Here is a 69,048-nt window from a genome sequence, read left to right as displayed (position 1 = left end):
CGGGATGAAGTCCTTTGAAACGGGTTGAGACCGACGCCACTGGGCAGGGGTTGGTCGTCTTCCAGGGGTCTTTGCAGAAATCCGGGCAAGGCAAGCGAGGCAGCCAGCCCAGGATAGGGCTAGCTACCATCACCAGTCTGCCGGGCACGTCGTCGATAAAAGTCCGGAGGGCCTGCGATGTTCGCATGAGCAGGCCAGAGTGATGGGTCAAGCACGATCCTTGGCTCAGCAGAACACGGCATCAGGGCGACGGACTAAAAAGCGAACTGCAAAAGCAAGCAGCGACTAGGCATAGTGCTCACGCCGATCCTGCCTAGCCCACTGAAGGAGATGCCGGGATGAAGTCCTTTGAAACGGGTCGAGAGCGACGCCACTTGCCAGGGGTTGTCGTCTTCCAGGGGTCTTTGCAGAAATCCAGGCAAGGCAAGCGAGGCAGCCAGCCCAAGATAGGGCTAGCTAGCATCACCAGTCTGCCGGGCACGCCGTCGATTAAATAGTCCGGAGGGCCCGCGATGTTCGCATGAGCAGGCCAGGGTGATGGGTCAAGCACGATCCTCGGCTCAGCAGAACACGGCAGGAGGGCGACGGACCAAAAAGCGAACTGCAAAAGCAAGCAGCGACTATGCATAGTGCTCACGCCAATCCTGCCTAGCCCACTGAAGGATATGCCGGGATGAAGTCCTTTGAAACGGGTCGAGAGCGACGCCACTTGCCAGGGGTTGGTCGTCTTCCAGGGGTCTTTGCAGAAATCCGGGCAAGGCAAGCGAGGCAGCCAGCCCAAGATGGGGCTAGCTAGCATCACCAGTCTGCCGGGCACGTCGTCGATAAAATAGTCCGGAGGGCCCGCGATGTTCGCATGAGCAGGCCAGGGTGATGGGTCAAGCACGATCCTCGGCTCAGCAGAACACGGCAGCAGGGCGACGGACTAAAAAGCGAACTGCAAAAGCAAGCAGCGATTAGGCATAGTGCTCACGCCGGTCCTGCCTAGCCCACTGAAGGAGATGCCGGGATGAAGTCCTTTGAAACGGGTCGAGAGCGACGCCACTGGCCAGGGGTTGGTCGTCTTCCAGGGGTCTTTGCAGAAATCTGGGGAAGGCAAGCGAGGCAGCCAGCCCAAGATAGGGCTAGCTAGCATCACCAGTCTGCCGGGCACGTCGCCGATAAAATAGTCCAGAGGGCCCGCGATGTTCGCATGAGCAGGTCAGGGTGATGGGTCAAGCACGATCCTCGGCTCAGCAGAACACGGCAGCAGGGCGACGGACTAAAAAGCGAACTGCAATATCAAGCAGCGATTAGGCATAGTGTTCACGCCGATCCTGCCCAGCCCACTGAAGGAGATGCCGGGATGAAGTCCTTTGAAACGGGTCGAGAGCGACGCCACTGGCCAGGGGTTGGTCGTCTTCCAGGGGTCTTTGCAGAAATCCGGGCAAGGCAAGCGAGGCAGCCAGCCCAAGATAGGGCTAGCTAGCATCACCAGTCTGCCGGGCATGTCGTCGATAAAATAGTCCGGAGGGCCCGCGATGTTCGCATGAGCAGGCCAGGGTGATGGGTCAAGCACGATTCTTGGCTCAGTAGAACACGGCATCAGGGCGACGGACTAAAAAGCGAACTGCAAAAGCAAGCAGCGACTAGGCATAGTGCTCACGCCGATCCTGCCTAGCCCACTGAAGGAGATGCCGGGATGAAGTCCTTTGAAACGGGTCGAGAGCGACGCCACTTGCCAGGGGTTGTCGTCTTCCAGGGGTCTTTGCAGAAATCCGGGCAAGGCAAGCGAGGCAGCCAGCCCAAGATAGGGCTAGCTAGCATCACCATTCTGCCGGGCACGTCGTCGATAAAATAGTCCGGAGGGCCCGCGATGTTCGCATGAGCAGTCCAGGGTGATGGGTCAAGCACGATCCTCGGCTCAGCAGAACACGGCAGCAGGGCGACGGACTAAAAAGCGAACTGCAAAAGCAAGCAGCGATTAGGCATAGTGCTCACGCCGATCCTGCCTAGCCCACTGAAGGAGATGCCGGGATGAAGTCCTTTGAAACGGGTCGAGAGCGACGCCACTGGCCAGGGGTTGGTCGTTTCAAGGGGTCTTTGCAGAAATCCGGGCAAGGCAAGCGAGGCAGCCAGCCCAAGATAGGGCTAGCTAGCATCACCAGTCTGCCGGGCACGTCGCCGATAAAATAGTCCAGAGGGCCCGCGATGTTCGCATGAGCAGGCCAGGGTGATGGGTCAAGCACGATCCTCGGCTCAGCAGAACACGGCAGCAGGGCGACGGACCAAAAAGCGAACTGCAAAAGCAAGCAGCGATTAGGCGTCGTGCTCACGCCGCTCCTGCCTAGCCCACTGAAGGAGATGCCGGGATGAAGTCCTTTGAAACGGGTCGAGAGCGACGCCACTGGCCAGGGGTTGGTCGTCTTCCAGGGGTCTTTGCAGAAATCCGGGCAAGGCAAGCGAGGCAGCCAGCCCAAGATAGGGCTAGCTAGCATCACCAGTCTGCCGGGCATGTCGTCGATAAAATAGTCCGGAGGGCCCGCGATGTTCGCATGAGCAGTCCAGGGTGATGGGTCAAGCACGATCCTCGGCTCAGCAGAACACGGCAGCAGGGCGACGGACTAAAAAGCGAACTGCAAAAGCAAGCAGCGATTAGGCATAGTGCTCACGCCGATCCTGCCTAGCCCACTGAAGGAGATGCCGGGATGAAGTCCTTTGAAACGGGTCGAGAGCGACGCCACTGGCCAGGGGTTGGTCGTTTCAAGGGGTCTTTGCAGAAATCCGGGCAAGGCAAGCGAGGCAGCCAGCCCAAGATAGGGCTAGCTAGCATCACCAGTCTGCCGGGCACGTCGCCGATAAAATAGTCCAGAGGGCCCGCGATGTTCGCATGAGCAGGCCAGGGTGATGGGTCAAGCACGATCCTCGGCTCAGCAGAACACGGCAGCAGGGCGACGGACCAAAAAGCGAACTGCAAAAGCAAGCAGCGATTAGGCGTCGTGCTCACGCCGCTCCTGCCTAGCCCACTGAAGGAGATGCCGGGATGAAGTCCTTTGAAACGGGTCGAGAGCGACGCCACTGGCCAGGGGTTGGTCGTCTTCCAGGGGTCTTTGCAGAAATCCGGGCAAGGCAAGCGAGGCAGCCAGCCCAAGATAGGGCTAGCTAGCATCACCAGTCTGCCGGGCATGTCGTCGATAAAATAGTCCGGAGGGCCCGCGATGTTCGCATGAGCAGGCCAGGGTGATGGGTCAAGCACGATTTTTGGCTCAGTAGAACACGGCATCAGGGCGACGGACTAAAAAGCGAACTGCAAAAGCAAGCAGCGACTAGGCATAGTGCTCACGCCGATCCTGCCTAGCCCACTGAAGGAGATGCCGGGATGAAGTCCATTGAAACGGGTCGAGAGCGACGCCACTTGCCAGGGGTTGTCGTCTTCCAGGGGTCTTTGCAGAAATCCGGGCAAGGCAAGCGAGGCAGCCAGCCCAAAATAGGGCTAGCTAGCATCACCATTCTGCCGTGCACGTCGTCGATAAAAGTCCGGAGGGCCTGCGATGTTCGCATGAGCAGGCCAGAGTGATGGGTCAAGCACGATCCTTGGCTCAGCAGAACACGGCAGCAGGGCGACGGACTAAAAAGGGCACTGCAAAATCAAGCAGCGACTAGGCATAGTGCTCACGCCGATCCTGCCTAGCCCACTGAAGGAGATGCCGGGATGAATTCCTTTAAAACGGGTCGAGAGCGACGCCACTGGCCAGGGGTTGGACGTCTTCCAGGGGTCTTTGCAGAAATCCGGGCAAGGCAAGCGAGGCAGCCAGCCCAAGATAGGGCTAGCTAGCATCACCAGTCTGCCGGGCACGTCGTCGATAAAATAGTCCGGAGGGCCCGCGATGTTCGCATGAGCAGGCCAGGGTGATGGGTCAAGCATGATCCTTAGCTCAGTAGAACACGGCATCAGGGCGACGGACTAAAAAGCGAACTGCAAAAGCAAGCAGCGACTATGCATAGTGCTCACGCCAATCCTGCCTAGCCCACTGAAGGATATGCTGGGATGAAGTCCTTTGAAACGGGTCGAGAGCGACGCCACTTGCCAGGGGTTGGTCGTCTTCCAGGGGTCTTTGCAGAAATCCGGGCAAGGCAAGCGAGGCAGCCAGCCCAAGATGGGGCTAGCTAGCATCACCAGTCTGCCGGGCACGTCGTCGATAAAATAGTCCGGAGGGCCCGCGATGTTCGCATGAGCAGGCCAGGGTGATGGGTCAAGCACGATCCTCGGCTCAGCAGAACACAGCAGCAGGGCGACGGACTAAAAAGCGAACTGCAAAAGCAAGCAGCGATTAGGCATAGTGCTCACGCCGATCTTGCCTAGCCCACTGAAGGAGATGCCGGGATGAAGTCCTTTGAAACGGGTCGAGAGCGACGCCACTGGCCAGGGGTTGGTCGTTTCAAGGGGTCTTTGCAGAAATCCGGGCAAGGCAAGCGAGGCAGCCAGCCCAAGATAGGGCTAGCTAGCATCACCAGTCTGCCGGGCACGTCGCCGATAAAATAGTCCAGAGGGCCCGCGATGTTCGCATGAGCAGGCCAGGGTGATGGGTCAAGCACGATCCTCGGCTCAGCAGAACACGGCAGCAGGGCGACGGACTAAAAAGCGAACTGCAAAAGCAAGCAGCGATTAGGCATAGTGCTCACGCCGATCCTGCCTAGCCCACTGAAGGAGATGCCGGGATGAAGTCCTTTGAAACGGGTCGAGAGCGACGCCACTGGCCAGGGGTTGGTCGTCTTCCAGGGGTCTTTGCAGAAATCTGGGGAAGGCAAGCGAGGCAGCCAGCCCAAGATAGGGCTAGCTAGCATCACCAGTCTGCCGGGCACGTCGCCGATAAAATAGTCCAGAGGGCCCGCGATGTTCGCATGAGCAGGTCAGGGTGATGGGTCAAGCACGATCCTCGGCTCAGCAGAACACGGCAGCAGGGCGACGGACTAAAAAGCGAACTGCAATATCAAGCAGCGATTAGGCATAGTGTTCACGCCGATCCTGCCCAGCCCACTGAAGGAGATGCCGGGATGAAGTCCTTTGAAACGGGTCGAGAGCGACGCCACTGGCCAGGGGTTGGTCGTCTTCCAGGGGTCTTTGCAGAAATCCGGGCAAGGCAAGCGAGGCAGCCAGCCCAAGATAGGGCTAGCTAGCATCACCAGTCTGCCGGGCATGTCGTCGATAAAATAGTCCGGAGGGCCCGCGATGTTCGCATGAGCAGGCCAGGGTGATGGGTCAAGCACGATTCTTGGCTCAGTAGAACACGGCATCAGGGCGACGGACTAAAAAGCGAACTGCAAAAGCAAGCAGCGACTAGGCATAGTGCTCACGCCGATCCTGCCTAGCCCACTGAAGGAGATGCCGGGATGAAGTCCTTTGAAACGGGTCGAGAGCGACGCCACTTGCCAGGGGTTGTCGTCTTCCAGGGGTCTTTGCAGAAATCCGGGCAAGGCAAGCGAGGCAGCCAGCCCAAGATAGGGCTAGCTAGCATCACCATTCTGCCGGGCACGTCGTCGATAAAATAGTCCGGAGGGCCCGCGATGTTCGCATGAGCAGTCCAGGGTGATGGGTCAAGCACGATCCTCGGCTCAGCAGAACACGGCAGCAGGGCGACGGACTAAAAAGCGAACTGCAAAAGCAAGCAGCGATTAGGCATAGTGCTCACGCCGATCCTGCCTAGCCCACTGAAGGAGATGCCGGGATGAAGTCCTTTGAAACGGGTCGAGAGCGACGCCACTGGCCAGGGGTTGGTCGTTTCAAGGGGTCTTTGCAGAAATCCGGGCAAGGCAAGCGAGGCAGCCAGCCCAAGATAGGGCTAGCTAGCATCACCAGTCTGCCGGGCACGTCGCCGATAAAATAGTCCAGAGGGCCCGCGATGTTCGCATGAGCAGGCCAGGGTGATGGGTCAAGCACGATCCTCGGCTCAGCAGAACACGGCAGCAGGGCGACGGACCAAAAAGCGAACTGCAAAAGCAAGCAGCGATTAGGCGTCGTGCTCACGCCGCTCCTGCCTAGCCCACTGAAGGAGATGCCGGGATGAAGTCCTTTGAAACGGGTCGAGAGCGACGCCACTGGCCAGGGGTTGGTCGTCTTCCAGGGGTCTTTGCAGAAATCCGGGCAAGGCAAGCGAGGCAGCCAGCCCAAGATAGGGCTAGCTAGCATCACCAGTCTGCCGGGCATGTCGTCGATAAAATAGTCCGGAGGGCCCGCGATGTTCGCATGAGCAGTCCAGGGTGATGGGTCAAGCACGATCCTCGGCTCAGCAGAACACGGCAGCAGGGCGACGGACTAAAAAGCGAACTGCAAAAGCAAGCAGCGATTAGGCATAGTGCTCACGCCGATCCTGCCTAGCCCACTGAAGGAGATGCCGGGATGAAGTCCTTTGAAACGGGTCGAGAGCGACGCCACTGGCCAGGGGTTGGTCGTTTCAAGGGGTCTTTGCAGAAATCCGGGCAAGGCAAGCGAGGCAGCCAGCCCAAGATAGGGCTAGCTAGCATCACCAGTCTGCCGGGCACGTCGCCGATAAAATAGTCCAGAGGGCCCGCGATGTTCGCATGAGCAGGCCAGGGTGATGGGTCAAGCACGATCCTCGGCTCAGCAGAACACGGCAGCAGGGCGACGGACCAAAAAGCGAACTGCAAAAGCAAGCAGCGATTAGGCGTCGTGCTCACGCCGCTCCTGCCTAGCCCACTGAAGGAGATGCCGGGATGAAGTCCTTTGAAACGGGTCGAGAGCGACGCCACTGGCCAGGGGTTGGTCGTCTTCCAGGGGTCTTTGCAGAAATCCGGGCAAGGCAAGCGAGGCAGCCAGCCCAAGATAGGGCTAGCTAGCATCACCAGTCTGCCGGGCATGTCGTCGATAAAATAGTCCGGAGGGCCCGCGATGTTCGCATGAGCAGGCCAGGGTGATGGGTCAAGCACGATTTTTGGCTCAGTAGAACACGGCATCAGGGCGACGGACTAAAAAGCGAACTGCAAAAGCAAGCAGCGACTAGGCATAGTGCTCACGCCGATCCTGCCTAGCCCACTGAAGGAGATGCCGGGATGAAGTCCATTGAAACGGGTCGAGAGCGACGCCACTTGCCAGGGGTTGTCGTCTTCCAGGGGTCTTTGCAGAAATCCGGGCAAGGCAAGCGAGGCAGCCAGCCCAAAATAGGGCTAGCTAGCATCACCATTCTGCCGTGCACGTCGTCGATAAAAGTCCGGAGGGCCTGCGATGTTCGCATGAGCAGGCCAGAGTGATGGGTCAAGCACGATCCTTGGCTCAGCAGAACACGGCAGCAGGGCGACGGACTAAAAAGGGCACTGCAAAATCAAGCAGCGACTAGGCATAGTGCTCACGCCGATCCTGCCTAGCCCACTGAAGGAGATGCCGGGATGAATTCCTTTAAAACGGGTCGAGAGCGACGCCACTGGCCAGGGGTTGGACGTCTTCCAGGGGTCTTTGCAGAAATCCGGGCAAGGCAAGCGAGGCAGCCAGCCCAAGATAGGGCTAGCTAGCATCACCAGTCTGCCGGGCACGTCGTCGATAAAATAGTCCGGAGGGCCCGCGATGTTCGCATGAGCAGGCCAGGGTGATGGGTCAAGCATGATCCTTAGCTCAGTAGAACACGGCATCAGGGCGACGGACTAAAAAGCGAACTGCAAAAGCAAGCAGCGACTATGCATAGTGCTCACGCCAATCCTGCCTAGCCCACTGAAGGATATGCTGGGATGAAGTCCTTTGAAACGGGTCGAGAGCGACGCCACTTGCCAGGGGTTGGTCGTCTTCCAGGGGTCTTTGCAGAAATCCGGGCAAGGCAAGCGAGGCAGCCAGCCCAAGATGGGGCTAGCTAGCATCACCAGTCTGCCGGGCACGTCGTCGATAAAATAGTCCGGAGGGCCCGCGATGTTCGCATGAGCAGGCCAGGGTGATGGGTCAAGCACGATCCTCGGCTCAGCAGAACACAGCAGCAGGGCGACGGACTAAAAAGCGAACTGCAAAAGCAAGCAGCGATTAGGCATAGTGCTCACGCCGATCTTGCCTAGCCCACTGAAGGAGATGCCGGGATGAAGTCCTTTGAAACGGGTCGAGAGCGACGCCACTGGCCAGGGGTTGGTCGTTTCAAGGGGTCTTTGCAGAAATCCGGGCAAGGCAAGCGAGGCAGCCAGCCCAAGATAGGGCTAGCTAGCATCACCAGTCTGCCGGGCACGTCGCCGATAAAATAGTCCAGAGGGCCCGCGATGTTCGCATGAGCAGGCCAGGGTGATGGGTCAAGCACGATCCTCGGCTCAGCAGAACACGGCAGCAGGGCGACGGACCAAAAAGCGAACTGCAAAAGCAAGCAGCGATTAGGCGTCGTGCTCACGCCGCTCCTGCCTAGCCCACTGAAGGAGATGCCGGGATGAAGTCCTTTGAAACGGGTCGAGAGCGACGCCACTGGCCAGGGGTTGGTCGTCTTCCAGGGGTCTTTGCAGAAATCCGGGCAAGGCAAGCGAGGCAGCCAGCCCAAGATAGGGCTAGCTAGCATCACCAGTCTGCCGGGCATGTCGTCGATAAAATAGTCCGGAGGGCCCGCGATGTTCGCATGAGCAGGCCAGGGTGATGGGTCAAGCACGATTCTTGGCTCAGTAGAACACGGCATCAGGGCGACGGACTAAAAAGCGAACTGCAAAAGCAAGCAGCGACTAGGCATAGTGCTCACGCCGATCCTGCCTAGCCCACTGAAGGAGATGCCGGGATGAAGTCCATTGAAACGGGTCGAGAGCGACGCCACTTGCCAGGGGTTGTCGTCTTCCAGGGGTCTTTGCAGAAATCCAGGCAAGGCAAGCGAGGCAGCCAGCCCAAGATAGGGCTAGCTAGCATCACCAGTCTGCCGGGCACGCCGTCGATTAAATAGTCCGGAGGGCCCGCGATGTTCGCATGAGCAGGCCAGGGTGATGGGTCAAGCGCGATTCTCGGCTCAGCAGAACACGGCAGCAGGGCGACGGACTAAAAAGCGAATTGCAAAATCAAGCAGCGATTAGGCATAGTGCTCACGCCGATCCTGCCTAGCCCACTGAAGGAGGTGCCGGGATGAAGTCCTTTGAAACGGGTCGAGAGCGACGCCACTGGGCAGGGGTTGGTCGTCTTCCAGGGGTCTTTGCAGAAATCCGGGCAAGGCAAGCGATGCAGCCAGCCCAGGATAGGGCTAGCTACCATCACCAGTCTTCCGGGCACGTCGTCGATGAAAGTCCGGAGGGCCTGCGATGTTCGCATGAGCAGGCCAGAGTGATGGGTCAAGCACGATCCTTGGCTCAGCAGAACACGGCAGCAGGGCGACGGACCAAAAAGCGAACTGCAAAAGCAAGCAGCGATTAGGCGTCGTGCTCACGCCGCTCCTGCCTAGCCCACTCAAGGATATGCCGGAATGAAGTCTTTTGAAACGGGTCGAGAGCGACGCCACTTGCCAGGGGTTGTCGTCTTCCAGGGGTCTTTGCAGAAATCCGGGCAAGGCAAGCGAGGCAGCCAGCCCAAGATAGGGCTAGCTAGCATCACCATTCTGCCGGGCACGTCGTCGATAAAATAGTCCGGAGGGCCCGCGATGTTCGCATGAGCAGTCCAGGGTGATGGGTCAAGCACGATCCTCGGCTCAGCAGAACACGGCAGCAGGGCGACGGACTAAAAAGCGAACTGCAAAAGCAAGCAGCGATTAGGCGTCGTGCTCACGCCGATCCTGCCTAGCCCACTGAAGGAGATGCCGGGATGAAGTCCTTTGAAACGGGTCGAGAGCGACGCCACTGGCCAGGGGTTGGTCGTCTTCCAGGGGACTTTGCAGAAATCCGGGCAAGGCAAGCGAGGCAGCCAGCCCAGGATAGGGCTAGCTCTCATCACCGGTCTGCCGGGCATGTCGTCGATAAAATAGTCCGGAGGGCCCGCGATGTTCGCATGAGCAGGCCAGGGTGATGGGTCAAGCACGATCCTCGGCTCAGCAGAACACGGCAGCAGGGCGACGGACCAAAAAGCGAACTGCAAAAGCAAGCAGCGATTAGGCGTCGTGCTCACGCCGCTCCTGCCTAGCCCACTCAAGGAGATGCCGGGATGAAGTCCTTTGAAACGGGTCGAGAGCGACGCCACTTGCCAGGGGTTGTCGTCTTCCAGGGGTCTTTGCAGAAATCCGGGCAAGGCAAGCGAGGCAGCCAGCCCAAGATAGGGCTAGCTAGCATCACCATTCTGCCGGGCACGTCGTCGATAAAATAGTCCGGAGGGCCCGCGATGGTCGCATGAACAGTCCAGGGTGATGGGTCAAGCACGATCCTCGGCTCAGCAGAACACGGCAGCAGGGCGACGGACTAAAAAGCGAACTGCAAAAGCAAGCAGCGATTAGGCATAGTGCTCACGCCGATCCTGCCTAGCCCACTGAAGGAGATGCCGGGATGAAGTCCTTTGAAACGGGTCGAGAGCGACGCCACTGGCCAGGGGTTGGTCGTCTTCCAGGGGTCTTTGCAGAAATCCGGGCAAGGCAAGCGAGGCAGCCAGCCCAAGATAGGGCTAGCTAGCATCACCAGTCTGCCGGGCATGTCGTCGATAAAATAGTCCAGAGGGCCCGCGATGTTCGCATGAGCAGGCCAGGGTGATGGGTCAAGCACGATCCTCGGCTCAGCAGAACACGGCAGCAGGGCGACGGACCAAAAAGCGAACTGCAAAAGCAAGCAGCGATTAGGCGTCGTGCTCACGCCGCTCCTGCCTAGCCCACTCAAGGAGATGCCGGGATGAAGTCCTTTGAAACGGGTCGAGAGCGACGCCACTGGCCAGGGGTTGGTCGTCTTCCAGGGGTCTTTGCAGAAATCTAGGCAAGGCAAGCGAGGCAGCCAGCCCAAGATAGGGCTAGCTAGCATCACCAGTCTGCCGGGCACGTCGCCGATAAAATAGTCCAGAGGGCCCGCGATGTTCGCAGGAGCAGGTCAGGGTGATGGGTCAAGCACGATCCTAGGCTCAGCAGAACACGGCAGCAGGGCGACGGACTAAAAAGCGAATTGCAAAATCAAGCAGCGATTAGGCATAGTGCTCACGCCGATCCTGCCTAGCCCACTGAAGGAGGTGCCGGGATGAAGTCCTTTGAAACTGGTCGAGAGCGACGCCACTGGGCAGGGGTTGGTCGTCTTCCAGGGGTCTTTGCAGAAATCCGGGCAAGGCAAGCGAGGCAGCCAGCCCAGGATAGGGCTAGCTACCATCACCAGTCTGCCGGGCACGTCGTCGATAAAAGTCCGGAGGGCCTGCGATGTTCGCATGAGCAGGCCAGAGTGATGGGTCAAGCACGATCCTTGGCTCAGCAGAACACGGCAGCAGGGCGACGGACTAAAAAGGGCACTGCAAAATCAAGCAGCGACTAGGCATAGTGCTCACGCCGATCCTGCCTAGCCCACTGAAGGAGATGCCGGGATGAATTCCTTTAAAACGGGTCGAGAGCGACGCCACTGGCCAGGGGTTGGACGTCTTCCAGGGGTCTTTGCAGAAATCCGGGCAAGGCAAGCGAGGCAGCCAGCCCAAGATAGGGCTAGCTAGCATCACCAGTCTGCCGGGCACGTCGTCGATAAAATAGTCCGGAGGGCCCGCGATGTTCGCATGAGCAGGCCAGGGTGATGGGTCAAGCATGATCCTTAGCTCAGTAGAACACGGCATCAGGGCGACGGACTAAAAAGCGAACTGCAAAAGCAAGCAGCGACTATGCATAGTGCTCACGCCAATCCTGCCTAGCCCACTGAAGGATATGCCGGGATGAAGTCCTTTGAAACGGGTCGAGAGCGACGCCACTGGGCAGGGGTTGGTCGTCTTCCAGGGGTCTTTGCAGAAATCCGGGCAAGGCAAGCGAGGCAGCCAGCCCAGGATAGGGCTAGCTACCATCACCAGTCTGCCGGGCACGTCGTCGATAAAAGTCCGGAGGGCCTGCGATGTTCGCATGAGCAGGCCAGAGTGATGGGTCAAGCACGATCCTTGGCTCAGCAGAACACGGCAGCAGGGCGACGGACTAAAAAGGGAACTGCAAAATCAAGCAGCGACTAGGCATAGTGCTCACGCCGATCCTGCCTAGCCCACTGAAGGAGATGCCGGGATGAATTCCTGTAAAACGGGTCGAGAGCGACGCCACTGGCCAGGGGTTGGACGTCTTCCAGGGGTCTTTGCAGAAATCCGGGCAAGGCAAGCGAGGCAGCCAGCCCAAGATAGGGCTAGCTAGCATCACCAGTCTGCCGGGCACGTCGTCGATAAAATAGTCCGGAGGGCCCGCGATGTTCGCATGAGCAGGCCAGGGTGATGGGTCAAGCATGATCCTTAGCTCAGTAGAACACGGCATCAGGGCGACGGACTAAAAAGCGAACTGCAAAAGCAAGCAGCGACTATGCATAGTGCTCACGCCAATCCTGCCTAGCCCACTGAAGGATATGCTGGGATGAAGTCCTTTGAAACGGGTCGAGAGCGACGCCACTTGCCAGGGGTTGGTCGTCTTCCAGGGGTCTTTGCAGAAATCCGGGCAAGGCAAGCGAGGCAGCCAGCCCAAGATGGGGCTAGCTAGCATCACCAGTCTGCCGGGCACGTCGTCGATAAAATAGTCCGGAGGGCCCGCGATGTTCGCATGAGCAGGCCAGGGTGATGGGTCAAGCACGATCCTCGGCTCAGCAGAACACAGCAGCAGGGCGACGGACTAAAAAGCGAACTGCAAAAGCAAGCAGCGATTAGGCATAGTGCTCACGCCGATCTTGCCTAGCCCACTGAAGGAGATGCCGGGATGAAGTCCTTTGAAACGGGTCGAGAGCGACGCCACTGGCCAGGGGTTGGTCGTTTCAAGGGGTCTTTGCAGAAATCCGGGCAAGGCAAGCGAGGCAGCCAGCCCAAGATAGGGCTAGCTAGCATCACCAGTCTGCCGGGCACGTCGCCGATAAAATAGTCCAGAGGGCCCGCGATGTTCGCATGAGCAGGCCAGGGTGATGGGTCAAGCACGATCCTCGGCTCAGCAGAATACGGCAGCAGGGCGACGGACCAAAAAGCGAACTGCAAAAGCAAGCAGCGATTAGGCGTCGTGCTCACGCCGCTCCTGCCTAGCCCACTGAAGGAGATGCCGGGATGAAGTCCTTTGAAACGGGTCGAGAGCGACGCCACTGGCCAGGGGTTGGTCGTCTTCCAGGGGTCTTTGCAGAAATCTGGGCAAGGCAAGCGAGGCAGCCAGCCCAAGATAGGGCTAGCTAGCATCACCAGTCTGCCGGGCATGTCGTCGATAAAATAGTCCGGAGGGCCCGCGATGTTCGCATGAGCAGGCCAGGGTGATGGGTCAAGCACGATTCTTGGCTCAGTAGAACACGGCATCAGGGCGACGGACTAAAAAGCGAACTGCAAAAGCAAGCAGCGACTAGGCATAGTGCTCACGCCGATCCTGCCTAGCCCACTGAAGGAGATGCCGGGATGAAGTCCATTGAAACGGGTCGAGAGCGACGCCACTTGCCAGGGGTTGTCGTCTTCCAGGGGTCTTTGCAGAAATCCAGGCAAGGCAAGCGAGGCAGCCAGCCCAAGATAGGGCTAGCTAGCATCACCAGTCTGCCGGGCACGCCGTCGATTAAATAGTCCGGAGGGCCCGCGATGTTCGCATGAGCAGGCCAGGGTGATGGGTCAAGCGCGATTCTCGGCTCAGCAGAACACGGCAGCAGGGCGACGGACTAAAAAGCGAATTGCAAAATCAAGCAGCGATTAGGCATAGTGCTCACGCCGATCCTGCCTAGCCCACTGAAGGAGGTGCCGGGATGAAGTCCTTTGAAACGGGTCGAGAGCGACGCCACTGGGCAGGGGTTGGTCGTCTTCCAGGGGTCTTTGCAGAAATCCGGGCAAGGCAAGCGATGCAGCCAGCCCAGGATAGGGCTAGCTACCATCACCAGTCTTCCGGGCACGTCGTCGATGAAAGTCCGGAGGGCCTGCGATGTTCGCATGAGCAGGCCAGAGTGATGGGTCAAGCACGATCCTTGGCTCAGCAGAACACGGCAGCAGGGCGACGGACCAAAAAGCGAACTGCAAAAGCAAGCAGCGATTAGGCGTCGTGCTCACGCCGCTCCTGCCTAGCCCACTCAAGGATATGCCGGAATGAAGTCTTTTGAAACGGGTCGAGAGCGACGCCACTTGCCAGGGGTTGTCGTCTTCCAGGGGTCTTTGCAGAAATCCGGGCAAGGCAAGCGAGGCAGCCAGCCCAAGATAGGGCTAGCTAGCATCACCATTCTGCCGGGCACGTCGTCGATAAAATAGTCCGGAGGGCCCGCGATGTTCGCATGAGCAGTCCAGGGTGATGGGTCAAGCACGATCCTCGGCTCAGCAGAACACGGCAGCAGGGCGACGGACTAAAAAGCGAACTGCAAAAGCAAGCAGCGATTAGGCGTCGTGCTCACGCCGATCCGGCCTAGCCCACTGAAGGAGATGCCGGGATGAAGTCCTTTGAAACGGGTCGAGAGCGACGCCACTGGCCAGGGGTTGGTCGTCTTCCAGGGGACTTTGCAGAAATCCGGGCAAGGCAAGCGAGGCAGCCAGCCCAGGATAGGGCTAGCTCTCATCACCAGTCTGCCGGGCATGTCGTCGATAAAATAGTCCGGAGGGCCCGCGATGTTCGCATGAGCAGGCCAGGGTGATGGGTCAAGCACGATCCTCGGCTCAGCAGAACACGGCAGCAGGGCGACGGACCAAAAAGCGAACTGCAAAAGCAAGCAGCGATTATGCGTCGTGCTCACGCCGCTCCTGCCTAGCCCACTCAAGGAGATGCCGGGATGAAGTCCTTTGAAACGGGTCGAGAGCGACGCCACTTGCCAGGGGTTGTCGTCTTCCAGGGGTCTTTGCAGAAATCCGGGCAAGGCAAGCGAGGCAGCCAGCCCAAGATAGGGCTAGCTAGCATCACCAGTCTGCCGGGCACGTCGTCGATAAAATAGTCCGGAGGGCCCGCGATGTTCGCATGAGCAGTCCAGGGTGATTGGTCAAGCACGATCCTCGGCTCAGCAGAACACGGCAGCAGGGCGACGGACTAAAAAGCGAACTGCAAAAGCAAGCAGCGATTAGGCATAGTGCTCACGCCGATCCTGCCTAGCCCACTGAAGGAGATGCCGGGATGAAGTCCTTTGAAACGGGTCGAGAGCGATGCCACTGGCCAGGGGTTGGTCGTCTTCCAGGGGTCTTTGCAGAAATCCGGGCAAGGCAAGCGAGGCAGCCAGCCCAAGATAGGGCTAGCTAGCATCACCAGTCTGCCGGGCATGTCGTCGATAAAATAGTCCAGAGGGCCCGCGATGTTCGCATGAGCAGGCCAGGGTGATGGGTCAAGCACGATCCTCGGCTCAGCAGAACACGGCAGCAGGGCGACGGACCAAAAAGCGAACTGCAAAAGCAAGCAGCGATTAGGCGTCGTGCTCACGCCGCTCCTGCCTAGCCCACTCAAGGATATGCCGGGATGAAGTCCTTTGAAACGGGTCGAGAGCGACGCCACTTGCCAGGGGTTGTCGTCTTCCAGGGGTCTTTGCAGAAATCCGGTCAAGGCAAGCGAGGCAGCCAGCCCAAGATAGGGCTAGCTAGCATCACCATTCTGCCGGGCACGTCGTCGATAAAATAGTCCGGAGGGCCCGCGATGTTCGCATGAGCAGTCCAGGGTGATGGGTCAAGCACGATCCTCGGCTCAGCAGAACACGGCAGCAGGGCGACGGACTAAAAAGCGAACTGCAAAAGCAAGCAGCGATTAGGCGTCGTGCTCACGCCGATCCTGCCTAGCCCACTGAAGGAGATGCCGGGATGAAGTCCTTTGAAACGGGTCGAGAGCGACGCCACTGGCCAGGGGTTGGTCGTCTTCCAGGGGACTTTGCAGAAATCCGGGCAAGGCAAGCGAGGCAGCCAGCCCAGGATAGGGCTAGCTCTCATCACCAGTCTGCCGGGCATGTCGTCGATAAAATAGTCCGGAGGGCCCGCGATGTTCGCAAGAGCAGGCCAGGGTGATGGGTCAAGCACGATCCTCGGCTCAGCAGAACACGGCAGCAGGGCGACGGACCAAAAAGCGAACTGCAAAAGCAAGCAGCGATTAGGCGTCGTGCTCACGCCGCTCCTGCCTAGCCCACTCAAGGAGATGCCGGGATGAAGTCCTTTGAAACGGGTCGAGAGCGACGCCACTTGCCAGGGGTTGTCGTCTTCCAGGGGTCTTTGCAGAAATCCGGGCAAGGCAAGCGAGGCAGCCAGCCCAAGATAGGGCTAGCTAGCATCACCATTCTGCCGGGCACGTCGTCGATAAAATAGTCCGGAGGGCCCGCGATGGTCGCATGAACAGTCCAGGGTGATGGGTCAAGCACGATCCTCGGCTCAGCAGAACACGGCAGCAGGGCGACGGACTAAAAAGCGAACTGCAAAAGCAAGCAGCGATTAGGCATAGTGCTCACGCCGATCCTGCCTAGCCCACTGAAGGAGATGCCGGGATGAAGTCCTTTGAAACGGGTCGAGAGCGACGCCACTGGCCAGGGGTTGGTCGTCTTCCAGGGGTCTTTGCAGAAATCCGGGCAAGGCAAGCGAGGCAGCCAGCCCAAGATAGGGCTAGCTAGCATCACCAGTCTGCCGGGCATGTCGTCGATAAAATAGTCCAGAGGGCCCGCGATGTTCGCATGAGCAGGCCAGGGTGATGGGTCAAGCACGATCCTCGGCTCAGCAGAACACGGCAGCAGGGCGACGGACCAAAAAGCGAACTGCAAAAGCAAGCAGCGATTAGGCGTCGTGCTCACGCCGCTCCTGCCTAGCCCACTCAAGGAGATGCCGGGATGAAGTCCTTTGAAACGGGTCGAGAGCGACGCCACTGGCCAGGGGTTGGTCGTCTTCCAGGGGTCTTTGCAGAAATCTAGGCAAGGCAAGCGAGGCAGCCAGCCCAAGATAGGGCTAGCTAGCATCACCAGTCTGCCGGGCACGTCGCCGATAAAATAGTCCAGAGGGCCCGCGATGTTCGCAGGAGCAGGTCAGGGTGATGGGTCAAGCACGATCCTAGGCTCAGCAGAACACGGCAGCAGGGCGACGGACTAAAAAGCGAATTGCAAAATATTGCAGCGATTAGGCATAGTGCTCACGCCGATCCTGCCTAGCCCACTGAAGGAGGTGCCGGGATGAAGTCCTTTGAAACGGGTCGAGAGCGACGCCACTGGGCAGGGGTTGGTCGTCTTCCAAGGGTCTTTGCAGAAATCCGGGCAAGGCAAGCGAGGCAGCCAGCCCAGGATAGGGCTAGCTACCATCACCAGTCTGCCGGGCACGTCGTCGATAAAAGTCCGGAGGGCCTGCGATGTTCGCATGAGCAGGCCAGAGTGATGGGTCAAGCACGATCCTTGGCTCAGCAGAACACGGCAGCAGGGCGACGGACTAAAAAGGGCACTGCAAAATCAAGCAGCGACTAGGCATAGTGCTCACGCCGATCCTGCCTAGCCCACTGAAGGAGATGCCGGGATGAATTCCTTTAAAACGGGTCGAGAGCGACGCCACTGGCCAGGGGTTGGACGTCTTCCAGGGGTCTTTGCAGAAATCCGGGCAAGGCAAGCGAGGCAGCCAGCCCAAGATAGGGCTAGCTAGCATCACCAGTCTGCCGGGCACGTCGTCGATAAAATAGTCCGGAGGGCCCGCGATGTTCGCATGAGCAGGCCAGGGTGATGGGTCAAGCATGATCCTTAGCTCAGTAGAACACGGCATCAGGGCGACGGACTAAAAAGCGAACTGCAAAAGCAAGCAGCGACTATGCATAGTGCTCACGCCAATCCTGCCTAGCCCACTGAAGGATATGCCGGGATGAAGTCCTTTGAAACGGGTCGAGAGCGACGCCACTTGCCAGGGGTTGGTCGTCTTCCAGGGGTCTTTGCAGAAATCCGGGCAAGGCAAGCGAGGCAGCCAGCCCAAGATGGGGCTAGCTAGCATCACCAGTCTGCCGGGCACGTCGTCGATAAAATAGTCCGGAGGGCCCGCGATGTTCGCATGAGCAGGCCAGGGTGATGGGTCAAGCACGATCCTCGGCTCAGCAGAACACAGCAGCAGGGCGACGGACTAAAAAGAGAACTGCAAAAGCAAGGAGCGATTAGGCATAGTGCTCACGCCGATCTTGCCTAGCCCACTGAAGGAGATGCCGGGATGAAGTCCTTTGAAACGGGTCGAGAGCGACGCCACTGGCCAGGGGTTGGTCGTCCTCCAGGGGTCTTTGCAGATATCGGGGCAAGGCAAGCGAGGCAGCCAGCCCAAGATAGGGCTAGCTAGCATCACCAGTCTGCCGGGCACGTCGTCGATAAAGTAGTCCAGAGGGCCCGCGATGTTCGCATGAGCAGGTCAGGGTGATGGGTCAAGCACGATCCTCGGCTCAGCAGAACACGGCAGCAGGGCAACGGACTAAAAAGCGAATTGCAAAATCAAGCAGCGATTAGGCATAGTGCTCACGCCGATCCTGCCTAGCCCACTGAAGGAGGTGCCGGGATGAAGTCCTTTGAAACGGGTCGAGAGCGACGCCACTGGGCAGGGGTTGGTCGTCTTCCAGGGGTCTTTGCAGAAATCCGGGCAAGGCAAGCGAGGCAGCCAGCCCAGGATAGGGCTAGCTACCATCACCAGTCTGCCGGGCACGTCGTCGATAAAAGTCCGGAGGGCCTGCGATGTTCGCATGAGCAGGCCAGAGTGATGGGTCAAGCACGATCCTTGGCTCAGCAGAACACGGCAGCAGGGCGACGGACTAAAAAGGGAACTGCAAAATCAAGCAGCGACTAGGCATAGTGCTCACGCCGATCCTGCCTAGCCCACTGAAGGAGATGCCGGGATGAAGTCCTTTGAAACGGGTCGAGAGCGACGCCACTGGCCAGGGGTTGGTCGTCTTCCAGGGGTCTTTGCAGAAATCTGGGGAAGGCAAGCGAGGCAGCCAGCCCAAGATAGGGCAAGCTAGCATCACCAGTCTGCCGGACACGTCGCCGATAAAATAGTCCAGAGGGCCCGCGATGTTCCCATGAGCAGGTCAGGGTGATGGGTCAAGCACGATCCTCGGCTCAGCAGAACACGGCAGCAGGGCGACGGACTAAAAAGCGAACTGCAATATCAAGCAGCGATTAGGCATAGTGCTCACGCCGATCCTGCCTAGCCCACTGAAAGAGATGCCGGGATGAAGTCCTTTGAAACGGGTCGAGAGCGACGCCACTGGCCAGGGGTAGGTCGTCCTCCAGGGGTCTTTGCAGATATCGGGGCAAGGCAAGCGAGGCAGCCAGCCCAAGATAGGGCTAGCTAGCATCACCAGTCTGCCGGGCACGTCGTCGATAAAGTAGTCCAGAGGGCCCGCGATGTTCGCATGAGCAGGTCAGGGTGATGGGTCAAGCACGATCCTCGGCTCAGCAGAACACGGCAGCAGGGCAACGGACTAAAAAGCGAATTGCAAAATCAAGCAGCGATTAGGCATAGTGCTCACGCCGATCCTGCCTAGCCCACTGAAGGAGGTGCCGGGATGAAGTCCTTTGAAACGGGTCGAGAGCGACGCCACTGGGCAGGGGTTGGTCGTCTTCCAGGGGTCTTTGCAGAAATCCGGGCAAGGCAAGCGAGGCAGCCAGCCCAGGATAGGGCTAGCTACCATCACCAGTCTGCCGGGCACGTCGTCGATAAAAGTCCGGAGGGCCTGCGATGTTCGCTTGAGCAGGCCAGAGTGATGGGTCAAGCACGATCCTTGGCTCAGCAGAACACGGCAGCAGGGCGACGGACTAAAAAGGGAACTGCAAAATCAAGCAGCGACTAGGCATAGTGCTCACGCCGATCCTGCCTAGCCCACTGAAGGAGATGCCGGGATGAATTCCTGTAAAACGGGTCGAGAGCGACGCCACTGGCCAGGGGTTGGACGTCTTCCAGGGGTCTTTGCAGAAATCCGGGCAAGGCAAGCGAGGCAGCCAGCCCAAGATAGGGCTAGCTAGCATCACCAGTCTGCCGGGCACGTCGTCGATAAAATAGTCCGGAGGGCCCGCGATGTTCGCATGAGCAGGCCAGAGTGATGGGTCAAGCATGATCCTTAGCTCAGTAGAACACGGCATCAGGGCGACGGACTAAAAAGCGAACTGCAAAAGCAAGCAGCGACTATGCATAGTGCTCACGCCAATCCTGCCTAGCCCACTGAAGGATATGCCGGGATGAAGTCCTTTGAAACGGGTCGAGAGCGACGCCACTTGCCAGGGGTTGGTCGTCTTCCAGGGGTCTTTGCAGAAATCCGGGCAAGGCAAGCGAGGCAGCCAGCCCAAGATGGGGCTAGCTAGCATCACCAGTCTGCCGGGCACGTCGTCGATAAAATAGTCCGGAGGGCCCGCGATGTTCGCATGAGCAGGCCAGGGTGATGGGTGAAGCACGATCCTCGGCTCAGCAGAACACAGCAGCAGGGCGACGGACTAAAAAGCGAACTGCAAAAGCAAGCAGCGATTAGGCATAGTGCTCACGCCGATCCTGCCTAGCCCACTGAAGGAGATGCCGGGATGAAGTCCTTTGAAACGGGTCGAGAGCGAAGCCACTGGCCAGGGGTTGGTTGTCTTCCAGGGGTCTTTGCAGAAATCTGGGGAAGGCAAGCGAGGCAGCCAGCCCAAGATAGTGCTAGCTAGCATTACCAGTCTGCCGGACACGTCGCCGATAAAATAGTCCAGAGGGCCCGCGATGTTCGCATGAGCAGGTCAGGGTGATGGGTCAAGCACGATCCTCGGCTCAGCAGAACACGGCAGCAGGGCGACGGACTAAAAAGCGAACTGCAATATCAAGCAGCGATTAGGCATAGTGCTCACGCCGATCCTGCCTAGCCCACTGAAAGAGATGCCGGGATGAAGTCCTTTGAAACGGGTCGAGAGCGACACCACTGGCCAGGGGTTGGTCGTCCTCCAGGGGTCTTTGCAGATATCGGGGCAAGGCAAGCGAGGCAGCCAGCACAAGATAGGGCTAGCTAGCATCACCAGTCTGCCGGGCACGTCGCCGATAAAATAGTCCAGAGGGCCCGCGATGTTCGCATGAGCAGGCCAGGGTGATGGGTCAAGCACGATCCTCGGCTCAGCAGAACACGGCAGCAGGGCGACGGACCAAAAAGCGAACTGCAAAAGCAAGCAGCGATTAGGCGTCGTGCTCACGCCGCTCCTGCCTAGCCCACTCAAGGAGATGCCGGGATGAAGTCCTTTGAAACGGGTCGAGAGCGACGCCACTGGCCAGGGGTTGGTCGTCTTCCAGGGGTCTTTGCAGAAATCTAGGCAAGGCAAGCGAGGCAGCCAGCCCAAGATAGGGCTAGCTAGCATCACCAGTCTGCCGGGCACGTCGCCGATAAAATAGTCCAGAGGGCCCGCGATGTTCGCAGGAGCAGGTCAGGGTGATGGGTCAAGCACGATCCTCGGCTCAGCAGAACACGGCAGCAGGGCGGCGGACCAAAAAGCGAACTGCAAAATCAAGCGGCGATTAGGCATCGTGCTCACGCCGATCCTGCCTTGCCCAGTGAAGAAGATACCGGGATGATGTCCCTTTAAGAGGGTCCAGACAGACGTCACTGGCCAGGGGTTGGTCGTCTCCCAGGGGTTGTTGCAGGCAGCATGGCAAGGCAAGTGAGGCAGCCTGTACAAGGTAGGTCTATCTAGCATCCCCAGTGGGCCGGGCACGTCGTCGATAAAATAGTCCGGAGGGACCGCGATGTTCGCATGAGCAGGCCAGGGTGATGGGTCAAGCACGATCCTTGGCTCAGCAGAACACGACAGCAGGGCGATGGAATAAAAAGCGAACTGCAAAATCAAACAGCGATTAGGCATAGTGCTCACGCCGATCCTGCCTAGCCCACAGAAGGAGATGCCGGGATGAAGTCCTTTGAAACGGGTCGAGAGCTACGCCACTGGCCAGGGGTTGGTCGTCTTCCAGGGGTCTTTACAGAAATCCGGGCAAGACAAGCGAGGCAGCCAGCCCAAGATAGGGCTAGCTAGCATCACCAGTCTGCCGGGCACGTCGTCGATAAAATAGTCCGGAGGGCCCGCGATGTTCGCATGAGCAGTCCAGGGTGATGGGTCAAGCACGATCCTCGGCTCAGCAGAACACGGCAGCAGGGCGACGGACTAAAAAGCGAACTGCAAAAGCAAGCAGCGATTAGGCATAGTGCTCACGCCGATCCTGCCTAGCCCACTGAAGCAGATGCCGGGATGAAGTCCCTTGAAACGGGTCGAGAGCGACGCCACTGGCCTGGAGTTGGTGGTCTTCCAAGGGTCTTTGCAGAAATCCGGGCAAGGCAAGCGAGGCAGCCAGCCCAAGATAGGGCTAGCTAGCATCACCAGTCTGCCGGGCACGTCGTCGATAAAATAGTCCGGAGGGCCCGCGATGTTCGCATGAGCAGACCAGGGTGATGGGTCAAGCACGATCCTCGGCTAAGCAGAACACGGCAGGAGGGCGACGGACTAAAAAGCGAACTGCAAAATCAAGCAGCGACTAGGCATTCTGTTCACGCCGATCCTGCCTAGCCCACTGAAGGAGATGCCGGGATGAAGTCCTTTGAAACGGGTCGAGAGCGACGCCACTGGCCAGGAGTTGGTGGTCTTCCAAGGGTCTTTGCAGAAATCCGGGCAAGGCAAGCGAGGCAGCCAGCCCAAGATAGGGCTAGCTAGCATCACCAGTCTGCCGGGCACGTCGTCGATAAAATAGTCCGGAGGGCCCGCGATGTTCGCATGAGCAGGCCAGAGTGATGGGTCAAGCACGATCCTTGGCTCAGCAGAACACGGCATCAGGGCGACGGACTAAAAAGCGAACTGCAAAAGCAAGCAGCGACTAGGCATAGTGCTCACGCCGATCCTGCCTAGCCCACTGAAGGAGATCCCGGGATGAAGTCCTTTGAAACGGGTCGAGAGCGACGCCACTTGCCAGGGGTTGTTGTCTTCCAGGGGTCTTTGCAGAAATCCGGGCAAGGCAAGCGAGGCAGCCAGCCCAAGATAGGGCTAGCTAGCATCACCATTCTGCCGGGCACGTCGTCGATAAAATAGTCCGGAGGGCCCGCGATGTTCGCATGAGCAGTCCAGGGTGATGGGTCAAGCACGATCCTCGGCTCAGCAGAACACGGCAGCAGGGCGACGGACTAAAAAGCGAACTGCAAAAGCAAGCAGCGATTAGGCATAGTGCTCACGCCGATCCTGCCTAGCCCACTGAAGGAGATGCCGGGATGAAGTCCTTTGAAACGGGTCGAGAGTGACGCAACTGGCCAGGGGTTGGTCGTCTTCTAGGGGTCTTTGCAGAAATCCGGGCAAGGCAAGCGAGGCAGCCAGGCCAAGATAGGGCTAGCTAGCATCACCAGTCTGCCGGGCACGTCGCCGATAAAATAGTCCAGAGGGCCCGCGATGTTCGCATGAGCAGGCCAGGGTGATGGGTCAAGCACGATCCTCGGCTCAGCAGAACACGGCAGCAGGGCGACGGACCAAAAAGCGAACTGCAAAAGCAAGCAGCGATTAGGCGTCGTGCTCACGCCGCTCCTGCCTAGCCCACTGAAAGAGATGCCGGGATGAAGTCCTTTGAAACGGGTCGAGAGCGACGCCACTGGCCAGGGGTTGGTCGTTGTGAGGAAGTAGCGGTAACATTGCGTTTATGAAGACCAATTCGTCAGAGAAGAAAGCCAATCCCTATGGTGGGGCTATGTGCCACGAAGAGGAAGAAGAGTGCGAGAGGATCCCGACGAAGGGGACGGTGTGTTCCGGATTGCTCGGCGGTGATCGTGAGCGAGAGGGCAGCCTTCGGACCGGACGCCGCTGTTCCAGTACCGGGTGCGCGACCGTGGTTCCCCTGCGACGGCCTGGAAGGCGACGGCCAGGGAACGACAGCACGGACCAGCGCCCCACGACCTGCCCACGTTCGAGGAAGTTCCGCCGGCGCGCCGAAGACGCTCCAGCCAATCTGAACACTCCCGAACAGCTCATCCAACACGTGAGACTGTTGCAGTTGGCCAACTTGACTTCCGTTCAAACGGACTCGTGCTTCTTTTTAGTTAGCAGCCCTGTTTAGTTTTTTTCCCCGTCGCTTCTTACTCCGCGTGTTTCTGCGAATACCCAACCCTATAAAGCGTGCCATCTTCAGTTCTTCTCGATGTTCCGGTGCCCTGTCTTGTTATTCTCCCGTCCGTAACGCTGGGGATTGTTAGAAGAGCCTGTATTCCATCACAGTCGTCTTCCAGGGGTCTTTGCAGAAATCCGGGCAAGGCAAGCGAGGCAGCCAGCCCAAGATAGGGCTAGCTAGCATCACCAGTCTGCCGGGCACGTCGCCGATAAAATAGTCCAGAGGGCCCGCGATGTTCGCAGGAGCAGGTCAGGGTGATGGGTCAAGCACGATCCTCGGCTCAGCAGAACACGGCAGCAGGGAAACGGACTAAAAAGCGAATTGCAAAATCAAGCAGCGATTAGGCATAGTGCTCACGCCGATCCTGCCTAGCCCACTGAAGGAGGTGCCGGGATGAAGTCCTTTGAAACGGGTCGAGAGCGACGCCACTGGCCAGGGGTTGTCGTCTTCCAGGGGTCTTTGCAGATATCCGGGCAAGGCAAGCGAGGCAGCCAGCCCAAGATAGGGCTAGCTAGCATCACCAGTCTGCCGGGCACGTCGTCGATAAAATAGTCCGGAGGGCCCGCGATGTTCGCATGAGCAGTCCAGGGTGATGGGTCAAGCACGATCCTCGGCTCAGCAGAACACGGCAGCAGGGCGACGGACTAAAAAGCGAACTCCAAAAGCAAGCAGCGATTAGGCATAGTGCTCACGCCGATCCTGCCTAGCCCACTGAAGGAGACGCCGGGATGAAGTCCCTTGAAACGGGTCGAGAGCGACGCCACTGGCCTGGAGTTGGTGGTCTTCCAAGGGTCTTTGCAGAAATCCGGGCAAGGCAAGCGAGGCAGCCAGCCCAAGATAGGGCTAGCTAGCATCACCAGTCTGCCGGGCACGTCGTCGATAAAATAGTCCGGAGGGCCCGCGATGTTCGCATGAGCAGGCCAGGGTGATGGGTCAAGCACGATCCTTAGCTCAGTAGAACACGGCATCAGGGCGATGGACTAAAAAGCGAACTGCAAAAGCAAGCAGCGACTATGCATAGTGCTCACGCCAATCCTGCCTAGCCCACTGAAGGATATGCCGGGATGAAGTCCTTTGAAACGGGTCGAGAGCGACGCCACTTGCCAGGGGTTGGTCGTCTTCCAGGGGTCTTTGCAGAAATCCGGGCAAGGCAAGCAAGGCAGCCAGCCCAAGATGGGGCTAGCTAGCATCACCAGTCTGCCGGGCACGTCGTCGATAAAATAGTCCGGAGGGCCCGCGATGTTCGCATGAGCAGGCCAGGGTGATGGGTCAAGCACGATCCTCGGCGCAGCAGAACACGGCAGCAGGGCGACGGAGTAAAAAGCGAACTGCAAAAGCAAGCAGCGATTAGGCGTCGTGCTCACGCCGCTCCTGCCTAGCCCACTGAAGGAGATGCCGGGATGAAGTCCTTTGAAACGGGTCGAGAGCGACGCCACTGGCCAGGGGTTGGTCGTCTTCCAGGGGTCTTTGCAGAAATCCGGGCAAGGCAAGCGAGGCAGCCAACCCAAGATAGGGCTAGCTAGCATCACCAGTCTGCCGGGCGCGTCGCCGATAAAATAGTCCAGAGGGCCCGCGATGTTCGCATGAGCAGGTCAGGGTGATGGGTCAAGCACGATCCTCGGCTCAGCAGAACACGGCAGCAGGGCGACGGACTAAAAAGCGAACTGCAATATCAAGCAGCGATTAGGCATATTGCTCACGCCGATCCTGCCTAGCCCACTGAAAGAGATGCCGGGATGAAGTCCTTTGAAACGGGTCGATAGCGACGCCACTGGCCAGGGGTTGGTCGTCCTCCAGGGGTCTTTGCAGATATCGGGGCAAGGCAAGCGAGGCAGCCAGCCCAAGATAGGGCTAGCTAGCATCACCAGTCTGCCGGGCACGTCGTCGATAAAGTAGTCCAGAGGGCCCGCGATGTTCGCATGAGCAGGCCAGGGTGATGGTTCAAGCTCAATGCTCGGCTCAGCAGAACACGGCAGCAGGGCGGCGGACCAAAAAGCGAACTGCAAAATCAAGCGGCGATTAGGCATCGTGCTCTAGCCGATCCTGCCTTGCCCAGTGAAGAAGATACCGGGATGATGTCCCTTTAAGAGGGTCCAGACAGACGTCACTGGCCAGGGGTTGGTCGTCTCCCAGGGGTTGTTGCAGGCAGCATGGCAAGGCAAGTGAGGCAGCCAGTACAAGGTAGGTCTATCTAGCATCCCCAGTGGGCCGGGCACATCGTCGATAAAATAGTCCGGAGGGACCGCGATGTTCGCATGAGCAGGCCAGGGTGATGGGTCAAGCACGATCCTTGGCTCAGCAGAACACGGCAGCAGGGCGATAGAATAAAAAGCGAACTGCAAAATCAAACAGCGATTAGGCATAGTGCTCACGCCGATCCTGCCTAGCCCACAGAAGGAGATGCCGGGATGAAGTCCTTTGAAACGGGTCGAGAGCTACGCCACTGGCCAGGGGTTGGTCGTCTTCCAGGGGTCTTTACAGAAATCCGGGCAAGACAAGCGAGGCAGCCAGCCCAAGTTAGGGCTAGCTAGCATCACCAGTCTGCCGGGCACGTCGTCGATAAAGTAGTCCGGCGGGCCCGCGATGTTCGCATGAGCAGGCGAGGGTGATGGGTCAAGCACGATCCTCGACTCAGCAGAACACGGCAGCAGGGCGACGGACTAAAAAGCGAACTGCAAAATCAAGCAGCGATTAGGCATAGTGCTCACACTGATGATCCTGCCTAGCCCACTGAAGGAGGTGCCGGGATGAAGTCCTTTGAAACGGGTCGAGAGCGACGCCACTGGCCAGGGGTTGTCGTCTTCCAGGGGTCTTTGCAGAAATCCGGGCAAGGCAAGCGAGGCAGCCAGCCCAAGATAGGGCTAGCTAGCATCACCAGTCTGCCGGGCACGTCGTCGATAAAATAGTCCGGAGGGCCCGCGATGTTCGCATGAGCAGGCCAGAGTGATGGGTCAAGCACGATCCTTGGCTCAGCAGAAGACGGCATCAGGGCGACGGACTAAAAAGCGAACTGCAAAAGCAAGCAGCGACTAGGCATAGTGCTCACGCCGATCCTGCCTAGCCCACTGAAGGAGATCCCGGGATGAAGTCCTTTGAAACGGGTCGAGAGCGACGCCACTTGCCAGGGGTTGTCGTCTTCCAGGGGTCTTTGCAGAAATCCGGGCAAGGCAAGCGAGGCAGCCAGCCCAAGATAGGGCTAGCTAGCATCACCATTCTGCCGGGCACGTCGTCGATAAAATAGTCCGGAGGGCCCGCGATGTTCGCATGAGCAGTCCAGGGTGATGGGTCAAGCACGATCCTCGGCTCAGCAGAACACGGCAGCAGGGCGACGGACTAAAAAGCGAACTGCAAAAGCAAGCAGCGATTAGGCATAGTGCTCACGCCGATCCTGCCTAGCCCACTGAAGGAGATGCCGGGATGAAGTCCTTTGAAACGGGTCGAGAGCGACGCCACTGTCCAGGGGTTGGTCGTCTTCTAGGGGTCTTTGCGGAAATCCGGGCAAGGCAAGCGAGGCAGCCAGCCCAAGATAGGGCTAGCTAGCATCACCAGTCTGCCGGGCACGTCGCCGATAAAATAGTCCAGAGGGCCCGCGATGTTCGCAGGAGCAGGTCAGGGTGATGGGTCAAGCACGATCCTCGGCTCAGCAGAACACGGCAGCAGGGCGACGGACTAAAAAGCGAACTGCAAAAGCAAGCAGCGACTAGGCATAGTGCTCACGCCGATCCTGCCTAGCCCACTGAAGGAGGTGCCGGGATGAAGTCCTATGAAACGGGTCGAGAGCGACGCCACTGGGCAGGGGTTGGTCGTCTTCCAGGGGTCTTTGCAGAAATCCGGGCAAGGCAAGCGAGGCAGCCAGCCCAGGATAGGGCTGGCTACCATCACCAGTCTGCCGGGCACGTCGTCGATAAAAGTCCGGAGGGCCTGCGATGTTCCCATGAGCAGGCCAGAGTGATGGGTCAAGCACGATCCTTGGCTCAGCAGAACACGGCAGCAGGGCGACGGACTAAAAAGGGAACTGCAGAATCAAGCAGCGACTAGGCATAGTGCTCACGCCGATCCTGCCTAGCCCACTGAAGGAGATGCCGGGATGAATTCCTTTAAAACGGGTCGAGAGCGACGCCACTGGCCAGGGGTTGGTCGTCTTTCAGGGGTCTTTGCAGAAATCCGGGCAAGGCAAGCGAGGCAGCCAGCCCAAGATAGGGCTAGCTAGCATCACCAGTCTGCCGGGCACATCGTCGATAAAATAGTCCGGAGGGCCCGCGATGTTCGCATGAGCAGGCCAGGGTGATGGGTCAAGCACGATCCTTAGCTCAGTAGAACACGGCATCAGGGCGATGGACTAAAAAGCGAACTGCAAAAGCAAGCAGCGACTATGCATAGTGCTCACGCCAACCCTGCCTAGCCCACTGAAGGATATGCCGGGATGAAGTCCTTTGAAACGGGTCGAGAGCGACGCCACTTGCCAGGGGTTGGTCGTCTTCCAGGGGTCTTTGCAGAAATCCGGGCAAGGCAAGCGAGGCAGCCAGCCCAAGATGGGGCTAGCTAGCATCACCAGTCTGCCGGGCACGTCGTCGATAAAATAGTCCGGAGGGCCCGCGATGTTCGCATGAGCAGGCCAGGGTGATGGGTCAAGCACGATCCTCGGCTCAGCAGAACACGGCAGCAGGGCGACGGACTAAAAAGCGAACTGCAAAAGAAAGCAGCGATTAGGCATAGTGCTCACGCCGATCCTGCCTAGCCCACTGAAGGAGATGCCGGGATGAAGTCCCTTGAAACGGGTCGAGAGCGACGCCACTGGCCTGGAGTTGGTGGTCTTCCAAGGGTCTTTGCAGAAATCCGGGCAAGGCAAGCGAGGCAGCCAGCCCAAGATAGGGCTAGCTAGCATCACCAGTCTGCCGGGCACGTCGTCGATAAAATAGTCCGGAGGGCCCGCGATGTTCGCATGAGCAGACCAGGGTGATGGGTCAAGCACGATCCTCGGCTCAGCAGAACACGGCAGCAGGGCGACGGACTAAAAAGCGAACTGCAAAATCAAGCAGCGACTAGGCATAGTGTTCACGCTGATCCTGCCTAGCCCACTGAAGGAGATGCCGGGATGAAGTCCTTTGAAACGGGTCGAGAGCGACGCCACTGGCCAGGAGTTGGTGGTCTTCCAAGGGTCTTTGCAGAAATCCGGGCAAGGCAAGCGAGGCAGCCAGCCCAAGATAGGGCTAGCTAGCATCACCAGTCTGCCGGGCACGTCGTCGATAAAATAGTCTGGAGGGCCCGCGATGTTCGCATGAGCAGGCCAGAGTGATGGGTCAAGCACGATCCTTGGCTCAGCAGAACACGGCATCAGGGCGACGGACTAAAAAGCGAACTGCAAAAGCAAGCAGCGACTAGGCATAGTGCTCACGCCGATCCTGCCTAGCCCACTGAAGGAGATCCCGGGATGAAGTCGTTTGAAACGGGTCGAGAGCGACGCCACTTGCCAGGGGTTGTCGTCTTCCAGGGGTCTTTGCAGAAATCCGGGCAAGGCAAGCGAGGCAGCCAGCCCAAGATAGGGCTAGCTAGCATCACCATTCTGCCGGGCACGTCGTCGATAAAATAGTCCGGAGGGCCCGCGATGTTCGCATGAGCAGTCCAGGGTGATGGGTCAAGCACGATCCTCGGCTCAGCAGAACACGGCAGCAGGGCGACGGACTAAAAAGCGAACTGCAAAAGCAAGCAGCGATTAGGCATAGTGCTCACGCCGATCCTGCCTAGCCCACTGAAGGAGATGCCGGGATGAAGTCTTTTGAAACGGGTCGAGAGCGACGCCACTGGCCAGGGGTTGGTCGTCTTCTAGGGGTCTTTGCAGAAATCCGGGCAAGGCAAGCGAGGCAGCCAGGCCAAGATAGGGCTAGCTAGCATCACCAGTCTGCCGGGCACGTCGCCGATAAAATAGTCCAGAGGGCCCGCGATGTTCGCATGAGCAGGCCAGGGTGATGGGTCAAGCACGATCCTCGGCTCAGCAGAACACGGCAGCAGGGCGACGGACCAAAAAGCGAACTGCAAAAGCAAGCAGCGATTAGGCGTCGTGCTCACGCCGCTCCTGCCTAGCCCACTGAAGGAGATGCCGGGATGAAGTCCTTTGAAACGGGTCGAGAGCGACGCCACTGGCCAGGGGTTGGTCGTCTTCCAGGGGTCTTTGCAGAAATCCGGGCAAGGCAAGCGAGGCAGCCAGCCCAAGATAGGGCTAGCTAGCATCACCAGTCTGCCGGGCACGTCGCCGATAAAATAGTCCAGAGGGCCCGCGATGTTCGCAGGAGCAGGTCAGGGTGATGGGTCAAGCACGATCCTCGGCTCAGCAGAACACGGCAGCAGGGCGACGGACTAAAAAGCGAATTGCAAAATCAAGCAGCGATTAGGCATAGTGCTCACGCCGATCCTGCCTAGCCCACTGAAGGAGGTGCCGGGATGAAGTCCTTTGAAACGGGTCGAGAGCGACCCCACTGGGCAGGGGTTGGTCGTCTTCCAGGGGTCTTTGCAGAAATCCGGGCAAGGCAAGCGAGGCAGCCAGCCCAGGATAGGGCTAGCTACCATCACCAGTCTGCCGGGAACGTCGTCGATAAAAGTCCGGAGGGCCTGCGATGTTCCCATGAGCAGGCCAGAGTGATGGGTCAAGCACGATCCTTGGTTTAGCAGAACACGGCAGCAGGGCGACGGACTAAAAAGGGAACTGCAAAATCAAGCAGCGACTAGGCATAGTGCTCACGCCGATCCTGCCTAGCCCACTGAAGGAGATGCCGGGATGAATTCCTTTAAAACGGGTCGAGAGCGACGCCACTGGCCAGGGGTTGGTCGTCTTTCAGGGGTCTTTGCAGAAATCCGGGCAAGGCAAGCGAGGCAGCCAGCCCAAGATAGGGCTAGCTAGCATCACCAGTCTGCCGGGCACATCGTCGATAAAATAGTCCGGAGGGCCCGCGATGTTCGCATGAGCAGGCCAGGGTGATGGGTCAAGCACTATCCTTAGCTCAGTAGAACATGGCATCAGGGCGATGGACTAAAAAGCGAACTGCAAAAGGAAGCAGCGACTATGCATAGTGCTCACGCCAACCCTGCCTAGCCCACTGAAGGATATGCCGGGATGAAGTCCTTTGAAACGGGTCGAGAGCGACGCCACTTGCCAGGGGTTGGTCGTCTTCCAGGGGTCTTTGCAGAAAGCCGGGCAAGGCAAGTGAGGCAGCCAGCCCAAGATGGGGCTAGCTAGCATCACCAGTCTGCCGGGCACGTCGTCGATAAAATAGTCCGGAGGGCCCGCGATGTTCGCATGAGCAGGCCAGGGTGATGGGTCAAGCACGATCCTCGGCTCAGCAGAACACGGCAGCAGGGCGACGGACTAAAAAGCGAACTGAAAAAGCAAGCAGCGATTAGGCGTCGTGCTCACGCCGCTCCTGCCTAGCCCACTGAAGGAGATGCCGGGATGAAGTCCTTTGAAACGGGTCGAGAGCGACGCCACTGGCCAGGGGTTGGTCGTCTTCCAGGGGTCTTTGCAGAAATCCGGGCAAGGCAAGCGAGGCAGCCAGCCCAAGATAGGGCTAGCTAGCATCACCAGTCTGCCGGGCACGTCGCCGATAAAATAGTCCAGAGGGCCCGCGATGTTCGCAGGAGCAGGTCAGGGTGATGGGTCAAGCACGGTCCTCGGCTCAGCAGAACACGGCAGCAGGGCGACGGACTAAAAAGCGAATTGCAAAATCAAGCAGCGATTAGGCATAGTGCTCACGGCGATCCTGCCTAGCCCACTGAAGGAGGTGCTGGGATGAAGTCCTTTGAAACGGGTCGAGAGCGACGCCACTGGGCAGGGGTTGGTCGTCTTCCAGGGCTCTTTGCAGAAATCCGGGCAAGGCAAGCGAGGCAGCCAGCCCAGGATAGGGCTAGCTACCATCACCAGTCTGCCGGGCACGTCGTCGATAAAAGTCCGGAGGGCCTGCGATGTTCCCATGAGCAGGCCAGAGTGATGGGTCAAGCACGATCCTTGGCTCAGCAGAACACGGCAGCAGGGCGACGGACTAAAAAGGGAACTGCAAAATCAAGCAGCGACTAGGCATAGTGCTCACGCCGATCCTGCCTAGCCCACTGAAGGAGATGCCGGGATGAATTCCTTTAAAACGGGTCGAGAGCGACGCCACTGGCCAGGAGTTGGTCGTCTTCCAGGGGTCTTTGCAGAAATCCGGGAAAGGCAAGCGAGGCAGCCAGCCCAAGATAGGGCTAGCTAGCATCACCAGTCTGCCGGGCACGTCGTCGATAAAATAGTCTGGAGGGCCCGCGATGTTCGCATGAGCAGGCCAGGGTGATGGGTCAAGCACGATCCTTAGCTCAGTAGAACACGGCATCAGGGCGACGGACTAAAAAGCGAACTGCAAAAGCAAGTAGCGACTATGCATAGTGCTCACACCAATCCTGCCTAGCCCACTGAAGGATATGCCGGGATGAAGTCCTTTGAAACGGGTCGAGAGCGACGCCACTTGCCAAGGGTTGGTCGTCTTCCAGGGGTCTTTGCAGAAATCCGGGCAAGGCAAGCGAGGCAGCCAGCCCAAGATGGGGCTAGCTAGCATCACCAGTCTGCCGGGCACGTCGTCGATAAAATTGTCCGGAGGGCCCGCGATGTTCGCATGAGCAGGCCAGGGTGATGGGTCAAGCACGATCCTCGGCTCAGCAGAACACGGCAGCAGGGCGACGGACTAAAAAGCGAACTGCAAAAGCAAGCAGCGATTAGGCATAGTGCTCACGCCGATCCTGCCTAGCCCACTGAAGGAGATGCCGGGATGAAGTCCTTTGAAACGGGTCGAGAGCGACGCCACTGGCCAGGGGTTGGTCGTCTTCCACGGGTCTTTGCAGAAATCCGGGCAAGGCAAGCGAGGCAGCCAGCCCAAGATAGGGCTAGCTAGCATCACCAGTCTGCCGGGCACGTCGCCGATAAAATAGTCCAGAGGGCCCGCCATGTTCGCATGAGCAGGCCAGGGTGATGGGTCAAGCACGATCCTCGGCTCAGCAGAACACGGCAGCAGGGCGACGGACTAAAAAGCGAACTTCTAAAGCAAGCAGCGACTAGGCATAGTGCTCACGCCGATCCTGCCTAGCCCACTGAAGGAGATGCCGGGATGAAGTCCTTTGAAACGGCTCGAGAGCGACGCAAATGGCCAGGGGTTGGTCGTATTCCAGGGGTCTTTGCAGAAATCCGGGCAAGGCAAGCGAGGCAGCCAGCCCAAGATAGGGCTAGCTAGCATCACCAGTCTGCCGGGCACGTCGTCGATTTATAGTCCGGAGGGCCCGCGATGTTCGCATGAGCAGGCCAGGGTTATGGGTCAAGCGCGATTCTCGGCTCAGCAGAACACGGCAGCAGGGCGACGGACTAAAAAGCGAACTGCAAAAGGAAGCAGTGATTAGGCATAGTGCTCACGCCGATCCTGCCTAGCCCACTGAAGGAGATGCCGGGATGAAGTCCTTTGAAACGGCTCGAGAGCGACACCACTGGGCAGGGGTTGGTCGTCTTCCAGGGGTCTTTGCAGAAATCCGGGCAAGGCAAGCGAGGCAGCCAGCCCAAGATAGGGCTAGCTAGCATCACCATTCTGCCGGGCACGTCGTCGATAAAATAGTCCGGAGGGCCCGCGATGTTCGCATGAGCAGTCCAGGGTGATGGGTCAAGCACGATCCTCGGCTCAGCAGAACACGGCAGCAGGGCGACGGACTAAAAAGCGAACTGCAAAAGCAAGCAGCGATTAGGCATAGTGCTCACGCCGATCCTGCCTAGCCCACTGAAGGAGATGCCGGGATGAAGTCCTTTGAAACGGGTCGAGAGCGACGCCACTGGCCAGGGGTTGGTCGTCTTCCAGGGGTCTTTGCAGAAATCCGGTCAAGGCAAGCGAGGCAGCCAGCCCAAGATAGGGCTAGCTAGCATCACCAGTCTGCCGGGCACGTCGCCGATAAAATAGTCCAGAGGGCCCACGATGTTCGCATGAGCAGGCCAGGGTGATGGGTCAAGCACGATCCTCGGCTCAGCAGAACACGGCAGCAGGGCGACGGACCAAAAAGCGAACTGCAAAAGCAAGCAGCGATTAGGCGTCGTGCTCACGCCGCTCCTGCCTAGCCCACTGAAGGAGATGCCGGGATGAAGTGCTTTGAAACGGGTCGAGAGCGACGCCACTGACCAGGGGTTGGTCGTCTTCCAGGGGTCTTTGCAGAAATCCGGGCAAGGCAAGCGAGGCAGCCAGCCCAAGATAGGGCTAGCTAGCATCACCAGTCTGCCGGGCATGTCGTCGATAAAATAGTCCGGAGGGCCCGCGATGTTCGCATGAGCAGGCCAGGGTGATGGGTCAAGCACGATTCTTGGCTCAGTAGAACAGGGCATCAGGGCGACGGACTAAAAAGCGAACTGCAAAAGCAAGCAGCGACTAGGCATAGTGCTCACGCCGATCCTGCCTAGCCCACTGAAGGAGATGCCGGGATGAAGTCCTTTGAAACGGGTCGAGAGCGACGCCACTTGCCAGGGGTTGTCGTCTTCCAGGGGTCTTTGCAGAAATCCGGGCAAGGCAAGCGAGGCAGCCAGCCCAAGATAGGGCTAGCTAGCATCACCAGTCTGCCGGGCACGTCGTCGATTATATAGTCCGGAGGGCCCGCGATGTTCGCATGAGCAGGCCAGGGTGATGGGTCAAGCGCGATTCTCGGCTCAGCAGAACACGGCAGCAGGGCGACGGACTAAAAAGCGAATTGCAAAATCAAGCAGCGATTAGGCATAGTGCTCACGCCGATCCTGCCTAGCCCACTGAAGGAGGTGCCGGGATGAAGTCCTTTGAAACGGGTCGAGAGCGACGCCACTTGCCAGGGGTTGTCGTCTTCCAGGGGTCTTTGCACAAATCCGGGCAAGGCAAGCGAGGCAGCCAGCCCAAGATAGGGCTAGCTGGCATCACCAGTCTGCCGGGCACGTCGCCGATAAAATAGTCCAGAGGGCCCGCGATGTTCGCATGAGCAGGCCAGGGTGATGGGTCAAGCACGATCCTCGGCTCAGCAGAACACGGCAGCAGGGCGACGGACCAAAAAGCGAACTGCAAAAGCAAGCAGCGATTAGGCGTCGTGCTCACGCCGCTCCTGCCTAGCCCACTGAAGGAGATGCCGGGATGAAGTCCTTTGAAACGGGTCGAGAGCGACGCCACTGGCCAGGGGTTGGTCGTCTTCCAGGGGTCTTTGCAGAAATCCAGGCAAGGCAAGCGAGGCAGCCAGCCCAAGATAGGGCTAGCTAGCATCACCAGTCTGCCGGGCACGTCGCCGATAAAATAGTCCAGAGGGCCCACGATGTTCACAGGAGCAGGTCAGGGTGATGGATCAAGCACGATCCTCGGCTCAGCAGAACACGGCAGCAGGGCGACGGACTAAAAAGCGAACTGCAAAATCAAGCAGCGATTAGGCATAGTGCTCACGCCGATCCTGCCTAGCCCACTGAAGGAGATGCCGGGATGAAGTCCTTTGAAACGGGTCGAGAGCGACGCCACTTGCCAGGGGTTGTCGTCTTCCAGGGGTCTTTGCACAAATCCGGGCAAGGCAAGCGAGGCAGCCAGCCCAAGATAGGGCTAGCTGGCATCACCATTCTGCCGGGCACGTCGTCGATAAAATAGTCCGGAGGGCCCGCGATGTTCGCATGAGCAGGCCAGGGTGATGGGTCAAGCGCGATTCTCGGCTCAGCAGAACACGGCAGCAGGGCGACGGACTAAAAAGCGAACTGCAAAAGGAAGCAGTGATTAGGCATAGTGCTCACGCCGATCCTGCCTAGCCCACTGAAGGAGATGCCGGGATGAAGTACTTTGAAACGGCTCGAGAGCAACACCACTGGGCAGGGGTTGGTCGTCTTCCAGGGGTCTTTGCAGAAATCCGGGCAAGGCAAGCGAGGCAGCCAGCCCAAGATAGGGCTAGCTAGCATCACCATTCTGCCGGGCACGTCGTCGATAAAATAGTCCGGAGGGCCCGCGATGTTCGCATGAGCAGTCCAGGGTGATGGGTCAAGCACGATCGTCGGCTCAGCAGAACACGGCAGCAGGGCGACGGACTAAAAAGCGAACTGCAAAAGCAAGCAGCGATTAGGCATAGTGCTCACGCCGATCCTGCCTAGCCCACTGAAGGAGATGCCGGGATGAAGTCCTTTGAAACGGGTCGACAGCGACGGCAGTGGCCAGGGGTTGGTCGTCTTCCAGGGGTCTTTGCAGAAATCCGGTCAAGGCAAGCGAGGCAGCCAGCCCAAGATAGGGCTAGCTAGCATCACCAGTCTGCCGGGCACGTCGCCGATAAAATAGTCCAGAGGGCCCACGATGTTCGCATGAGCAGGCCAGGGTGATGGGTCAAGCACGATCCTCGGCTCAGCAGAACACGGCAGCAGGGCGACGGACCAAAAAGCGAACTGCAAAAGCAAGCAGCGATTAGGCGTCGTGCTCACGCCGCTCCTGCCTAGCCCACTGAAGGAGATGCCGGGATGAAGTCCTTTGAAACGGGTCGAGAGCGACGCCACTGGCCAGGGGTTGGTCGTCTTCCAGGGGTCTTTGCAGAAATCCGGGCAAGGCAAGCGAGGCAGCCAGCCCAAGATAGGGCTAGCTAGCATCACCAGTCTGCCGGGCATGTCGTCGATAAAATAGTCCGGAGGGCCCGCGATGTTCGCATGAGCAGGCCAGGGTGATGGGTCAAGCACGATTCTTGGCTCAGTAGAACAGGGCATCAGGGCGACGGACTAAAAAGCGAACTGCAAAAGCAAGCAGCGACTAGGCATAGTGCTCACGCCGATCCTGCCTAGCCCACTGAAGGAGATGCCGGGATGAAGTCCTTTGAAACGGGTCGAGAGCGACGCCACTTGCCAGGGGTTGTCGTCTTCCAGGGGTCTTTGCAGAAATCCGGGCAAGGCAAGCGAGGCAGCCAGCCCAAGATAGGGCTAGCTAGCATCACCAGTCTGCCGGGCACGTCGTCGATTATATAGTCCGGAGGGCCCGCGATGTTCGCATGAGCAGGCCAGGGTGATGGGTCAAGCGCGATTCTCGGCTCAGCAGAACACGGCAGCAGGGCGACGGACTAAAAAGCGAATTGCAAAATCAAGCAGCGATTAGGCATAGTGCTCACGCCGATCCTGCCTAGCCCACTGAAGGAGGTGCCGGGATGAAGTCCTTTGAAACGGGTCGAGAGCGACGCCACTTGCCAGGAGTTGTCGTCTTCCAGGGGTCTTTGCACAAATCCGGGCAAGGCAAGCGAGGCAGCCAGCCCAAGATAGGGCTAGCTGGCATCACCATTCTGCCGGGCACGTCGTCGATAAAATAGTCCGGAGGGCCCGCGATGTTCGCATGAGCAGTCCAGGGTGATGGGTCAAACACGATCCTCGGCTCAGCAGAACACGGCAGCAGGGCGATGGACTAAAAAGCGAACTGCAAAAGCAAGCAGCGACTAGGCATAGTGCTCACGCCGATCCTGCCTAGCCCACTGAAGGAGATGCCGGGATGAAGTCCTTTGAAACGGGTCGAGAGCGACGCCACTTGCCAGGGGTTGTCGTCTTCCAGGGGTCTTTGCACAAATCCGGGCAAGGCAAGCGAGGCAGCCAGCCCAAGATAGGGCTAGCTGGCATCACCATTCTGCCGGGCACGTCGTCGATAAAATAGTCCGGAGGGCCCGCGATGTTCGCATGAGCAGTCCAGGGTGATGGGTCAAACACGATCCTCGGCTCAGCAGAACACGGCAGCAGGGCGATGGACTAAAAAGCGAACTGCAAAAGCAAGCAGCGATTAGGCATAGTGCTCACGCCGATCCTGCCTAGCCCACTGAAGGAGATGCCGGGATGAAGTCCTTTGAAACGGGTCGAGAGCGACGCCACTGGCCAGGGGTTGGTCGTCTTCCAGGGGTCTTTGCAGAAATCCGGGCAAGGCAAGCGAGGCAGCCAGCCCAAGATAGGGCTAGCTAGCATCACCAGTCTGCCGGGCACGTCGCCGATAAAATAGTCCAGAGGGCCCGCGATGTTCGCATGAGCAGGCCAGGGTGATGGGTGAAGCACGATCCTCGGCTCAGCAGAACACGGCAGCAGGGCGACGGACCAAAAAGCGAACTGCAAAAGCAAGCAGCGATTAGGCGTCGTGCTCACGCCGCTCCTGCCTAGCCCACTGAAGGAGATGCCGGGATGAAGTCCTTTGAAACGGGTCGAGAGCGACGCCACTGGCCAGGGGTTGGTCGTCTTCCAGGGGTCTTTGCAGAAATCCAGGCAAGGCAAGCGAGGCAGCCAGCCCAAGATAGGGCTAGCTAGCATCACCAGTCTGCCGGGCACGTCGCCGATAAAATAGTCCAGAGGGCCCGCGATGTTCACAGGAGCAGGTCAGGGTGATGGGTCAAGCACGATCCTCGGCTCAGCAGAACACGGCAGCAGGGCGACGGACTAAAAAGCGAACTGCAAAATCAAGCAGCGATTAGGCATAGTGCTCACGCCGATCCTGCCTAGCCCACTGAAGGAGATGCCGGGATGAAGTCCTTTGAAACGGGTCGAGAGCGACGCCACTTGCCAGGGGTTGTCGTCTTCCAGGGGTCTTTGCACAAATCCGGGCAAGGCAAGCGAGGCAGCCAGCCCAAGATAGGGCTAGCTGGCATCACCATTCTGCCGGGCACGTCGTCGATAAAATAGTCCGGAGGGCCCGCGATGTTCGCATGAGCAGTCCAGGGTGATGGGTCAAACACGATCCTCGGCTCAGCAGAACACGGCAGCAGGGCGATGGACTAAAAAGCGAACTGCAAAAGCAAGCAGCGATTAGGCATAGTGCTCACGCCGATCCTGCCTAGCCCACTGAAGGAGATGCCGGGATGAAGTCCTTTGAAACGGGTCGAGAGCGACGCCACTGGCCAGGGGTTGGTCGTCTTCCAGGGGTCTTTGTAGAAATCCGGGCAAGGCAAGCGAGGCAGCCAGCCCAAGATAGGGCTAGCTAGCATCACCAGTCTGCCGGGCACGTCGCCGATAAAATCGTCCAGAGGGCCCGCGATGTTCGCATGAGCAGGCCAGGGTGATGGGTCAAGCACGATCCTCGGCTCAGCAGAACACGGCAGCAGGGCGACGGACCAAAAAGCGAACTGCAAAAGCAAGCATCGATTAGGCGTAGTGCTCACGCCGCTCCTGCCTAGCCCACTGAAGGAGATGCCGGGATGAAGTCCTTTGAAACGGGTCGAGAGCGACGCCATTGGCCAGGGGTTGGTCGTCTTCCAGGGGTCTTTGCAGAAATCCAGGCAAGGCAAGCGAGGCAGCCAGCCCAAGATAGGGCTAGCTAGCATCACCAGTCTGCCGGGCACGTCGCCGATAAAATAGTCCAGAGGGCCCGCGATGTTCACAGGAGCAGGTCAGGGTGATGGGTCAAGCACGATCCTCGGCTCAGCAGAACACGGCAGCAGGGCGACGGACTAAAAAGCGAATTGCAAAATCAAGCAGCGATTAGGCATAGTGCTCACGCCGATCCTGCCTAGCCCACTGAAGGAGGTGCCGGGATGAAGTTCTTTGAAACGGGTCGAGAGCGACGCCACTGGGCAGGGGTTGGTCGTCTTCCAGGGGTCTTTGCAGAAATCCGGGCAAGGCAAGCGAGGCAGCCAGCCCAGGATAGGGCTAGCTACCATCACCAGTCTGCCGGGCACGTCGTCGATAAAAGTCCGGAGGGCCTGCGATGTTCGCATGAGCAGGCCAGAGTGATGGGTCAAGCACGATCCTTGGCTCAGCAGAACACGGCAGCAGGGCGACGGACTAAAAAGTGAACTGCAAAATCAAGCAGCGACTAGGCATAGTGCTCACGCCGATCCTGCCTAGCCCACTGAAGGAGATGCCGGGATGAATTCCTTTAAAACGGGTCGAGAGCGACGCCACTGTCCAGGGGTTGGACGTCTTCCAGGGGTCTTTGCAGAAATCCGGGCAAGGCAAGCGAGGCAGCCAGCCCAAGATAGGGCTAGCTAGCATCACCAGTCTGCCGGGCACGTCGTCGATAAAATAGTCCGGAGGGCCCGCGATGTTCGCATGAGCAGGCCAGGGTGATGGGTCAAGCATGATCCTTAGCTCAGTAGAACACGGCATCAGGGCGACGGACTAAAAAGCGAACTGCAAAAGCAAGCAGCGACTATGCATAGTGCTCACGCCAATCCTGCCTAGCCCACTGAAGGATATGCCGGGATGAAGTCCTTTGAAACGGGTCGAGAGCGACGCCACTTGCCAGGGGTTGGTCGTCTTCCAGGGGTCTTTGCAGAAATCCGGGCAAGGCAAGCGACGCAGCCAGCCCGAGATGGGGCTAGCTAGCATCACCAGTCTGCCGGGCACGTCGTCGATAAAATAGTCCGGAGGGCCCGCGATGTTCGCATGAGCAGGCCAGTGTGATGGGTCAAGCACGATCCTCGGCTCAGCAGAACACGGCAGCAGGGCGATGGACTAAAAAGCGAACTGCAAAAGCAAGCAGCGATTAGGCATAGTGCTCACGCCGATCCTGCCTAGCCCACTGAAGGAGATGCCGGGATGAAGTCCTTTGAAACGGGTCGAGAGCGACGCCACTGGCCAGGGGTTGGTCGTCTTCCAGGGGTCTTTGCAGAAATCTGGGGAAGGCAAGCGAGGCAGCCAGCCCAAGATAGGGCTAGCTAGCATCACCAGTCTGCCGGGCACGTCGCCGATAAAATAGTCCAGAGGGCCCACGATGTTCGCATGAGCAGGTCAGGGTGATGGGTCAAGCACGATCCTCGGCTCAGCAGAACACGGCAGCAGGGCGACGGACTAAAAAGCGAACTGCAATATCAAGCAGCGATTAGGCGTAGTGGTTACGCCGATCCTGCCCAGCCCACTGAAGGAGATGCCGGGATGAAGTCCTTTGAAACGGGTCGAGAGCGACGCCACTTGCCAGGGGTTGTCGTCTTCCAGGGGTCTTTGCACAAATCCGGGCAAGGCAAGCGAGGCAGCCAGCCCAAGATAGGGCTAGCTGGCATCACCATTCTGCCGGGCACGTCGTCGATAAAATAGTCCGGAGGGCCCGCGATGTTCGCATGAGCAGTCCAGGGTGATGGGTCAAACACGATCCTCGGCTCAGCAGAACACGGCAGCAGGGCGATGGACTAAAAAGCGAACTGCAAAAGCAAGCAGCGATTAGGCATAGTGCTCACGCCGATCCTGCCTAGCCCACTGAAGGAGATGCCGGGATGAAGTCCTTTGAAACGGGTCGAGAGCGACGCCACTGGCCAGGGGTTGGTCGTCTTCCAGGGGTCTTTGCAGAAATCCGGGCAAGGCAAGCGAGGCAGCCAGCCCAAGATAGGGCTAGCTAGCATCACCAGTCTGCCGGGCACGTCGCCGATAAAATAGTCCAGAGGGCCCGCGATGTTCGCATGAGCAGGCCAGGGTGATGGGTGAAGCACGATCCTCGGCTCAGCAGAACACGGCAGCAGGGCGACGGACCAAAAAGCGAACTGCAAAAGCAAGCAGCGATTAGGCGTCGTGCTCACGCCGCTCCTGCCTAGCCCACTGAAGGAGATGCCGGGTTGAAGTCCTTTGAAACGGGTCGAGAGCGACGCCACTGGCCAGGGGTTGGTCGTCTTCCAGGGGTCTTTGCAGAAATCCAGGCAAGGCAAGCGAGGCAGCCAGCCCAAGATAGGGCTAGCTAGCATCACCAGTCTGCCGGGCACGTCGCCGATAAAATAGTCCAGAGGGCCCGCGATGTTCACAGGAGCAGGTCAGGGTGATGGGTCAAGCACGATCCTCGGCTCAGCAGAACACGGCAGCAGGGCGACGGACTAAAAAGCGAACTGCAAAATCAAGCAGCGATTAGGCATAGTGCTCACGCCGATCCTGCCTAGCCCACTGAAGGAGATGCCGGGATGAAGTCCTTTGAAACGGGTCGAGAGCGACGCCACTTGCCAGGGGTTGTCGTCTTCCAGGGGTCTTTGCACAAATCCGGGCAAGGCAAGCGAGGCAGCCAGCCCAAGATAGGGCTAGCTGGCATCACCATTCTGCCGGGCACGTCGTCGATAAAATAGTCCGGAGGGCCCGCGATGTTCGCATGAGCAGTCCAGGGTGATGGGTCAAACACGATCCTCGGCTCAGCAGAACACGGCAGCAGGGCGATGGACTAAAAAGCGAACTGCAAAAGCAAGCAGCGATTAGGCATAGTGCTCACGCCGATCCTGCCTAGCCCACTGAAGGAGATGCCGGGATGAAGTCCTTTGAAACGGGTCGAGAGCGACGCCACTGGCCAGGGGTTGGTTGTCTTCCAGGGGTCTTTGCAGAAATCCGGGCAAGGCAAGCGAGGCAGCCAGCCCAAGATAGGGCTAGCTAGCATCACCAGTCTGCCGGGCACGTCGCCGATAAAATAGTCCAGAGGGCCCGCGATGTTCGCATGAGCAGGCCAGGGTGATGGGTCAAGCACGATCCTCGGCTCAGCAGAACACGGCAGCAGGGCGACGGACCAAAAAGCGAACTGCAAAAGCAAGCATCGATTAGGCGTAGTGCTCACGCCGCTCCTGCCTAGCCCACTGAAGGAGATGCCGGGATGAAGTCCTTTGAAACGGGTCGAGAGCGACGCCACTGGCCAGGGGTTGGTCGTCTTCCAGGGGTCTTTGCAGAAATCCAGGCAAGGCAAGCGAGGCAGCCAGCCCAAGATAGGGCTAGCTAGCATCACCAGTCTGCCGGGCACGTCGCCGATAAAATAGTCCAGAGGGCCCGCGATGTTCACAGGAGCAGGTCAGGGTGATGGGTCAAGCACGATCCTCGGCTCAGCAGAACACGGCAGCAGGGCGACGGACTAAAAAGCGAACTGCAAAATCAAGCAGCGATTAGGCATAGTGCTCACGCCGATCCTGCCTAGCCCACTGAAGGAGATGCCGGGATGAAGTCCTTTGAAACGGGTCGAGAGCGACGCCACTTGCCAGGGGTTGTCGTCTTCCAGGGGTCTTTGCACAAATCCGGGCAAGGCAAGCGAGGCAGCCAGCCCAAGATAGGGCTAGCTGGCATCACCATTCTGCCGGGCACGTCGTCGATAAAATAGTCCGGAGGGCCCGCGATGTTCGCATGAGCAGTCCAGGGTGATGGGTCAAACACGATCCTCGGCTCAGCAGAACACGGCAGCAGGGCGATGGACTAAAAAGCGAACTGCAAAAGCAAGCAGCGATTAGGCATAGTGCTCACGCCGATCCTGCCTAGCCCACTGAAGGAGATGCCGGGATGAAGTCCTTTGAAACGGGTCGAGAGCGACGCCACTGGCCAGGGGTTGGTCGTCTTCCAGGGGTCTTTGCAGAAATCCGGGCAAGGCAAGCGAGGCAGCCAGCCCAAGATAGGGCTAGCTAGCATCACCAGTCTGCCGGGCACGTCGCCGATAAAATAGTCCAGAGGGCCCGCGATGTTCGCATGAGCAGGCCAGGGTGATGGGTCAAGCACGATCCTCGGCTCAGCAGAACACGGCAGCAGGGCGACGGACCAAAAAGCGAACTGCAAAGCAAGCATCGATTAGGCGTAGTGCTCACGCCGCTCCTGCCTAGCCCACTGAAGGAGATGCCGGGATGAAGTCCTTTGAAACGGGTCGAGAGCGACGCCACTGGCCAGGGGTTGGTCGTCTTCCAGGGGTCTTTGCAGAAATCCAGGCAAGGCAAGCGAGGCAGCCAGCCCAAGATAGGGCTAGCTAGCATCACCAGTCTGCCGGGCACGTCGCCGATAAAATAGTCCAGAGGGCCCGCGATGTTCACAGGAGCAGGTCAGGGTGATGGGTCAAGCACGATCCTCGGCTCAGCAGAACACGGCAGCAGGGCGACGGACTAAAAAGCGAATTGCAAAATCAAGCAGCGATTAGGCATAGTGCTCACGCCGATCCTGCCTAGCCCACTGAAGGAGGTGCCGGGATGAAGTTCTTTGAAACGGGTCGAGAGCGACGCCACTGGGCAGGGGTTGGTCGTCTTCCAGGGGTCTTTGCAGAAATCCGGGCAAGGCAAGCGAGGCAGCCAGCCCAGGATAGGGCTAGCTACCATCACCAGTCTGCCGGGCACGTCGTCGATAAAAGTCCGGAGGGCCTGCGATGTTCGCATGAGCAGGCCAGAGTGATGGGTCAAGCACGATCCTTGGCTCAGCAGAACACGGCAGCAGGGCGACGGACTAAAAAGTGAACTGCAAAATCAAGCAGCGACTAGGCATAGTGCTCACGCCGATCCTGCCTAGCCCACTGAAGGAGATGCCGGGATGAATTCCTTTAAAACGGGTCGAGAGCGACGCCACTGGCCAGGGGTTGGACGTCTTCCAGGGGTCTTTGCAGAAATCCGGGCAAGGCAAGCGAGGCAGCCAGCCCAAGATAGGGCTAGCTAGCATCACCAGTCTGCCGGGCACGTCGTCGATAAAATAGTCCGGAGGGCCCGCGATGTTCGCATGAGCAGGCCAGGGTGATGGGTCAAGCATGATCCTTAGCTCAGTAGAACACGGCATCAGGGCGACGGACTAAAAGCGAACTGCAAAAGCAAGCAGCGACTATGCATAGTGCTCACGCCAATCCTGCCTAGCCACTGAAGGATATGCCGGGATGAAGTCCTTTGAAACGGGTCGAGAGCGACGCCACTTGCCAGGGGTTGGTCGTCTTCCAGGGGTCTTTGCAGAAATCCGGGCAAGGCAAGCGACGCAGCCAGCCCGAGATGGGGCTAGCTAGCATCACCAGTCTGCCGGGCACGTCGTCGATAAAATAGTCCGGAGGGCCCGCGATGTTCGCATGAGCAGGCCAGTGTGATGGGTCAAGCACGATCCTCGGCTCAGCAGAACACGGCAGCAGGGCGATGGACTAAAAAGCGAACTGCAAAAGCAAGCAGCGATTAGGCATAGTGCTCACGCCGATCCTGCCTAGCCCACTGAAGGAGATGCCGGGATGAAGTCCTTTGAAACGGGTCGAGAGCGACGCCACTGGCCAGGGGTTGGTCGTCTCCAGGGGTCTTTGCAGAAATCTGGGGAAGGCAAGCGAGGCAGCCAGCCCAAGATAGGGCTAGCTAGCATCACCAGTCTGCCGGGCACGTCGCCGATAAAATAGTCCAGAGGGCCCGCGATGTTCGCATGAGCAGGTCAGGGTGATGGGTCAAGCACGATCCTCGGCTCAGCAGAACACGGCAGCAGGGCGATGGACTAAAAAGCGAACTGCAATATCAAGCAGCGATTAGGCGTAGTGGTTACGCCGATCCTGCCCAGCCCACTGAAGGAGATGCCGGGATGAAGTCCTTTGAAACGGGTCGAGAGCGACGCCACTTGCCAGGGGTTGTCGTCTTCAGGGGTCTTTGCACAAATCCGGGCAAGGCAAGCGAGGCAGCCAGCCCAAGATAGGGCTAGCTGGCATCACCATTCTGCCGGGCACGTCGTCGATAAAATAGTCCGGAGGGCCCGCGATGTTCGCATGAGCAGTCCAGGGTGATGGGTCAAACACGATCCTCGGCTCAGCAGAACACGGCAGCAGGGCGATGGACTAAAAAGCGAACTGCAAAAGCAAGCAGCGATTAGGCATAGTGCTCACGCCGATCCTGCCTAGCCCACTGAAGGAGATGCCGGGATGAAGTCCTTTGAAACGGGTCGAGAGCGACGCCACTGGCCAGGGGTTGGTCGTCTTCCAGGGGTCTTTGCAGAAATCCGGGCAAGGCAAGCGAGGCAGCTAGCCCAAGATAGGGCTAGCTAGCATCACCAGTCTGCCGGGCACGTCGCCGATAAATAGTCCAGAGGGCCCGCGATGTTCGCATGAGCAGGCCAGGGTGATGGGTGAAGCACGATCCTCGGCTCAGCAGAACACGGCAGCAGGGCGACGGACCAAAAAGCGAACTGCAAAAGCAAGCAGCGATTAGGCGTCGTGCTCACGCCGCTCCTGCCTAGCCCACTGAAGGAGATGCCGGGATGAAGTCCTTTGAAACGGGTCGAGAGCGACGCCACTGGCCAGGGGTTGGTCGTCTTCCAGGGGTCTTTGCAGAAATCCAGGCAAGGCAAGCGAGGCAGCCAGCCCAAGATAGGGCTAGCTAGCATCACCAGTCTGCTGGGCACGTCGCCGATAAAATAGTCCAGAGGGCCCGCGATGTTCACAGGAGCAGGTCAGGGTGATGGGTCAAGCACGATCCTCGGCTCAGCAGAACACGGCAGCAGGGCGACGGACTAAAAAGCGAACTGCAAAATCAAGCAGCGATTAGGCATAGTGCTCACGCCGATCCTGCCTAGCCCACTGAAGGAGATGCCGGGATGAAGTCCTTTGAAACGGGTCGAGAGCGACGCCACTTGCCAGGGGTTGTCGTCTTCCAGGGGTCTTTGCACAAATCTGGGCAAGGCAAGCGAGGCAGCCAGCCAAGATAGGGCTAGCTGGCATCACCATTCTGCCGGGCACGTCGTCGATAAAATAGTCCGGAGGGCCCGCGATGTTCGCATGAGCAGTCCAGGGTGATGGGTCAAACACGATCCTCGGCTCAGCAGAACACGGCAGCAGGGCGATGGACTAAAAGCGAACTGCAAAAGCAAGCAGCGATTAGGCATAGTGCTCACGCGATCCTGCCTAGCCCACTGAAGGAGATGCCGGGATGAAGTCCTTTGAAACGGGTCGAGAGCGACGCCACTGGCCAGGGGTTGGTCGTCTTCCAGGGGTCTTTGCAGAAATCCGGGCAAGGCAAGCGAGGCAGCCAGCCCAAGATAGGGCTAGCTAGCATCACCAGTCTGCCGGGCACGTCGCCGATAAAATAGTCCAGAGGGCCCGCGATGTTCGCATGAGCAGGCCAGGGTGATGGGTCAAGCACGATCCTCGGCTCAGCAGAACACGGCAGCAGGGCGACGGACCAAAAAGCGAACTGCAAAAGCAAGCATCGATTAGGCGTAGTGCTCACGCCGCTCCTGCCTAGCCCACTGAAGGAGATGCCGGATGAAGTCCTTTGAAACGGGTCGAGAGCGACGCCACTGGCCAGGGGTTGGTCGTCTTCCAGGGGTCTTTGCAGAAATCCAGGCAAGGCAAGCGAGGCAGCCAGCCCAAGATAGGGCTAGCTAGCATCACCAGTCTGCCGGGCACGTCGCCGATAAAATAGTCCAGAGGGCCCGCGATGTTCACAGGAGCAGGTCAGGGTGATGGGTCAAGCACGATCCTCGGCTCAGCAGAACACGGCAGCAGGGCGACGGACTAAAAAGCGAATTGCAAAATCAAGCAGCGATTAGGCATAGTGCTCACGCCGATCCTGCCTAGCCCACTGAAGGAGGTGCCAGGATGAAGTTCTTTGAAACGGGTCGAGAGCGACGCCACTGGGCAGGGGTTGGTCGTCTTCCAGGGTCTTTGCAGAAATCCGGGCAAGGCAAGCGAGGCAGCCAGCCCAGGATAGGGCTAGCTACCATCACCAGTCTGCCGGGCACGTCGTCGATAAAAGTCCGGAGGGCCTGCGATGTTCGCATGAGCAGGCCAGAGTGATGGGTCAAGCACGATCCTTGGCTCAGCAGAACACGGCAGCAGGGCGACGGACTAAAAAGTGAACTGCAAAATCAAGCAGCGACTAGGCATAGTGCTCACGCCGATCCTGCCTAGCCCACTGAAGGAGATGCCGGGATGAATTCCTTTAAAACGGGTCGAGAGCGACGCCACTGGCCAGGGGTTGGACGTCTTCCAGGGGTCTTTGCAGAAATCCGGGCAAGGCAAGCGAGGCAGCCAGCCCAAGATAGGGCTAGCTAGCATCACCAGTCTGCCGGGCACGTCGTCGATAAAATAGTCCGGAGGGCCCGCGATGTTCGCACGAGCAGGCCAGGGTGATGGGTCAAGCATGATCCTTAGCTCAGTAGAACACGGCATCAGGGCGACGGACTAAAAAGCGAACTGCAAAAGCAAGCAGCGACTATGCATAGTGCTCACGCCAATCCTGCCTAGCCCACTGAAGGATATGCCGGGATGAAGTCCTTTGAAACGGGTCGAGAGCGACGCCACTTGCCAGGGGTTGGTCGTCTTCCAGGGGTCTTTGCGGAAATCGGGCAAGGCAAGCGACGCAGCCAGCCCGAGATGGGGCTAGCTAGCATCACCAGTCTGCCGGGCACGTCGTCGATAAAATAGTCCGGAGGGCCCGCGATGTTCGCATGAGCAGGCCAGTGTGATGGGTCAAGCACGATCCTCGGCTCAGCAGAACACGGCAGCAGGGCGATGGACTAAAAAGCGAACTGCAAAAGCAAGCAGCGATTAGGCATAGTGCTCACGCCGATCCTGCCTAGCCCACTGAAGGAGATGCCGGGATGAAGTCCTTTGAAACGGGTCGAGAGCGACGCCACTGGCCAGGGGTTGGTCGTCTTCCAGGGGTCTTTGCAGAAATCTGGGGAAGGCAAGCGAGGCAGCCAGCCCAAGATAGGGCTAGCTAGCATCACCAGTCTGCCGGGCACGTCGCCGATAAAATAGTCCAGAGGGCCCGCGATGTTCGCATGAGCAGGTCAGGGTGATGGGTCAAGCACGATCCTCGGCTCAGCAGAACACGGCAGCAGGGCGACGGACTAAAAAGCGAACTGCAATATCAAGCAGCGATTAGGCGTAGTGGTTACGCCGATCCTGCCCAGCCCACTGAAGGAGATGCCGGGATGAAGTCCTTTGAAACGGGTCGAGAGCGACGCCACTGGGCAGGGGTTGGTCGTCTTCCAGCGGTCTTTGCAGAAATCCGGGCAAGGCAAGCGAGGCAGCCAGCCCAAGATAGGGCTAGCTAGCATCACCAGTCTGCCGGGCACGTCGCCGATAAAATAGTCCAGAGGGCCCGCGATGTTCGCATGAGCAGGCCAGGGTGATGGGTCAAGCACGATCCTCGGCTCAGCAGAACACGGCAGCAGGGCGACGGACTAAAAAGCGAACTTCAAAAGCAAGCAGCGACTAGGCATAGTGCTCACGCCGATCCTGCCTAGCCCACTGAAGGAGATGCCAGGATGAAGTCCTTTGAAGCGGCTCGAGAGCGACGCCACTGGCCAGGGGTTGGTCGTCTTCCAGGGGTCTTTGCAGAAATCCGGGCAAGGCAAGCGAGGCAGCCAGCCCAAGATAGGGCTAGCTAGCATCACCAGTCTGCCGGGCACGTCGTCGATTAATAGTCCGGAGGGCCCGCGATGTTCGCATGAGCAGGCCAGGGTGATGGGTCAAGCGCGATTCTCGGCTCAGCAGAACACGGCAGCAGGGCGACGGACTAAAAAGCGAGCTGCAAAATCAAGCAGCGGCTAGGCATAGTGCTCACGCCGATCCTGCCTAGCCCACTGAAGGAGATGCCGGGATGAAGTCCTTTGAAACGGGTCGAGAGAGACGCCACTGGCCATGGGTTGGTCGTCTTCCAGGGGTCTTTGCAGAAATCCGGGCAAGGCAAGCGAGGCAGCCAGCCCAAGATAGGGCTAGCTTGCATCACCAGTCTGCCGGGCACGTCGCCGATAAAATAGTCCAGAGGGCCCGCGATGTTCGCATGAGCAGGTCAGGGTGATGGGTCAAGCACGGTCCTCGGCTCAGCAGAAAACGGCAGCAGGGCGACGGACTAAAAAGAGAATTGCAAAATCAAGCAGCAATTAGGCATAGTGTTCACGCCGATCCGGCCCAGCCCACTGAAGGAGATGCCGGGATGAAGTCCTTTGAAACGGGTCGAGAGCGACGCCACTGGGCAGGGGTTGGTCGTCTTCCAGGGGTCTTTGCAGAAATCCGGGCAAGGCAAGCGAGGCAGCCAGCCCAAGTTAGGGCTAGCTTGCATCACCAGTCTGCCGGGCACGTCGCCGAGAAAATAGTCCAGAGGGCCCGCGATGTTCGCATGAGCAGGTCAGGGTGATGGGTCAAGCACGGTCCTCGGCTCAGCAGAACACGGCAGCAGGGCGGCGAACCAAAAAGCGAACTGCAAAATCAAGCGGCGATTAGGCATCGTGCTCACGCCGATCCTGCCTTGCCCAGTGAAGAAGATACCGGGATGATGTCCCTTTAAGAGGGTCCAGACAGACGTCACTGGCCAGGGGTTGGTCGTCTCCCAGGGGTTGTTGCAGGCAGCATGGCAAGGCAAGTGAGGCAGCCAGTACAAGGTAGGTCTATCTAGCATCCCCAGTGGGCCGGGCACGTCGTCGATAAAATAGTCCGGAGGGACCGCGATGTTCACATGAGCAGGCCAGGGTGATGGGTCAAGCACGATCCTTGGCTCAGCAGAACATGGCAGCAGGGCGACGGACTAAAAACAGAACTGCAAAATCAAACAGCGATTAGGCATAGTGCTCACGCCGATCCTGCCTAGCCCACTGAAGGAGATGCCGGGATTAAGTCCTTTGAAACGGGTCGAGAGCTAAGCCACTGGCCAGGGGTTGGTCGTCTTCCAGGGGTCTTTACAGAAATCCGGGCAAGGCAAGCGAGGCAGCCAGCCCAAGTTAGGGCTAGCTAGCATCACCAGTCTGCCGGGCACGTCGTCGATAAAGTAGTCCGGCAGGCCCGCGATGTTCGCATGAGCAGGCCAGGGTGATGGGTCAAGCACGATCCTCGGCTCAGCAGAACACGGCAGCAGGGCGACGGACTAAAAAGCGAACTGCAAAATCAATCAGCGATTAGGCATAGTGCTCACACTGATGATCCTGTCTAGCCCACTGAAGGAGATGCCGGGATGAAGTCCTTTGAAACGGTTTGAGAGCGACGCCACTGGCCAGGGGTTGGTCGTCTGGCTGTGGCTTTGCAGAAATCCGGGCAAGGCAAGCGAGGCAGCCAGCCCAAGATAGGGCTAGCTAGCATCACCAGTCTGCGGGCACGTCGTCGATAAAATAGTCCGGAGGGCCCGCGATGTTCGCATGATTGGCCAGGGTGATGGGTCAAGCACGATTCTTGGCTCAGTAGAACACGGCATCAGGGCGACGGACTAAAAAGCGAACTGCAAAAGCAAGCAGCGACTAGGCATAGTGCTCACGCCGATCCTGCCTAGCCCACTGAAGGAGATGCCGGGATGAAGTCCTTTGAAACGGGTCGAGAGCGACGGCACTTGCCAGGGGTTGTCGTCTTCCAGGGGTCTTTGCAGAAATCCGGGCAAGGCAAGCGAGGCAGCCAGCCCAAGATAGGGCTAGCTAGCATCACCAGTCTGCCGGGCACGTCGTCGATAAAATAGTCCGGAGGGCCCGCGATGTTCGCATGAGCAGTCCAGGGTGATGGGTCAAGCACGATCCTCGGCTCATCAGAACACGGCAGCAGGGCGACGGACTAAAAAGCGAACTGCAAAAGCAAGCAGCGATTAGGCATAGTGCTCACGCCGATCCTGCCTAGCCCACTGAAAGAGATGCCGGGATGAAGTCCTTTGAAACGGGTCGAGAGCGACGCCACTGGCCAGGGGTTGGTCGTCTTCCAGGGGTCTTTGCAGAAATCGGGGCAAGGCAAGCGAGGCAGCCAGCCCAAGATAGGGCTAGCTAGCATCACCAGTCTGCCGGGCACGTCGTCGATAAAGTAGTCCAGAGTGCCCGCGATGTTCGCATGAGCAGGCCAGGGTGATGGGTCAAGCACGATCCTCGGCTCAGCAGAACACGGCAGCAGGGCGGCGGACCAAAAAGCGAACTGCAAAATCAAGCGGCGATTAGGCATCGTGCTCACGCCGATCCTGCCTTGCCCAGTGAAGAAGATACCGGGATGATGTCCCTTTAAGAGGGTCCAGACAGACGTCACTGGCCAGGGGTTGGTCGTCTCCCAGGCGTTGTTGCAGGCAGCATGGCAAGGCAAGTGAGGCAGCCAGTACAAGGTAGGTCTATCTAGCATCCCCAGTGGGCCGGGCACGTCGTCGATAAAATAGTCCGGAGGGACCGCGATGTTCGCATGAGCAGGCCAGGGTGATGGGTCAAGCACGATCCTTGGCTCAGCAGAACACGGCAGCAGGGCGACGGACTAAAAAGAGAACTGCAAAATCAAACAGCGATTAGGCATAGTGCTCACGCCGATCCTGCCTAGCCCACTGAAGGAGATGCCGGGATTAAGTCCTTTGAAACGGGTCGAGAGCTACGCCACTGGCCAGGGGTTGGTCGTCTTCCAGGTGTCTTTACAGAAATCCGGGCAAGGCAAGCGAGGCAGCCAAGCCAAGTTAGGGCTAGCTAGCATCACCAGTCTGCCGGGCACGTCGTCGATAAAGTAGCCCGGCGGGCCCGCGATGTTCGCATGAGCAGGCCAGGGTGATGGGTCAAGCACGATCCTCGGCTCAGCAGAACACGGCAGCAGGGCGACGGACTAAAAAGCGAACTGCAAAATCAAGCAGCGATTAGGCATAGTGCTCACACTGATGATCCTGCCTAGCCCACTGAAGGAGATGCCGGGATGAAGTCCTTTGAAACGGGTCGAGAGCGACGCCACTGGCCAGTGGTTGGTCGTCTTCCTGGGGCTTTGCAGAAATCCGGGCAAGGCAAGCGAGGCAGCCAGCCCAAGATAGGGCTAGCTAGCATCACCAGTCTGCCGGGAACGTCGTCGATAAAATAGTCCAGAGGGCCCGCGATGTTCGCATGAGCAGGCCAGGGTGATGGGTCAAGCACGATCCTCGGCTTAGCAGAACACGGCAGCAGGGCGACGGACTAAAAAGCGAACTGCAAAATCAAGCAGCGACTAGGCATAGTGTTCGCGCCGATCCTGCCTAGCCCACTGAAGGAGATGCCGGGATGAAGTCCTTTGAAACGGGTCGAGAGCGACGCCACTGGCCAGGGGTTGGTGGTCTTCCAAGGGTCTTTGCAGAAATCCGGGCAAGGCAAGCGAGGCAGCCAGCCCAAGATAGGGCTAGCTAGCATCACCAGTCTGCCGGGCACGTCGTCGATAAAATAGTCCGGAGGGCCCGCGATGTTCGCATGAGCAGGCCAGGGTGATGGGTCAAGCACGATTCTTGGCTCAGTAGAACACGGCATCAGGGCGACGGACTAAAAAGCGAACTGCAAAAGCAAGCAGCGACTAGGCATAATGCTCACGCCGATCCTGCCTAGCCCGCCCTTTGAAACGGGTCGAGAGCGACGCCACTTGCCAGGGGTTGTCGTCTTCCAGGGGTCTTTGCAGAAATCCGGGCAAGACAAGCGAGGCAGCCAGCCCAAGATAGGGCTAGCTAGCATCACCATTCTGCCGGGCACGTCGTCGATAAAATAGTCCGGAGGGCCCGCGATGTTCGCATGAGCAGGCCAGAGTGATGGGTCAAGCACGATCCTTGGCTCAGCAGAACACGGCAGCAGGGCGACGGACTAAAAAGCGAATTGCAAAATCAAGCAGCGATTAGGCATAGTGCTCACGCCGATCCTGCCTAGCCCACTGAAGGAGGTGCCAGGATGAAGTTCTTTGAAACGGGTCGAGAGCGACGCCACTGGGCAGGGGTTGGTCGTCTTCCAGGGGTCTTTGCAGAAATCCGGGCAAGGCAAGCGAGGCAGCCAGCCCAGGATAGGGCTAGCTACCATCACCAGTCTGCCGGGCACGTCGTCGATAAAAGTCCGGAGGGCCTGCGATGTTCGCATGAGCAGGCCAGAGTGATGGGTCAAGCACGATCCTTGGCTCAGCAGAACACGGCAGCAGGGCGACGGACTAAAAAGTGAACTGCAAAATCAAGCAGCGACTAGGCATAGTGCTCACGCCGATCCTGCCTAGCCCACTGAAGGAGATGCCGGGATGAATTCCTTTAAAACGGGTCGAGAGCGACGCCACTGGCCAGGGGTTGGACGTCTTCCAGGGGTCTTTGCAGAAATCCGGGCAAGGCAAGCGAGGCAGCCAGCCCAAGATAGGGCTAGCTAGCATCACCAGTCTGCCGGGCACGTCGTCGATAAAATAGTCCGGAGGGCCCGCGATGTTCGCACGAGCAGGCCAGGGTGATGGGTCAAGCATGATCCTTAGCTCAGTAGAACACGGCATCAGGGCGACGGACTAAAAAGCGAACTGCAAAAGCAAGCAGCGACTATGCATAGTGCTCACGCCAATCCTGCCTAGCCCACTGAAGGATATGCCGGGATGAAGTCCTTTGAAACGGGTCGAGAGCGACGCCACTTGCCAGGGGTTGGTCGTCTTCCAGGGGTCTTTGCGGAAATCCGGGCAAGGCAAGCGACGCAGCCAGCCCGAGATGGGGCTAGCTAGCATCACCAGTCTGCCGGGCACGTCGTCGATAAAATAGTCCGGAGGGCCCGCGATGTTCGCATGAGCAGGCCAGTGTGATGGGTCAAGCACGATCCTCGGCTCAGCAGAACACGGCAGCAGGGCGATGGACTAAAAAGCGAACTGCAAAAGCAAGCAGCGATTAGGCATAGTGCTCACGCCGATCCTGCCTAGCCCACTGAAGGAGATGCCGGGATGAAGTCCTTTGAAACGGGTCGAGAGCGACGCCACTGGCCAGGGGTTGGTCGTCTTCCAGGGGTCTTTGCAGAAATCTGGGGAAGGCAAGCGAGGCAGCCAGCCCAAGATAGGGCTAGCTAGCATCACCAGTCTGCCGGGCACGTCGCCGATAAAATAGTCCAGAGGGCCCGCGATGTTCGCATGAGCAGGTCAGGGTGATGGGTCAAGCACGATCCTCGGCTCAGCAGAACACGGCAGCAGGGCGACGGACTAAAAAGCGAACTGCAATATCAAGCAGCGATTAGGCGTAGTGGTTACGCCGATCCTGCCCAGCCCACTGAAGGAGATGCCGGGATGAAGTCCTTTGAAACGGGTCGAGAGCGACGCCACTGGGCAGGGGTTGGTCGTCTTCCAGCGGTCTTTGCAGAAATCCGGGCAAGGCAAGCGAGGCAGCCAGCCCAAGATAGGGCTAGCTAGCATCACCAGTCTGCCGGGCACGTCGCCGATAAAATAGTCCAGAGGGCCCGCGATGTTCGCATGAGCAGGCCAGGGTGATGGGTCAAGCACGATCCTCGGCTCAGCAGAACACGGCAGCAGGGCGACGGACTAAAAAGCGAACTTCAAAAGCAAGCAGCGACTAGGCATAGTGCTCACGCCGATCCTGCCTAGCCCACTGAAGGAGATGCCAGGATGAAGTCCTTTGAAGCGGCTCGAGAGCGACGCCACTGGCCAGGGGTTGGTCGTCTTCCAGGGGTCTTTGCAGAAATCCGGGCAAGGCAAGCGAGGCAGCCAGCCCAAGATAGGGCTAGCTAGCATCACCAGTCTGCCGGGCACGTCGTCGATTAATAGTCCGGAGGGCCCGCGATGTTCGCATGAGCAGGCCAGGGTGATGGGTCAAGCGCGATTCTCGGCTCAGCAGAACACGGCAGCAGGGCGACGGACTAAAAAGCGAGCTGCAAAATCAAGCAGCGGCTAGGCATAGTGCTCACGCCGATCCTGCCTAGCCCACTGAAGGAGATGCCGGGATGAAGTCCTTTGAAACGGGTCGAGAGAGACGCCACTGGCCATGGGTTGGTCGTCTTCCAGGGGTCTTTGCAGAAATCCGGGCAAGGCAAGCGAGGCAGCCAGCCCAAGATAGGGCTAGCTTGCATCACCAGTCTGCCGGGCACGTCGCCGATAAAATAGTCCAGAGGGCCCGCGATGTTCGCATGAGCAGGTCAGGGTGATGGGTCAAGCACGGTCCTCGGCTCAGCAGAAAACGGCAGCAGGGCGACGGACTAAAAAGAGAATTGCAAAATCAAGCAGCAATTAGGCATAGTGTTCACGCCGATCCGGCCCAGCCCACTGAAGGAGATGCCGGGATGAAGTCCTTTGAAACGGGTCGAGAGCGACGCCACTGGGCAGGGGTTGGTCGTCTTCCAGGGGTCTTTGCAGAAATCCGGGCAAGGCAAGCGAGGCAGCCAGCCCAAGTTAGGGCTAGCTTGCATCACCAGTCTGCCGGGCACGTCGCCGAGAAAATAGTCCAGAGGGCCCGCGATGTTCGCATGAGCAGGTCAGGGTGATGGGTCAAGCACGGTCCTCGGCTCAGCAGAACACGGCAGCAGGGCGGCGAACCAAAAAGCGAACTGCAAAATCAAGCGGCGATTAGGCATCGTGCTCACGCCGATCCTGCCTTGCCCAGTGAAGAAGATACCGGGATGATGTCCCTTTAAGAGGGTCCAGACAGACGTCACTGGCCAGGGGTTGGTCGTCTCCCAGGGGTTGTTGCAGGCAGCATGGCAAGGCAAGTGAGGCAGCCAGTACAAGGTAGGTCTATCTAGCATCCCCAGTGGGCCGGGCACGTCGTCGATAAAATAGTCCGGAGGGACCGCGATGTTCACATGAGCAGGCCAGGGGTCAAGCACGATCCTTGGCTCAGCAGAACATGGCAGCAGGGCGACGGACTAAAAACAGAACTGCAAAATCAAACAGCGATTAGGCATAGTGCTCACGCCGATCCTGCCTAGCCCACTGAAGGAGATGCCGGGATTAAGTCCTTTGAAACGGGTCGAGAGCTAAGCCACTGGCCAGGGGTTGGTCGTCTTCCAGGGGTCTTTACAGAAATCCGGGCAAGGCAAGCGAGGCAGCCAGCCCAAGTTAGGGCTAGCTAGCATCACCAGTCTGCCGGGCACGTCGTCGATAAAGTAGTCCGGCAGGCCCGCGATGTTCGCATGAGCAGGCCAGGGTGATGGGTCAAGCACGATCCTCGGCTCAGCAGAACACGGCAGCAGGGCGACGGACTAAAAAGCGAACTGCAAAATCAATCAGCGATTAGGCATAGTGCTCACACTGATGATCCTGTCTAGCCCACTGAAGGAGATGCCGGGATGAAGTCCTTTGAAACGGTTTGAGAGCGACGCCACTGGCCAGGGGTTGGTCGTCTGGCTGTGGCTTTGCAGAAATCCGGGCAAGGCAAGCGAGGCAGCCAGCCCAAGATAGGGCTAGCTAGCATCACCAGTCTGCGGGCACGTCGTCGATAAAATAGTCCGGAGGGCCCGCGATGTTCGCATGATTGGCCAGGGTGATGGGTCAAGCACGATTCTTGGCTCAGTAGAACACGGCATCAGGGCGACGGACTAAAAAGCGAACTGCAAAAGCAAGCAGCGACTAGGCATAGTGCTCACGCCGATCCTGCCTAGCCCACTGAAGGAGATGCCGGGATGAAGTCCTTTGAAACGGGTCGAGAGCGACGGCACTTGCCAGGGGTTGTCGTCTTCCAGGGGTCTTTGCAGAAATCCGGGCAAGGCAAGCGAGGCAGCCAGCCCAAGATAGGGCTAGCTAGCATCACCAGTCTGCCGGGCACGTCGTCGATAAAATAGTCCGGAGGGCCCGCGATGTTCGCATGAGCAGTCCAGGGTGATGGGTCAAGCACGATCCTCGGCTCATCAGAACACGGCAGCAGGGCGACGGACTAAAAAGCGAACTGCAAAAGCAAGCAGCGATTAGGCATAGTGCTCACGCCGATCCTGCCTAGCCCACTGAAAGAGATGCCGGGATGAAGTCCTTTGAAACGGGTCGAGAGCGACGCCACTGGCCAGGGGTTGGTCGTCTTCCAGGGGTCTTTGCAGAAATCGGGGCAAGGCAAGCGAGGCAGCCAGCCCAAGATAGGGCTAGCTAGCATCACCAGTCTGCCGGGCACGTCGTCGATAAAGTAGTCCAGAGTGCCCGCGATGTTCGCATGAGCAGGCCAGGGTGATGGGTCAAGCACGATCCTCGGCTCAGCAGAACACGGCAGCAGGGCGGCGGACCAAAAAGCGAACTGCAAAATCAAGCGGCGATTAGGCATCGTGCTCACGCCGATCCTGCCTTGCCCAGTGAAGAAGATACCGGGATGATGTCCCTTTAAGAGGGTCCAGACAGACGTCACTGGCCAGGGGTTGGTCGTCTCCCAGGCGTTGTTGCAGGCAGCATGGCAAGGCAAGTGAGGCAGCCAGTACAAGGTAGGTCTATCTAGCATCCCCAGTGGGCCGGGCACGTCGTCGATAAAATAGTCCGGAGGGACCGCGATGTTCGCATGAGCAGGCCAGGGTGATGGGTCAAGCACGATCCTTGGCTCAGCAGAACACGGCAGCAGGGCGACGGACTAAAAAGAGAACTGCAAAATCAAACAGCGATTAGGCATAGTGCTCACGCCGATCCTGCCTAGCCCACTGAAGGAGATGCCGGGATTAAGTCCTTTGAAACGGGTCGAGAGCTACGCCACTGGCCAGGGGTTGGTCGTCTTCCAGGTGTCTTTACAGAAATCCGGGCAAGGCAAGCGAGGCAGCCAAGCCAAGTTAGGGCTAGCTAGCATCACCAGTCTGCCGGGCACGTCGTCGATAAAGTAGCCCGGCGGGCCCGCGATGTTCGCATGAGCAGGCCAGGGTGATGGGTCAAGCACGATCCTCGGCTCAGCAGAACACGGCAGCAGGGCGACGGACTAAAAAGCGAACTGCAAAATCAAGCAGCGATTAGGCATAGTGCTCACACTGATGATCCTGCCTAGCCCACTGAAGGAGATGCCGGGATGAAGTCCTTTGAAACGGGTCGAGAGCGACGCCACTGGCCAGTGGTTGGTCGTCTTCCTGGGGCTTTGCAGAAATCCGGGCAAGGCAAGCGAGGCAGCCAGCCCAAGATAGGGCTAGCTAGCATCACCAGTCTGCCGGGAACGTCGTCGATAAAATAGTCCAGAGGGCCCGCGATGTTCGCATGAGCAGGCCAGGGTGATGGGTCAAGCACGATCCTCGGCTTAGCAGAACACGGCAGCAGGGCGACGGACTAAAAAGCGAACTGCAAAATCAAGCAGCGACTAGGCATAGTGTTCGCGCCGATCCTGCCTAGCCCACTGAAGGAGATGCCGGGATGAAGTCCTTTGAAACGGGTCGAGAGCGACGCCACTGGCCAGGGGTTGGTGGTCTTCCAAGGGTCTTTGCAGAAATCCGGGCAAGGCAAGCGAGGCAGCCAGCCCAAGATAGGGCTAGCTAGCATCACCAGTCTGCCGGGCACGTCGTCGATAAAATAGTCCGGAGGGCCCGCGATGTTCGCATGAGCAGGCCAGGGTGATGGGTCAAGCACGATTCTTGGCTCAGTAGAACACGGCATCAGGGCGACGGACTAAAAAGCGAACTGCAAAAGCAAGCAGCGACTAGGCATAATGCTCACGCCGATCCTGCCTAGCCCGCCCTTTGAAACGGGTCGAGAGCGACGCCACTTGCCAGGGGTTGTCGTCTTCCAGGGGTCTTTGCAGAAATCCGGGCAAGACAAGCGAGGCAGCCAGCCCAAGATAGGGCTAGCTAGCATCACCATTCTGCCGGGCACGTCGTCGATAAAATAGTCCGGAGGGCCCGCGATGTTCGCATGAGCAGGCCAGAGTGATGGGTCAAGCACGATCCTTGGCTCAGCAGAACACGGCAGCAGGGCGACGGACCAAAAAGCGAACTGCAAAAGCAAGCAGCGATTAGGCATAGTGCTCACGCCACTCCTGCCTAGCCCACTGAAGGACGTGCCGGGATGAAGTCCTTTGAAACGGGTCGAGAGCGACGCCACTGGGCAGGGGTTAGTCGTCTTCCAGGGGTCTTTGCAGAAATCCGGGCAAGGCAAGCGAGGCAGCCAGCCAGGATAGGGCTAGCTACCATCACCAGTCTGCCGGGCACGTCGTCGATAAAAGTCCGGAGGGCCTGCGATGTTCGCATGAGCAGGCCAGAGTGATGGGTCAAGCACGATCCTTGGCTCAGCAGAACACGGCAGCAGGGCGACGGACTAAAAAGGGAACTGCAAAATCATGCAGGGACTAGGCATAGTGCTCACGACGATCCTGCCTAGCCCACTGAAGGAGATGCCGGGATGAATTCCTTTAAAACGGGTCGAGAGCGACCCCACTGGCCAGGGGTTGGTCATCTTCCAGGGGTCTTTGCAGAAATCCGGGCAAGGCAAGCGAGGCAGCCAGCCCAAGATAGGGCTAGCTAGCATCACCAGTCTGCCGGGCACGTCGTCGATAAAATAGTCCGGAGGGCCCGCGATGTTCGCATGAGCAGGCCAGGGTGATGGGTCAAGCACGATCCTCGGCTCAGCAGAACACGGCAGCAGGGCGACGGACTAAAAAGCGAACTGCAAAAGCAAGCAGCGATTAGGCATAGTGCTCACGCCGATCCTGCCTAGCCCACTGAAGGAGATGCCGGGATGAAGTCCTTTGAAACGGGTCGAGAGCGACGCCACTGGCAAGTGGTTGGTCGTCTTCCAGGGGTCTTTGTAGAAATCCGGGCAAGGCAAGCGAGGCAGCCAGCCCAAGATAGGGCTAGCTAGCATCACCAGTCTGCCGGGCACGTCGCCGATAAAATAGTCCAGAGGGCCCGCGATGTTCGCATGAGCAGGTCAGGGTGATGGGTCAAGCACGATCCTCGGCTCAGCAGAACACGGCAGCAGGGCGACGGACTAAAAAGCGAACTGCAATATCAAGCAGCGATTAGGCATAGTGTTCACGCCGATCCTGCCCAGCCCACTGAAGGAGATGCCGGGATGAAGTCCTTTGAAACGGGTCGAGAGCGGCGCCACTGGGCAGGGGTTGGTCGTCTTCCAGCGGTCTTTGCAGAAATCCGGGCAAGGCAAGCGAGGCAGCCAGCCCAGGATAGGACGTGCTACCATCACCAGTCTGCCGGGCACATCGTCGATAAAAGTCCGGAGGGCCCGCGATGTTCGCATGAGCAGGCCAGGGTGATGGGTCAAGCACGATCCTCGGCTCAGCAGAACACGGCAGCAGGGCGACGGACTAAAAAGCGAACTTCAAAATCAAGCAGCGACTAGACATAGTGCTCACGCCGATCCTGCCTAGCCCACTGAAGGAGATGCCGGGATGAAGTCCTTTAAAACGGGTCGAGAGCGACGCCACTGGCCAGGGGTTGGTCGTCTTCCAGGGGTATTTGCAGAAATCCGGGCAAGGCAAGCGAGACAGCCAGCCCAAGATAGGGCTAGCTAGCATCACTAGTCTGCCGGGCACGTCGTCGATAAAATAGTCCGGAGGGCCCGCGATGTTCGCAGGAGCAGGCCAGGGTGATGGGTTAAGCACGATCCTCGGCTCAGCAGAACATGGCAGCAGGGCGACGGACCAAAAAGCGAACTGCAAAAGCAAGCAGCGATTAGACGTCGTGCTCACGCCGCTCCTGCCTAGCCCACTGAAGGAGATGCCGGGATGAAGTCCTTTGAAACGGGTCGAGAGCGACGCCACTGGCCTGGGGTTGGTCGTCTTCCAGGGGTCTTTGCAGAAATCCGGGCAAGGCAAGCGAGGCAGCCAGCCCAAGATAGGGCTAGATAGCATCACCAGTCTGCCAGTCACGTCGCCGATAAAATAGTCCAGAGGGCCCGCCATTTTCGCATGAGCAGGTCAGGGTGATGGGTCAAGCACGATCCTCGGCTCAGCAGAACATGGCAGCAGGGCGACGGACTAAAAAGCGAACAGCAAAATCAAGCAGCGATTAGGCATAGTGTTCACGCCGATCCTACCCTCCCACTGAAGGAGATGCCGGGATGAAGTCCTTTGAAACGGGTCGAGAGCGACGCCACTGGGCAGGGGTTGGTCGTCTTCCAGGGGTCTTTGCTGAAATCCGGGCAAGGCAAGCGAGGCAGCCAGCCCAGGATAGGGCTAGCTACCATCACCAGTCTGCCGGGCACGTCGTCGATAAAAGTCCGGAGGGCCCGCGATGTTTGCATGAGCAGGCCAGGGTGATGGGTCAAGCACGATCCTCGGCTCAGCAGAACACGGCAGCAGGGCGACGGACTAAAAAGCGAATTGCAAAATCAAGCAGCCATTAGGCATAGTGTGCACGCCGATCCTGCCCAGCCCACTGAAGGAGATGCCGGGATGAAGTCCTTTGAAACGGGTCGAGAGCGACGCCAGTGGGCAGAGGTTGGTCGTCTTCTAGGGGTCTTTGCAGAAATCCGGGCAAGGCAAGCGAGGCAGCCAGCCTAGGATAGGGCTAGCTACCATCACCAGTCTGCCGGGCACGTCGTCGATAAAATAGTCCAGAGGGCCCGCGATGTTCGCATGAGCAGGTCAGGGTGATGGGTCAAGCACGATCCTCGGCTCAGCAGAACACGGCAGCAGGGCGACGGACTAAAAAGCTAATTGCAAAATCAAGCAGAGATTAGGCATAGTGTTTACGCCGATCCTGCCCAGCCCACTGAAGGAGATGCCGGGATGAAGTCCTTTGAAAAGGGTCGAGAGCGACGCCAGTGGGCAGGGGTTGGTCGTCTTCCAGGGGTCTTTGCAGAAATCCGGGCAAGGCAAGCGAGGCAGCCAGCCCAGGATAGGGCTAGCTAGCATCACCAGACTGCCGGTCACGTCGCCGATAAAATAGTCCAGAGGGCCCGCGATGTTCGCATGAGCAGGCCAGGGTGATGGGTCAAGCACGATCCTTCGCTCAGCAGAACACGGCAGCAGGGCGACGGACTAAAAAGCGAACTGCAAAAGCAAGCAGCGACTAGGCGTAGTGCACACGCCGATCCTGCCTAGCCCACTGAAGGAGATGCCGGGATGAAGTCCTTTGAAACGGGTCGAGAGTGACACCACAGGCCAGGGGTTGGTCGTCTTCCAGGGGTCTTTGCAGAAATCCGTTCAAGGTAAGCGAGGCAGCCAGCCTAGGATAGGGCTAGCTACCATCACCAGTCTGCCGGGCACGTCGTCGATAAAATAGTCCAGAGGGCCCGCGATGTTCGCATGAGCAGGTCAGGGTGATGGGTCAAGCACGATCCTCGGCTCAGCAGAACACGGCAGCAGGCGACGGACTAAAAAGCGAACTGCAAAAGCAAGCAGCGACTAGGCATAGTTCTCACGCCGATCCTGCCTAGCCCACTGAAGGAGATGCCGGGATGAAGTCCTTTGAAACGGGTCGAGAGCGACGCCACTGGCGAGGGGTTGGTCGTCTTCCAGGGGTTTTTGCAGAAATCCGGGCAAGGCAAGCGAGGCAGCCAGCCCAAGATAGGGCTAGCTAGCATCACCAGTCTGCCGGGCACGTCGTCGATTAAATAGTCCGGAGGGTACGCGATGTTCGCATGAGCAGGCCAGGGTGATGGGTCAAGCGCGATTCTCGGCTCAGCAGAACACGGCAGCAGGGCGACGGACTAAAAAGCGAACTGCAAAATCAAGCAGCGACTAGGCATAGTGCTCACGCCGATCCTGCCTAGCCCACTGAAGGAGATGCCGGGATGAAGTCCTTTGAAACGGGTCGAGAGCGACGCCACTGGCCAGGGGTTGGTGGTCTTCCAGGGGTCTTTGCAGAAATCCAGGCAAGGCAAGCGAGGCAGCCAGCCCAAGATAGGGCTAGCTAGCATCACCAGTCTGCCGGGCACGTCGCCGATAAAATAGTTTAGAGGGCCCGCGATGTTCGCATGAGCAGGCCAGGGTGATGGGTCAAGCACGATCCTCGGCTCAGCAGAACACGGCAGCAGGGCGACAGACTAAAAAGCGAACTGCCGAAGGAAGCAGCGATTAGGCATAGTGCTCACGCCGATCCTGCCTAGCCCACTGAAGGAGATGCCGGGATGAAGTCATTTGAAACGGGTCGAGAGCGACGCCACTGGCAAGGGGTTGGTCGTCTTCCAGGGGTCTTTGCAGAAATCCGGGCAAGGCAAGCGAGGCAGCCAGCCCAAGATAGGGCTAGCTAGCATCACCAGTCTGCCGGGCACGTCGCTGATAAAATAGTCCTGAGGGCCCGCGATGTTCGCATGAGCAGGCCAGGGTGATGGGTCAAGCACGATCCTCGGCTCAGCAGAACACGGCAGCAGGGCGACGGACTAAAAAGCGAACTGCAAAATCAAGCAGCGATTAGGCATAGTGTTCACGCCGATCCTGCCCAGCCCACTGAAGGAGATGCCGGGATGAAGTCCTTTGAAACGGGTCGAGAGCGACGCCAGTGGGCAGGGGTTGGTCGTCTTCCTGGGGCTTTGCAGAAATCCGGGCAAGGCAAGCGAGGCAGCCAGCCCAAGATAGGGCTAGCTAGCATCACCAGTCTGCCGGGCACGTCGTCGATAAAGTAGCCCGGCGGGCCCGCGATGTTCGCATGAGCAGGCCAGGGTGATGGGTCAAGCACGATCCTCGGCTCAGCAGAACACGGCAGCAGGGCGACGGACTAAAAAGCGAACTGCAAAATCAAGCAGCGATTAGGCATAGTGCTCACACTGATGATCCTGCCTCGCCCACTGAAGGAGATGCCGGGATGAAGTCCTTTGAAACGGGTCGAGAGCGACGCCACTGGCCAGTGGTTGGTCGTCTTCCTGGGGCTTTGCAGAAATCCGGGCAAGGCAAGCGAGGCAGCCAGCCCAAGATAGGGCTAGCTAGCATCACCAGTCTGCCGGGAACGTCGTCGATAAAATAGTCCGGAGGGCCCGCGATGTTCGCATGAGCAGGCCAGGGTGATGGGTCAAGCACGATCCTCGGCTTAGCAGAACACGGCAGCAGGGCGACGGACTAAAAAGCGAACTGCAAAATCAAGCAGCGACTAGGCATAGTGTTCGCGCCGATCCTGCCTAGCCCACTGAAGGAGATGCCGGGATGAAGTCCTTTGAAACGGGTCGAGAGCGACGCCACTGGCCAGGGGTTGGTGGTCTTCCAAGGGTCTTTGCAGAAATCCGGGCAAGGCAAGCGAGGCAGCCAGCCTAGGATAGGGCTAGCTACCATCACCAGTCTGCCGGGCACGTCGTCGATAAAATAGTCCAGAGGGCCCGCGATGTTCGCATGAGCAGGTCAGGGTGATGGGTCAAGCACGATCCTCGGCTCAGCAGAACACGGCAGCAGGGCGACGGACTAAAAAGCTAATTGCAAAATCAAGCAGCGATTAGGCATAGTGTTTACGCCGATCCTGCCCAGCCCACTGAAGGAGATGCCGGGATGAAGTCCCTTGAAAAGGGTCGAGAGCGACGCCAGTGGGCAGGGGTTGGTCGTCTTCCAGGGGTCTTTGCAGAAATCCGGGCAAGGCAAGCGAGGCAGCCAGCCCAGGATAGGGCTAGCTAGCATCACCAGTCTGCCGGTCACGTCGCCGATAAAATAGTCCAGAGGGCCCGCGATGTTCGCATGAGCAGGCCAGGGTGATGGGTCAAGCACGATCCTTCGCTCAGCAGAACACGGCAGCAGGGCGACGGACTAAAAAGCGAACTGCAAAAGCAAGCAGCGACTAGGCGTAGTGCACACGCCGATCCTGCCTAGCCCACTGAAGGAGATGCCGGGATGAAGTCCTTTGAAACGGGTCGAGAGTGACGCCACAGGCCAGGGGTTGGTCGTCTTCCAGTGGTCTTTGCAGAAATCCGGGCAAGGCAAGCGAGGCAGTCAGCCCAAGATAGGGCTAGCTATAATCACCAGTCTGCCGGGCACGTCGTCGATAAAATAGTCCGGAGGGCTCGCGATGTTCGCATGAGCAGGCCAGGGTGATGGGTCAAGCACGATCCTCGGCTCAGCAGAACACGGCAGCAGGGCGACGGACTAAAAAGCGAACTGCAAAAGCAAGCAGCGACTAGGCATAGTTCTCACGCCGATCCTGCCTAGCCCACTGAAGGAGATGCCGGGATGAAGTCCTTTGAAACGGGTCGAGAGCGACGCCACTGGCGAGGGGTTGGTCGTCTTCCAGGGGTTTTTGCAGAAATCCGGGCAAGGCAAGCGAGGCAGCCAGCCCAAGATAGGGCTAGCTAGCATCACCAGTCTGCCGGGCACGTCGTCGATTAAATAGTCCGGAGGGTACGCGATGTTCGCATGAGCAGGCCAGGGTGATGGGTCAAGCGCGATTCTCGGCTCAGCAGAACACGGCAGCAGGGCGACGGACTAAAAAGCGAACTGCAAAATCAAGCAGCGACTAGGCATAGTGCTCACGCCGATCCTGCCTAGCCCACTGAAGGAGATGCCGGGATGAAGTCCTTTGAAACGGGTCGAGAGCGACGCCACTGGCCAGGGGTTGGTGGTCTTCCAGGGGTCTTTGCAGAAATCCAGGCAAGGCAAGCGAGGCAGCCAGCCCAAGATAGGGCTAGCTAGCATCACCAGTCTGCCGGGCACGTCGCCGATAAAATAGTTTAGAGGGCCCGCGATGTTCGCATGAGCAGGCCAGGGTGATGGGTCAAGCACGATCCTCGGCTCAGCAGAACACGGCAGCAGGGCGACAGACTAAAAAGCGAACTGCAGAAGGAAGCAGCGATTAGGCATAGTGCTCACGCCGATCCTGCCTAGCCCACTGAAGGAGATGCCGGGATGAAGTCATTTGAAACGGGTCGAGAGCGACGCCACTGGCCAGGGGTTGGTCGTCTTCCAGGGGTCTTTGCAGAAATCCGGGCAAGGCAAGCGAGGCAGCCAGCCCAAGATAGGGCTAGCTAGCATCACCAGTCTGCCGGGCACGTCGCTGATAAAATAGTCCTGAGGGCCCGCGATGTTCGCATGAGCAGGCCAGGGTGATGGGTCAAGCACGATCCTCGGCTCAGCAGAACACGGCAGCAGGGCGACGGACTAAAAAGCGAACTGCAAAATGAAGCAGCGATTAGGCATAGTGTTCACGCCGATCCTGCCCAGCCCACTGAAGGAGATGCCGGGATGAAGTCCTTTGAAACGGGTCGAGAGCGACGCCACTGGTCAGGGGTTGGTCGTCTTCCAGGGGTCTTTGCAGAAATCCGGGCAAGGCAAGCGAGGCAGCCAGCCCAAGATAGGGCTAGCTACCATCACCAGTCTGCCGGGCACGTCGTCGATAAAAGTCCGGAGGGCCCGCGATGTTTGCATGAGCAGGCCAGGGTGATGGGTCAAGCACGATCCTCGGCTCAGCAGAACACGGCAGCAGGGCGATGGACTAAAAAGCGAATTGCAAAATCAAGCAGCGATTAGGCATAGTGTTCACGCCGATCCTGCCCAGCCCACTGAAGGAGATGCCGGGATGAAGTCCTTTGAAACGGGTCGAGAGCGACGCCAGTGGGCAGGGGTTGGTCGTCTTCCAGGGGTCTTTGCAGAAATCCGTTCAAGGTAAGCGAGGCAGCCAGCCTAGGATAGGGCTAGCTACCATCACCAGTCTGCCGGGCACGTCGTCGATAAAATAGTCCAGAGGGCCCGCGATGTTCGCATGAGCAGGTCAGGGTGATGGGTCAAGCACGATCCTCGGCTCAGCAGAACACGGCAGCAGGCGACGGACTAAAAAGCGAACTGCAAAAGCAAGCAGCGACTAGGCATAGTTCTCACGCCGATCCTGCCTAGCCCACTGAAGGAGATGCCGGGATGAAGTCCTTTGAAACGGGTCGAGAGCGACGCCACTGGCGAGGGGTTGGTCGTCTTCCAGGGGTTTTTGCAGAAATCCGGGCAAGGCAAGCGAGGCAGCCAGCCCAAGATAGGGCTAGCTAGCATCACCAGTCTGCCGGGCACGTCGTCGATTAAATAGTCCGGAGGGTACGCGATGTTCGCATGAGCAGGCCAGGGTGATGGGTCAAGCGCGATTCTCGGCTCAGCAGAACACGGCAGCAGGGCGACGGACTAAAAAGCGAACTGCAAAATCAAGCAGCGACTAGGCATAGTGCTCACGCCGATCCTGCCTAGCCCACTGAAGGAGATGCCGGGATGAAGTCCTTTGAAACGGGTCGAGAGCGACGCCACTGGCCAGGGGTTGGTGGTCTTCCAGGGGTCTTTGCAGAAATCCAGGCAAGGCAAGCGAGGCAGCCAGCCCAAGATAGGGCTAGCTAGCATCACCAGTCTGCCGGGCACGTCGCCGATAAAATAGTTTAGAGGGCCCGCGATGTTCGCATGAGCAGGCCAGGGTGATGGGTCAAGCACGATCCTCGGCTCAGCAGAACACGGCAGCAGGGCGACAGACTAAAAAGCGAACTGCCGAAGGAAGCAGCGATTAGGCATAGTGCTCACGCCGATCCTGCCTAGCCCACTGAAGGAGATGCCGGGATGAAGTCATTTGAAACGGGTCGAGAGCGACGCCACTGGCCAGGGGTTGGTCGTCTTCCAGGGGTCTTTGCAGAAATCCGGGCAAGGCAAGCGAGGCAGCCAGCCCAAGATAGGGCTAGCTAGCATCACCAGTCTGCCGGGCACGTCGCTGATAAAATAGTCCTGAGGGCCCGCGATGTTCGCATGAGCAGGCCAGGGTGATGGGTCAAGCACGATCCTCGGCTCAGCAGAACACGGCAGCAGGGCGACGGACTAAAAAGCGAACTGCAATATCAAGCAGCGATTAGGCATAGTGTTCACGCCGATCCGGCCCAGCCCACTGAAGGAGATGCCGGGATGAAGTCCTTTGAAACGGGTCGAGAGCGGCGCCACTGGGCAGGGGTTGGTCGTCTTCCAGCGGTCTTTGCAGAAATCCGGGCAAGGCAAGCGAGGCAGCCAGCCCAGGATAGGACGTGCTACCATCACCAGTCTGCCGGGCACATCGTCGATAAAAGTGCGGAGGGCCCGCGATGTTCGCATGAGCAGGCCAGGGTGATGGGTCAAGCACGATCCTCGGCTCAGCAGAACACGGCAGCAGGGCGACGGACTAAAAAGCGAACTTCAAAATCAAGCAGCGACTAGACATAGTGCTCACGCCGATCCTGCCTAGCCCACTGAAGGAGATGCCGGGATGAAGTCCTTTAAAACGGGTCGAGAGCGACGCCACTGGCCAGGGGTTGGTCGTCTTCCAGGGGTATTTGCAGAAATCCGGGCAAGGCAAGCGAGACAGCCAGCCCAAGATAGGGCTAGCTAGCATCACTAGTCTGCCGGGCACGTCGTCGATAAAATAGTCCGGAGGGCCCGCGATGTTCGCAGGAGCAGGCCAGGGTGATGGGTTAAGCACGATCCTCGGCTCAGCAGAACATGGCAGCAGGGCGACGGACCAAAAAGTGAACTGCAAAAGCAAGCATCGATTAGACGTCGTGCTCACGCCGCTCCTGCCTAGCCCACTGAAGGAGATGCCGGGATGAAGTCCTTTGAAACGGGTCGAGAGCGACGCCACTGGCCTGGGGTTGGTCGTCTTCCAGGGGTCTTTGCAGAAATCCGGGCAAGGCAAGCGAGGCAGCCAGCCCAAGATAGGGCTAGATAGCATCACCAGTCTGCCAGTCACGTCGCCGATAAAATAGTCCAGAGGGCCCGCCATTTTCGCATGAGCAGGTCAGGGTGATGGGTCAAGCACGATCCTCGGCTCAGCAGAACATGGCAGCAGGGCGACGGACTAAAAAGCGAACAGCAAAATCAAGCAGCGATTAGGCATAGTGTTCACGCCGATCCTACCCTCCCACTGAAGGAGATGCCGGGATGAAGTCCTTTGAAACGGGTCGAGAGCGACGCCACTGGGCAGG

The 69,048-nt window shown here is 58.6% G+C and overlaps 1 protein-coding gene and 7 pseudogenes across 1 annotated transcript; all 8 read right to left on the bottom strand.

Annotated features, from left to right (window-relative positions):
* LOC144177753 (uncharacterized) overlaps nt 1–1,135 on the bottom strand; it is a 1,215-nt pseudogene extending 80 nt beyond the window's left edge.
* A 15,215-nt stretch (nt 1,136–16,350) lies between these two features.
* On the bottom strand, nt 16,351–18,238 carry LOC144177752 (uncharacterized; annotated as a pseudogene).
* Nucleotides 18,239–24,675: 6,437 nt separating this feature from the next.
* LOC144177751 (uncharacterized) lies at nt 24,676–25,557 on the bottom strand (annotated as a pseudogene).
* Nucleotides 25,558–32,397: 6,840 nt separating this feature from the next.
* LOC144177750 (uncharacterized) lies at nt 32,398–35,292 on the bottom strand (annotated as a pseudogene).
* Nucleotides 35,293–41,122: 5,830 nt separating this feature from the next.
* LOC144177749 (uncharacterized) lies at nt 41,123–42,675 on the bottom strand. Its single transcript, XM_077705325.1, has 2 exons — nt 42,189–42,675; nt 41,123–41,517 (listed from the first exon to the last, which is right to left on the bottom strand). Exons 1-2 carry the CDS (start codon nt 42,673–42,675, stop codon nt 41,123–41,125), a joined length of 882 nt encoding a protein of 293 aa, XP_077561451.1.
* Nucleotides 42,676–51,180: 8,505 nt separating this feature from the next.
* On the bottom strand, nt 51,181–53,384 carry LOC144177748 (uncharacterized; annotated as a pseudogene).
* Nucleotides 53,385–54,180: 796 nt separating this feature from the next.
* Nucleotides 54,181–55,062, bottom strand: LOC144177747 (uncharacterized; annotated as a pseudogene).
* A 2,134-nt stretch (nt 55,063–57,196) lies between these two features.
* LOC144177746 (uncharacterized) lies at nt 57,197–63,087 on the bottom strand (annotated as a pseudogene).
* Between the last annotated feature and the right edge of the window lie 5,961 nt (nt 63,088–69,048).

The sequence above is a fragment of the Haemaphysalis longicornis genome, unplaced genomic scaffold (genome assembly GCF_048455015.1).
Source record: "Haemaphysalis longicornis isolate Haplotype H1 unplaced genomic scaffold, Haemaphysalis longicornis Haplotype H1 scaffold_30, whole genome shotgun sequence".
Classification (NCBI taxonomy): Eukaryota; Metazoa; Arthropoda; class Arachnida; order Ixodida; family Ixodidae; genus Haemaphysalis; species Haemaphysalis longicornis.
Note: the sequence above shows the minus strand (reverse complement) of the source record. Positions and strands in the feature narration are given on the sequence as shown.

What these genes read in the sequence shown, in the direction of transcription:
- LOC144177749 (XM_077705325.1), bottom strand. Translation starts at nt 42,675, where the DNA reads ATGCTAGCTAGCCCTATCTTGGGCTGGCTGCCTCGCTTGCCTTGCCTG. An exon ending in CATCTCCTTCAGTGGGCTAG is followed by an intron (nt 41,518 to 42,188) that starts GCAGGATCGGCG and finishes TCAGTGGGCTAG; the next exon opens with GCAGGAGCGGCGTGAGCACG.